This window comes from Caretta caretta, chromosome 6 (assembly GCF_965140235.1).
Source record: "Caretta caretta isolate rCarCar2 chromosome 6, rCarCar1.hap1, whole genome shotgun sequence".
Taxonomy (NCBI): domain Eukaryota; kingdom Metazoa; phylum Chordata; order Testudines; family Cheloniidae; genus Caretta; species Caretta caretta.
This window is the reverse complement of record NC_134211.1, coordinates 16,022,561-16,094,649: the sequence shown is the minus strand read 5'-3', so window position 1 is coordinate 16,094,649 and position 72,089 is coordinate 16,022,561. Positions and strand designations below refer to the sequence as shown.

Genomic DNA, 72,089 nt, shown 5'->3' with positions numbered 1-72,089 from the left:
TTGATTCTGATCTTTATTGGACTCCAGCAAAGATGACGGAAATGTACATCCAGGATAAACAAATCTTGGCAATAGTTACGCAAAATGCAAACTTAACAGCTGTGGATTTGTACAAAACCCTTGTAAATATACAAATTATAGTGACAGCTACTGGAACAGAATTAAAATTCTCTTCTGGATCCAAGGATGGCCTCTTGAGTCTCTCCCCTGCACTGACAGTGAGGTGACCAGGCCCCTCCCTCCAACCCACATCTCTCCCTCCATTAGGCCCCAGCCCTCTCCCCCGCCCACAAACTAATGACACCCTCCAAAGTCAGAACAAGAGTGGAGCAAATCCACCTCCTGCTCCTGAGTCTCTCACTCTCAAGTTCATGTCAGGTTATTGAATCGAATGAGGCCCTCTGTCAGTTCAGGCTCACACTTGTACATGGTTTTAGGGCTTTTGTTTCCTAGGCCTCCTGAAACAGGTAAAACCAGCCACTGACCCTTTCCCCAGCAAGCGAAGCTTCAAAGTCTGAGCATCTGCATAACCAGCCTTTTGCTTTATTCATCCCCTAGTGACTCCAGATTCCCCAGGAAATCCAGCCAGCGAGCCAGGAACCCACAAATACGTATAACACGTATTGATACAACAGCCTATGAATAGGCCCATCTCACCGGGCCCATAAGTCTTTGAAGTTTTCCTGCTTCCAAGGTCTGGCTCATAAACATGTAGATAATATAAAGTCTCAAAGACATGCCTGTGTTCATCTGTCACAAGGCTCACCAGTCTAACTCCCAGGATTACCTCAACACTTAGAGATAGATTCAGTGTTTGCTATGCCCCAGGTCTCAGCTACAGGAGCTGATTTCAATGGTTAGCAGCTTTACTTCATTATTAAATTCCTCCAGCATTCTTTGGTGTAACCATCCAGTCCCGGTGACTGATTGCTATTTTTTTTTAACTGTTTTATTCCAGCAATTCTACTTTTGACACATCAATCTTCGACAGTGACTCATCTCCACTACCTGAAAAAGCGTAGCTATTGCCCCACTATCCTCTGTGGTGGTGATTGATACAAATAAATTATTTGTGTCCCAGTCCCGCAAACATTTAGGCTTTAGAAAAGCTTAGACTCTGTAGAATCTGAGCATATGAGGCAGCAACAAACATACATCTCATGGGCCAGGTGTTTGACACGCCAGCTTTAAAGGGAAAGCAATTCCCCCTTCAAATCTCTGGCACCACTACAATTCCTTTCAGGGAGTCAAAACCTGTCTCAAGATTTGTAACTCCTCGGTACAGCCTTGCATTTCAGATACTTAAATATACATCAGCCAGAGAAGCCAATATGTAGCAATGCTTAACAGCAGAACAAGTCCAACCTCCCGAGAGTGCATCACAAAAATATTCCACATCATGTCTGAACTCCGAGACGTTAGTCTGCAGATGATGTATGACGCAGAGATAGAAGACATTCCATCCTCCTTGTCTTTGTACCCAGGTTCTGATGGCTGGACGCTGCATTATGCACAATCGACAAACCAGGTTTTATCTTCTGCAAAACTTCCAATACTTTCGTTGTTTTTCCATTTATATTGCTTTCAGAAAAGCTGTGAAAATAAAAAAAAAAAAAACCAAAAAACTATCAACGTAGTGTCAAGTTTGTAAATATTTATCTACAACTTAACGGAAATGAAGTTTAACGGAGCCTTACAATTTTAACCACCGATGTCAGTCAGGTCAGTGCTACAAAGTTACAATAAGAAAAGACAACTTTAGAAAGTATAGAAATGCAGAATTAAGGTCCCCCGACCCCACTAACCCTGCCTTCCTAACCCCTGCCATCCTGTGCACCCTCCATGTCAGGTAGATGTGTGTCTAACAGCCTCACAGAGTAACGTGTTAAATCTCAGACAGCGTGGCAGTTCAATCAGGAATATCTCAAACCCCACGTTACTGTGGAGTTTTGTCTGCAGGCATCCAAAACCGCGGCAACACACATCATGCAGCTGAATGTACCCAACTGAACAGTGAGGGAGGAGGAGATGTAAGACATTCACAGCAGCTGGGAGCTGGATCACTGTGGAGAGTGAATGGTTGAAACGGTTGTCAAATATCCAGGGGCTGACAGGAGGAATTTCAATCAGGGAGTGGAGGGACTTGGAGAGACCTTTAGTGTGTATAGGAAGAAACAAGTCACTGCTTCACTTTTCCATTTAAGGCTCTTGACTTACTCCACAAACATGAATGAATTTAGCCTCACAACACACCTGTGAGGTAACTTAAAGGTAACCCCACTTAAAAGACGAGGTAACTGAAGGACTAAGAGATGACATTTTCCAAAGCCTGTGCAGCTAAACCTGGCAGGCTGGGCAGCTACAAGTGTTTCCTTTTTTGCTTCTCTGGAAGCTCAGAGTGTTATTTAACATTAAGGGGGAGACATTAGTCATACATTGGGGTCTGGTAGGAGTATGGAACAAAGGGAGAGAACAGGGTGTGGTTAAGGGCACAGTGGCTCATTCTGAATTTTCAAAGTCCTAGTAGGGGTCCCACGTTCCCAGACAGGCGCTGGTCTCATCACAAGAGACATGGAACTAACTCACAAGGTGCAAATTCACACCCTCAGCTCCTGGCCAGGCATTAGTCCTGACAAGATGCTCCACACCCGGAGACTCCCACTGCACACTGATGACCCAGGCCCAAAACACACTTCACAATCATAGCTGCACAAGGAGTCAGAGCACTATGGAGAGCAGCTGTGGACGCATGGGGGAGAACTGGGGAGAATAAGGGGGAGAGGGGCCAGAGAGGAGTGGCGCACATCCCTGGGGTTGCAGGGATGCAAGGGGAGAGGGACGGAGAGCGAGGAGGGGCCTTTAAGGAAAGGCTCTTCCCCAGGGGGCTGCTGGAGGGACAAGCAACACTGCAGTGAAGTAATTCATATAGCAGCCCCCATGGCTTTAACAAGGCCATGGAGACTGAGGGAGGGAAGGGGAAGCAGAACACAGGACCTGGACAGATCAAACAGTGGTTCCAAGTCCAGGACCACAAGAGGTTACTGGGGAATGCAGCTGGGAGCACCATGGGGTGCCATCTCTGGTCCTGTGTCCAGACGTGGGCCCTGGAGGGTTACAGACACCAGGGGTGGGGCAGACAGGGAAGCAGAGGAGGCCCCTGAAGCGCCCACCATGCTGCCAGAAGTGACAGGGGCAGGAACAGGGGGATCCAGCAGCAGTAGAATCAGAGGTGAAGAGTTGCAGGGGCGAGGTGCAGTCGCAGACACAAGTCAAAGTTTGCCCACAGTAGCAGCAGCAAAGTGGTGCCACATGTTACCAGTGGCTGGGGCAAGCTCACAACGTGGCTCTTGAGGGATTTCTCTCCAACAGCAGAGACGTGATCTGGTGCATGTCCATCAGGAGGTCCTGGAAGCCCATCAGCAATCAGTAGAGGTAGATCCGGAGGTGCTGACCAAGGGCTTCCACCAACGAGTTGAGGGCTAGCACCTATTTCAGGACCATTCCCCATAATCAGTATTAAATGTAGAAATCTAATTTTAAGTACCACACAGACAGCCACGGGCACAAGCCAAAGCCTTCAAATGGCAGCTGGGAACCACCACACACTCATGTGTTTCTACACAAAATCATGAAGGATATCTGGGAAGCTACCTCAGGACTTCAAAGATGCCATTGTTACATTATACAAAACTGAAGGGAACAAATCTGACTGTGGTAATTGTCAGGGTATCTCCCTGCTATCTGTAGGTGGCAAAATCCTGGTCCACATTTTGCACAATTGGCTTTTCAGAACAGTATCAGAGAAGTTTCTACCAGAGACGCAATGTGAATTTAGACCAGGTCGGAGCACCACAGACATGATTTACTTTTGTGAGACAGATTCCAGAAAAATGAATTCAACAAAACATGGAACTGTATGCTGTCACCATTGATCTTAAAATAACTTTGAAACTCATCAGAAATGGCCTCTGGACAATTCAAGAAAAAAGTTTGGCTGTCCCACCAAATTCACTATCATCATACGTCAATTCCATGAAGACATGACTGGTCAAGTACCCTCACATGGTGGCTTCTCTAAATCACTCCCCATATCTAATGGGGTGAAACAAGGCTGCAAATTGGCACCAGCCCTTTTTGGTCTCTTTTTTGCAGCCATTCTGAATTACGCAACCAACAGCCTTCAAAAGGGCATCTACATAAGGGATAATCTCCAAAGGCTTACTGCAAAGACAAAAGTTCTTGAGAAACTCATACATGAAGCCCTTTTTGCAGATGAATGTGCTCTATTTAATCAGAGTTAAACATGACCTACAACTTATCCCTGATAGGTTGTCAGAGACCACTGTGGTAAAGAAAGCGCGCCTGGTGCAAGATCTGAGGCCTGAACCAGAGGCTGTGAACCAAAGTCAGGCTATGAATTAAAGCAGATGCTTTACAAGTTCACTGTCCAGTACATGAACTTGGCAAAGTTCCTGCGAGCATTGCTAAAAGTACCAGGCACTAGATATTTATGTAAATACATTCCAGAAGGCCAGTACAAATACATCCCAATCTAGCAGAAAATAAGATGCTTTGATAGAATAATGAATAAGGATGTTTTGTTCAAGATATCAGAAATAAGAACATAAGAACAGCCATACTGGGTCAGATCAAAGATCCATCTAGCCCAGTATCCTGTCTTATGACAGTGGCCAATGCCAGGTGCCCCAGAGGGAATGAACACATCAGAAAAGGGCAGATGAAGAAACAGTGACAAGTTTTTAAAGTGCTTGTACACAAATGCTAGAAGTCTAAATAATAAGATGGATGAACTAGAGTGCCTCATGTTAAAGGAGGATATTGATATAATAGGCATCACAGAAACTTGGTGGAGTGAGGACAATCAACGGGACACAATCATTCCGGGGTACAAAATATATCAGAAGGACAGAACAGGTTGTGCGCTGGGGGAGTGGCACTATATGTGAAAGAAAATGTAGAATCAAATGAAGTAAAAATCTTAAATGAATCCACATGTTCCATAGAATCTCTATGGATAGTAATTCCATGCTCTAATAAGAATATAACAGTAGGGATCTATTATCGACCACCTGACCAGGACAGTAATAGTGATGATGAAATGCCAAGGGAGAGAGACTATCAAAATAAAGAACTCAATCATAGTGGGGGATTTCAATTATCCCATATTGACTGGGTACATGTCACCTCAGGACGAAATGCAGAGACAACATTTCTCGATACTTTAAATGACTGCTTCTTGGAGCAGCTGACACAGGAACCCATAAGGGGAGAGGCAACTCTCGATCTAGTCCTGAGTGGAGCGCAGGATCTGGTCCACGAGGTAACTGTAACAGGACCGCTTGGAAATAGTGACCATAATATAACAACATTTAACATTCCTGTGGTGGGAAGAACACCTCAACAGCCCAACACTGTGGCATTTAATTTCAGAAAGGGGAACTATGCAAAAATGAGGAGGTTAGTTAGACAGAAATTAAAAGGTACAGTGACTAGAGTGAAATCCCTGCAAGCTGCACGGACACTTTTCAAAGACACCATAATAGAGGCTCAACTTAAATGTATATCCCAAATTAAAAAACACAGTAAAAGAACTAACAAAAGAGCCACCGCAGCTTAACAACCATGTAAAAGAAGCAGTGAGAGATAAAAAGGCATCTTTTAAAAAGTGGAAGTCAAATCCTAGTGAAGTAAATAGAAAGGAGCATAAACACTGCCAAATTAAGTGTAAAAATGTAATAAGAAAGCAAAAAAGGAGTCTGAAGAACAGCTAGCCAAAAACTCAAAAGGTAATAACAAAATATTTTTTAAGTACATCAGAAGCAGGAAGCCTGCTAAACAACCAGTGGGGCCCCTGGATGATCAAGATACAAAAGGAGCACTTAAAGACAATAAAGTCATTGCGGAGAAGCTAAATGAATTCTTTGCTTCGGTCTTTACGGCTGAGGATATAAGGGAGATTCCCAAACCTGAGCCGTCTTTTGTAGGTGACAAATCTGATGAATTGTCACAGATTGCAGTGTCACTAGAGGAGGTTTTGGAATTAATTGAGAAACTTAACAGTAACAAGTCACCGGGACCAGATGGCATTCATTCAAGAGTTCTGAAAGAATTCAAATGTGAAATTGCGGAACTATGGTTTGTAACCTGTCCTTTAAATCAGCTTCTGTACCCAATGACTGGAAGATAGCTAATGTAACGCCCATATTTTAAAAGGGCTCTAGAGGTGATCTCGGCAATAACAGACCGGTAAGTCTAACGTCAGTACTGGGAACATTAGTTGAAACAATAGTAAAGAATAAAATTGTCAGACACACAGAAGAACATAAATTGTTGGGTAAAAGTCAACATGGGTTCTGTAAAGGGAGATCATGTCTTACTAATCTGTTAGAGTTCTTTGAAGGGGTCAACAAACATGTGGACAAGGGAGATCCTGTGGACATAGTGTACTTAGATTTCAAGAAAACTTTTGAAAAAGTCCCTCACCAAAGGCTCTTATGTAAATTAAATTGTCATGGGATAAGAGGGAAGATCCTTTCATGGATTGAGAACTAGTTAAAAGACAGGGAACAAAGGGTAGGAATAAATGGTAAATTTTCAGAATGGAGAGGGGTAACTAGTGGTGTTCCCCAAGGGTCAGTCCTAGGACCAATCCTATTCAACTTATTCATAAATGATCTGGAGAAAGAGGTAAACAGTGAGGTGGCAAAGTTTGCAGATGATATTAAACTGCTCCAGATAGTTAAGATCAAAGCAGACTGTGAAGAACTTCAAAAAGACCTAAAAAAACTAAGTGATTGGACAACAAAATGGCAAATGAAATTTAATGTGGATAAATATAAAGTAATGCACTTTGGAAAAAATAACCCCAACTATACATACAATATGATAGGGGCTAATTTAGCTACAACTAATCAGGAAAAAAATCTTGGAGTCATCGTGGATAGTTCTCTGAAGATGTCCACGCAGTGTGCAGCGGCAGTAAAAAAAATAAAGCAAACAGGATGTTAGGAATCATTAAAAAAGGGAGAGAGAGTAAGACGGAGAATATCTTATTGCCGTTATATAAATCCATGGTAGGCCCACATCTTGAATACTGTGTACAGATGTGGTCCCCTCATCTCAAAAAAAGGTATACTGGCATTAGAAAAGGTTCAGAGAAGGGCAATTAAGATGATTAGGGGTTTGGAATGGGTCCCAAATGAGGAGAGATTAAAGAGGCTAGGACTTTTCAACTTGGAAAAGAGGAGATGAGGGGGGATATGATAGAGGTCTATAAAATCATGAGTGGTGTGGAGAAAGTGCATAAGGAAAAGTTACTTACTTGTTCCCATAATATAAGAACTAGGAGCCACCAAATGAAATGAATGGACAGCAGGTTTAAAACAAATAAAAGGAAGTTCTTCTTCACATAGCGTACAGTCAGCCTGTGGAACTCCTTGTCTGAGGAGGTTGTGAAGGCTAGGACTATAACAGGGGTTAAAAGAGAACTGGATAAATTCATGGAGGTTAAGTCCATTAATGGCTATTAGCCAGGATGGGTAAGGAATGGTGTCCCTAGCCTCTGTTTGTCAGGAGGTGGAGATGGATGGCACCCAGAGATTACTGATCATTACCTGTTAGGTTCACTCCCTCTGGGGCACCTGGCATTGGCCACTGTTGGTAGACAGGATACTGGGCTGGATGGACCTTTGGTCTGACCCAGTATGGCCATTCTTATGTTCTTATGTTAACAGAACAGGTAATCATCAAGTGATCCATCCCCTGTCACCCATTCCTAGCTTCTGGCAAACAGAGGCTAGGGACACCATCCCTGAATAAGGCACAAGAGGAGGTGACAAACCAATGTCATGAAACATGTAAGGTGGTAGGTAAGCTGGGTCTCCCAGTTGTTTGTCTCAGTCTATAAATGTTGGGGTACCTCACCGTAACCCTTTGTGTGGCTAAGGGGGCAGCAGAGACTCTGAGTAACATTGAGGTCTGCTGAATTAGCAAGCTGCACTCTCTGCTAGTGCTGATAACATCAGAGCTCAAAGGAGAGAAGCACTGAGCAGCTGTAACAGCTTAGCAGCCTTGACAGCGTCGAAGCAACAACATTCCACCCTTCAGCAACTAAACAGTTTAGACTCACCTTCATCCTGGAAAAAACTGAAGTTCTCTTTCAATCAGCTCCATCAAGCACAACTATTGAGCGAAACATCATCATGGATGGTACAGAACTAACAAGCATTGATCACTTTACATGCTTGAGTAGCACCATCTCAAATTATGGTTCCCTGGATGAAGAAACACCAGATAGAATACAAAAAGCAAGCCAGGCCCTCAGAAGACTTTGCCATTGGATACTCAACCAGCACACCATCAGTCAACGGATCTGATTATGGATAATGCAGCAGTGATAGTGTCAAGGTTCCTTCCCCACTCTGAACTCTAGGGTACAGATGTGGGGACCTGCATGAAAACCTCCTACGCTTACTTTTACCAGCTTAGGTTAAAACTTCCCCAAGGTACAAATTAATTTTACCCTTTGCCCTTGGATTTCCACTGCCACCACCAAACTTTATCTGGGTTTACTGGGAAACGTAGTTTGGACACGTCTTTCCCCCCAAAATCCTCCCAACCCTTGCACCCCACTTCCTGAGGAAGGTTTGGTCAAAATCCTCACCAATTTGCATAGGTGACCACAGACCCAAACCCTTGGATCTTAGAACAATGAAAAAGCATTCAGTTTTCTTACAAGAAGACTTTTAATAGAAGTAAAGGAATCACTTCTGTAAAATCAGGATGGTAAATACCTTACAGGGTAATTAGATTCAAAACATAGAGAATCCCTCTAGGCAAAACCTTAAGTTACAAAAAAGACACACAGACAGGAATAGTCATTCTATTCAGCACAGCTCTTTTCTCAGCCATTTAAAGAAATCATAATCTAACACATACCTAGCTAGATTACTTACTAAAAGTTCTAAGACTCTATTCCTGTTCTGTCCCTGGCAAAAGCATCATACAGACAGACACAGACCCTCTGTTTTTCTCCCTCCTCCCAGCTTTTGAAAGTATATTGTCTCCTCATTGGTCATTTTGGTCAGGTGCCAGCGAGGTTACCTTTAGCTTCTTAAGCCTTTACAGGTGAGAGGATTTTTCCTCTGGCCAGGAGGGATTTTAAAGGGGTTTACCCTTCCCTTTATATTTATGACAGATAGTATCCCTTTCATATAGATGTGAAACATGGACAGCTTACCACAGATACATTAAGCAACTTTAAAAATTCCACATATGCTGTCTCCACTCCATTCAGAAAGTCAACTGGCAAGACAAAGTCTCAAACACTAACATCCTTGAAAGAGCAAAAAACACCAGCACTGAGGCAATGATCATCCAAGCTCAGCTTAGATGGATAGGTTGTGTTATCAGAATGGGCAACAACAGACTCCCAAAGAAAGTTCCCTATGGTGAGCTGAAACTCAGAAAGCTCCGGAGGGAGAGTCAAAGAAAATGTTTCAAAGACACCCTTGAGCAGAATCTGACCTTATGGCTTAAATATTGATAACTTTGAAGACACAGCCAAGGACAGACATGAATGGAGAGCTTCTGTCAATAACGGTTGTGAACAGTTTGAGGAAGACAGACAAGAAAAACTGACTGAAAAAAAGGGCCAAGCATCATGCAAAGTCTTCCCTGGGAGCCTGCGTGTTTGTGTGTCATATGTTTGTGGTCTTGCTCCTCATAGGGTCAGGCTATACAGCCACATGAGTACACATGCAATGCTGTGACATCATCATCAGATATGATGGATAGCCGTGCATGTGTTCCTAATAGATTTAGCAACAATTGACTGGTTTGGTGTTAGGAGGGAAATAACATTGCTACTATGTGCAGTTCACAATGGGGGACCAGAGGAGGATAACCCAATTGCGCCCTTGTATTATTTGGTGAATAGTTCAGAAATCCAGATAAATGTATTTTTTAATTATTTTAGAGACTAACCAATTTATTTGAGCATGAGCTTTCGTGAGCTACAGCTCACTTCATCGGATGAAGTGAGCTGTACCTCACGAAAGCTCATGCTCAAATAAATTGGTTAGTCTCTAAGGTGCCACAAGTACTCCTTTTCTTTTTGCGAATACAGACTAACACGGCTGTTACTCTGAAACCTTTAATTATTTTGTAAAGGCTTCACTAGCCAAAAATTGACAAATCTGACATATTGGCTGAGAACATTTCAACTAGAGCAGGTTAGAAAATGTTTCCCTCCCTCCATTCCCTTACCCCCAAAATATTCACCTTTTAGTTGCGGGGCGGGGGAACCCAAAACAAAAAATGTTTTGGTTTTCAGATAAAAGGTTTTGAGTGTTCTGTTTTCTAAAGAAAGACTGAGAATTTGTGAGGAAAGCAGATATTTCTAAACTCAATTTTTCTGTCACATGACCTTTTGACAAAAGAATTTCTACTAGTTGTGCTGCTGTCTACTTGTCAACCAGGGAATTGCCCGCTGGGTTTTCCACAGGTGCTCGACTACATTTTTTTAAAAAAAACCTCTTACTCTGTGATCAAGTAATGCCAGCCCCTGCAGCTTATCAAAAAACAGCATTTCCATCTTTTGGGAAATTCCACTATTTTGACATTTTTTTAGATCCTAAATTGAAGAGGTTGAAATATTGAAACTTTTCCCAAACAAAATGTTCAGAAGAAAAACTTGATTTAGGAATGTTTAAAGGTTTTGGTCCTACTTTTTCTATGTAAATGAAACATACCAACATCACTGCATCAAAACATTCTGTGTCAGCTCAGGCTGATATGACTGAATGTGCCAGCCAGAGCTGCTGCTGCATCTCTTGGGATCCTCCTGCCTCCCTTTGCCCCGCTGGGGTGGGTGCCATGGCCTGACTGTCTCCCATGATGCACCACAGTCTCTTCCTGTGACTGAGCTCTGCAGTCTAGGCCCATCATGGGGGACGTATACTGGAAGGAGAACCAAGCCAATAAGTGAGAATGGGGGGATGAGGGACCCAAACTACAATTCCCATGGGGCACTGCAGCAGTTCAGACAGACAGAATGATTTATGTCGACCTGCCCTGAAAATGAAATGTTTTAATTTGATTTTCCTATTAAAAAAAAAGTCAAAAGAGCTTCGCAAAACTCAACATTTTTCCATAGAAAATTTCAATACTGAAGAAACTGTAATTTTCTATCTAAAAAAATGTATCAGTAGGAAATTCCAGACCAGCTCTACTAACCGCTGTACAAACGCTTGGGGAGACACTATCCCTGCCCTGAAAATCACACACACGGGGGAGGGAGAATTCTCCCCCCTTCTACAGTCCCTGCACACTGCTGCAGCAGCATACAGGGCAGTAACATCTTCTTAGCTGGCAGGGCAGAAATTCCCCCACTGCTAGCATTGTGCCGGACAGTCAGAGGCTGCTCTGTGCAAGCCCCGGTGTAGGAGATGGGAGGAGGGGGTTGGTTGTCTAAGTTACACTGTCGGCTGTTTCAGGCATTGACCAGCCTGGAGTCAGAAGGGCGCAAAGGCAGCTTAATGCTACTTTGGCCCCCTCTTGTGTGTGTGCAGCGCCTCCTGGAGACACAGAACACGCTCCCATCCTCAGCCCATACAGATCAGCCCAATTCACCTCATTGGTTCATGAAGTCCACACCCGTCTCTAGGTGACTGGAAGCCCAGCACACACGGTGACAGATTCTTTTGATACAGAAACTTATTTCGTCTGTAATCACTTTCTTACTGTATTAGGTTTAGACTTGTGTGTTTTATTTTATTTGTTTGGTAATTTACTTTGTTCTGTCTGTTATTACTTGGAACCACTTAAATCCTACTTTTTGTATTTAATAAAATCACTTTTTACTTATCAATTAACCCAGAGTATGTATTAATACCTGGGGGGGGGAGTGGGCAAACAGCTGTGCATATCTCTCTATCAGTGTTATAGAGGGTGAACAATTTATGAGTTTATCCTGTATAAGCTTTCTACAGGGTAAAACAGATTTATTTGGGGTTTGGATCCCATTGGGAACTGGGTAGCTGGGTGTTGGAGACAGGAACATTTCTTAAGCCATTTTCAGTTAAGCCTGCAGCTTTTAGGGGACGTGGTTCAGACCTGGGTCTGAGTTTGCAGCGGGCAAGCATGTCTGGCTCAAACAAAGCAAGGTTCTGGAGTCCCAAGCTGGCAGGGAAAATGGACTTGGGGGCAGTCTCAGCATGTCAATTGGCAGTCCCAAGGGGGTTTCTGTGATCCAACCTGTCACAGCGTGACAAAGCATCACTCTTAATATGAGACATACATGGACCAGATTATAAAAAACGATGTTCTGTGGTTAATATTTTCAATTCTTCACCCACAAAATGTAAAAAGTACAATCTCTTCTTCAAATTTAAGATTAGAAGGGATGATTGAGGCTGGTTATCCTAGAGGGAAAGAATCAACTTTGCCTGGGCCAGCCTGTGCTTTCCCATCATTTCTACTGGATGCTTTTTAAAGTGGAATTTTAACTTTGAATTTTCATGTTGTCAAAAATTTGTGGAGGGGGTCTCTTTTTTGAAAGAAGAAGTTGCTGGTACATTTGCAGACTCTTAAATATGTCTTACCGATGTCTCTTTCCTTGCAATAAGAAGGAATTTTACATGAGATGTACACCAAATATTTTTCTAAATGTTTATTACATGTTTGCCAGTATTACAGTACATTTCACCAAGTTGCAGGACAAAACGTAAGATCTCGTCAGACTTTTTGTCTCCGGGATCTCAGCTGGAAATATTTTCCAAGAGAGACACTGATATTATAAAAACGAGGAATAAACACCCCAAGACACCTCCACCCCCTCTCCTTGCCCATCACATTCACCACACCTGAAGCAACAAGACAAAGGAAGCATTGGTTGGATTCTTGGGAGAAGGGGTCCTGACCTAAGCAGTTTGGTCAGTGAGACTGCTGAAGCATGTGGTGAGAAGACTACTTTGAATCTAATGTAGCTTCTTAAGTAAGGCATCAGTAAACATTTTATCTCTATTTTTCTTGTAACCATTTCTGACTTATGTCTCATTACTCGTACTCATTTAAAATCTTATTTTATTGTTCTATCTAATCCAGTGTGTTTAAATTGAAGTGTTTGGGAAATTCTACTTGGAGTGGCAAGTTATGAGCATATTATTAAGTATTAAGTATTTATTAATTATTATTCTGCATTAATATTTCTGTGGGAACTTTAGAATTAATTCAACAGCTAAAGTGAATTTTAAGCTACTCCATGAATAGGGAGATTTCCTAATATGGATGCAGCTGAAAGAAATCTGAGCTAGCTATATTACTGCCATAATACAATGAACTTGTACAGTGAGGTGACTGCTTTGAGATTCAGAAATGTGCAGATCTGCAGCCTGCCCAGGTGCCTGAAGGATTCATTTCTGTCTTTCAAAAGGAGCAGAGACCTGAAAAGAGAAACATGTCACAATTGTCACTTTTAAGAATAAAGAGTTTCAAATTTGGTGTTCGATTGCCACTGGTCAACAATAACTTGCTAATTCTGCAAAACCTGGATGAAAATCATTGTACTGTGCTGGTTACACTCCCGATGCCAGTATGGCATAGCACCAAGAGTGGGCATGGTTCCATGATATCAGTACTTGTGCAACAAACAGACCCAGGAATTGAAGAGGAATTAGGTAACTCTTTATTTCTGTGTATAAGGTATGTCACAGTTTCAGAGACAACTGCACCTTTGATCCCCCTCCTGGTCTTCCTCGAGGGCACCCACTTAAGTTTCAGGCTCCCAGCCCTCACCTCCCTCAGTCCTAGTAAGCCCAAGTCTTTCCAACCCTTCTGCAAGGGTTGGTGCCCCCTCGGGCAGAAAGCCCTGTCCATTTGCTGGATCAAAAGAAGGAAAAAGAAGGCTGGATCAGTTCAGACTCAGCCTTTTGATGCCAAAAGCCCTTTCCTTGTCTGTTGGTCTCTGAAAAACCCTGTTGGTGTCAGTAGATTCAGTCCTCCCCAGGGGTTGAGACCTCTCTGGATGTTTTTACAGCCTGAGTGATTCACCTTAATGACCCCCCCGTACACCCCACTGATTGTAGTTCCTGGAGCAGCTGCGAGTTGCATACAATCCTTGGCCCACAGTGATACATAAACCATTCACAACCTTAATACAATATGGTCCCCAAAGATGCTGCATCCGGTTGCAATCTCTGTCACAGTGACGACTGATACTAATAAATGATTTTTTCCCAATCCTACAAACATTTAGGATTAAGGCCTTAATCCCTCTGCAATGTCCTTGTACTCTTGAATCATTCCCGTTACTCCCTGAAAGTCCAGGGGCTCACTAATTCCAGCACAGGCTTCCTGCTTTCCATGTACTGAAGGACCGTTTCTCTTTGGCTAACTGCTCTTTAAAGTCTCTCGAAACCCTCCAAATGCCAATTATAACATTCACCTGCCATATTTTATGTTCCTGCCCATTGGCTTCACTGGAGTTGGAAGTTGGCTTGTTTAGTTTGAATAACCTCTTGAATCTTGCCATTTAACCCTTCCTGCTTCCTTTCTGGTTTAGGGCTGTGCACGCCTTCTGCAGCTCTGTGGTATAGGTGAGTAACCTCCATGCTGAAGCTAAGGATTGTAATTCCCTCACTTTTGGTTGTAGGGTCTTTACTGTGAGCTTCCCCATTTTTAACAACCTCACTCCCTCCAAATTTCAGTGTCATCCAGATAGTTCTGGCAGAATCTCTCCCCTAAAGATGTTACACGCAGTGTTGTGGTCACTGTCACTACCTGAACCAACTTCTTTCAGTCAGCTAGGACTAAATTGAGAACAGCCTCTCCGCTCGTGTCTCCTGGAACTGGCATTTAAGGTTACAGAAATGTCCGGTTCTCTTGTGTTGTTTTTATGATTATATTACAATAGCACCTAGAGGCCTGAACCAGGCTGGAGCCTCACCATTCTCTCTGGGACTCTAAGCAAGGGACTTGCCACATAAGCTTTGTAGCTCTCTGGCCATTTTAAGTTTAGCTAGGCAAAGAAGAAGCTTTCAGCAAGAGTTGCTTGAACTGAAAAATGGAGTCCTCAATGTACAGAGTAGAGATTCTGTTTCAGCATAGACCCCTGATGGCTTAGGGGAATTAACCTGTCGTCTCTCATTAACACCTATGATTTCTTAATCCTCCATATGGCCTTTTATCAACCAGTGAAGCCAATATGTAGCAATGCTTAATAGCAGAACAAGTCCAACCTCCTGACAGTGCATCACAAAAATATTCCACATCATTTCTGAACTCCAAGACATTAGTCTACAGATGAATGTATGACGCTTAGATAGAAGACATTCCATCCTCCTTGTCTTTGTACCCGGGTTCTGATGGCTGGATGCTGCATTATGCACAATTGACAAACCAGGTTTTATCTTCTGCAAAACTTCCAATTTTTTGGTTGTTTTTTCATCTATGTGGATTTCTGACAAACTGTGAAAACAAAAAGGAACCATGACAAACAACTATCAACCTAAGGTCAAGCTTGTAAATATTTATCAACTTCTTAATGGAAATGAAGCTTAATAGAGCATTGCAATTTTAACCACAGATTAAGTCAGTGTTAAAGTTACAATAAGACAAGACATCTTTAGAAAGTATAGAAATGCAGAATTAAGGTCCTCCAACAACACTAACTCTGCCCTCCTAACCCCTGCCATCCTGTGCACCCTCCATGTCAGGTAGATGTGTGTCTAACAGCATCACAGAGTAACGTGTTAAATCTGAGACAGCGTGGCAGTTCAACCAGGAATATCTCAAACCCCACGTTACTGTGGAGTTTTGTCTGCAGGCATCTTAAACCCCGTCCAACACACGTCATGCAGCTGAATGTACCTAACCGACCGGCAAGGGCAGAGGAGATGTAAGACGTTCACTGCAGTAGGGAGCTGGATCACTGTGGAGAGTGAATGATCAAAACGGTTGTCAAATATCCAGGGGCCGACAGGAGGAATTTCTATCAGGGAGTGGAGGGACTTGGAGGGACCTTTGGTGCTTATAGGAAAAATCAAACCACTGCTTCGCTTTTCTATTTACCATCTAGACTTACTGCACAAACATGAATGAATTTAGCCCCCAGCACACCTGTGAGATAACCCCATTTAACAGATGAGGTAACTGAAGCACTAAGAGATGACATTTTCCAAAGCCTGTGCAGCCAAATCTGGCAGGCTGGGCAGCTACAAGGGTTTCCTTTTTGCTCCTCTGGAAGCTCAGAGTGTTATTTAAAAGAAGGGAGGGCGTTAGTCATACATCAGGGGTCTGGTGGGAGTATGGAACAAAAGGAGAGAACAGGGTGTAGTTAAGGGCACAGCGGCTTATTTTGAATTATCAAAGCCCTAGCACGGCTCCCATGGTCCCAGACACATGCTGCTTTCATCACTCCAGGCATGGAACTAACTCACAAGGTGCAAGTTCACACCCTTACCTCCTGGCCAGGCGTTAGTCCTGACAAGATGCTCCACACCCGGAGACCCCACTGTGCACTCATTATCAAGGCCCAAAACATACTAGACAATCACAGATGCACAAGGAGTCAAGACACTATGGAGAACGACACAGACAGAGCAACTGTGGATTCATGGAAGAAAATTGGGGAGAATGAGAGGGAGGGGAGCCAGAAAGGAGCCCATCAGCAAGTAGAGGAATATTGGGAGGTGCTGACTAAGGCCTTCCAGGAATGATCTGTGGGCCAGCACCAATTTCAGGACCATTCCCCATAATCAGTATTAAATATAGAAATGTAATTTTATGTACCACACAGACAGCCAGGGGAACAAGCCAAAGCCTTCAAATGGCAGCTGGGAACCACCACACACTCATGTGTTTCTACACAAAATCATTAAGGTTATCTGGGAAGCTGAGGAAATTCCTCAGGACTTCCAAGGTGTCATAGTTACACGATGCAAAACTGAAGGGAACAAATCTGACTGTGGTAATTGTCAGGGTATCTCCATGCTACTGGTAGGTGGCAAAATCCTAGTCCACATTTTGCTCAATTGGCTTGTCAAGATAGTATCGGAGAAGTTTCTACCAGAGACCCAATGTGAATTTAGATCAGGTCGGAGCACCACAGACATGAGTTACTTTTGTGAGACAGATTACAGAAAAATACATTCAGCAAATCATGGAACTGTATGCTGTCATCACTGATCTTTAAAAACCGTGATCAGAAATGGCCTCTGGAAAATTCTAGAAAAGTTTGGCTGCCCCCCCAAATTCATTAATACATGTCAATTCCATGAAGACATGACTGGTCAAGTACACTCTGATGGTGGCTTCTCTAAACCATTTCCCATATCTAATGGGGTGAAACAAGACTGAATGCTGGCACCAGCCCTTTTTGGTCTCTCATTTGCAACCATTCTGAATTACGCAACTGACAACCTTCAAAAGGGCATCTACCGCAGGTACAGATTGAATGGAAAACTTTTCAATCTCCAAAGGCTTACTGCAAAAACAAAAGTTCTTGAGAAACTCATACATGTAGCTCTTTTTCCAGATGAATGTGCTCTATTTAATGAGAGTTAACCATGACCTACAGCTTATCCCTGATGGGTTCTCAGAGGCAACTGTAATAGTCAGAGCGAGCCTGGTGCAAGATCTGAGGCCTGAGCCAGAGGCTGTGAACCAGCGTCAGGCCATGTAGTAAAGCGATGCTTACGAGTTCACTTTCCAGTACATGAACTTCGCAAAGTTGCTGCTAGCATTGCCAAAACATAGGCCCTCCTAAGAAGTGCTAGGCCCTAGATATTTACAAAATACATTCCAGAAGGCCACTACAAATACACCTAGCATAAGATAAGATGTTTTGACAGAATAATGAAAAGGGATGTTTTGTCTGAGATATCAGGAATAAGGTACAAGGGGAGGTAACAAAAATGTGGTACGTAAGTTGTGTATCCCAGTTGTTTGTCTCAGTCTATAAATGTCCGGGTACCTCACCTTAATCCTTTATGTGGCCACGGGGACAGTGAAGACTCCCACTGCTAACTCAGCTGCTCCTTGCCACAGGGCACTCATATCTTAATGTACTTGTGCAAGTTGTTAGGGCTGTGCCTTGAAGGCAATAAACCCGGCCAAGTGCCTTTGTCATCCAACCATGCCTGTGGTCCTTCTCTCTGAGTAACACTGAGGTCTGTTGAATTAGCAGGCTGCACTCTCTGCCAGTGCTGATAACATCGGGGCTCCAAGGACAGAAGCACTGAGCAGCTGAAACAGCTTGGCAGCCTTGACAGTGTCGGAGCAACAACATTCCACCCTTCAGCACTTAACTACAAGAAACATCAGATAGAATACAAAAGGCAACCCAGGTCTTCAGAAGACTTCGCCATTGGATACTCAACCAGCACATCATCAAACAGTCAACAGAACGGATTATATACAATTAAGGGTATGATTCTGTTACAGAGGCCACGGATCCTGTGACTTTCCCAGACCCCTGTGACTTCTGCAGTGGCGCAGCTGAAGCAGCTGTCATCCCCGGGGCCTGCTGGAGCAGCAGACTCGAGACTGAAGTGGTGGTGGGGGGGATTGGGTCAGCAGGGCTGGAGCAGCTGTCACAGCCAGTCCCCAGGGCCACCGGAGCAGTGACCGGTCCCAGGTCCCCCACAGCAGCGGGCTGACGTGCAGTCCCCTGGAACAGCTGGCCATCGGCCAGCCCTGGGGCCCCCAGAAAAGCTGGCCGGTGGCTGGCCCTGGAGCCACCAAAGCAGCAGCCCCCAATCGCTCCCCCGCAGCACTCCCACTGTTAGTCCCCCCCACCCCAGGGTATTTTTAGTAAAATTTGAGGGACAGGTTGGGGAGGCCCCTCTAACAACCTCAGTTGCCCCTTCCCCACCTACCCCCCTGCCCAACCCCCAAGCCCCCCCCCCCCCACCACTGCTGCCAAAATACCTGCCACCGCCCCCACTGGGGCATCGGCAGCCGGAGGCACTGGGGCGACTATTGCCGCTGCTACGCCCACCGCCCCCCCAGATTCTAGGAAAACCCCCCCGGTTAGCCGGAAAGGCCAGGGTGCGAAGAAGGGGAAGGGCCCCGCCACAACCACCAAGTCCTCCATGGCAGAGGCTGCCCCCACCGCTGTGGCCTCGTCATCGACCATGGCATCCCTCCCCGCTGTTCCCTCCACCAGCTCTGCAAGCGTCCCTCCCCCGGCCCCCAGGGCATATTCCCGGGCGGTGGCAGCCCTGCCCCTGCCTGCCGCCTCGTCATCTCACCCACCCACCGCCTCCGCTACCATCAATAGTGGCCGGGGCCCCTTTCCCACCATGACCAGGAAGCACAGCTTCCATTGCCTCCTGGTGCCCGCTTCACCCCACGTGGAGACATACGTGCACGCATTGGCGAGGGTGGTAGGACCTACGGCTATTGTGGCGGCCTCCAAAATGTACGGGAAGGTCGTCTTTTTCTTAGCATCGGAGGCTGCCGCTCAGGAGGCGGTGGAGAAGGGTCTGGTGGTGGGGGTGGTGTTTGTCCCCCTGGAGCCGCGAGAAGACCTGGGCGTTCGCCTAGTCCTGACCTCCGTCCCACCTCTTCTACCCAATGCCGCCCTGTTACCTGCTCTTTCCACCCTGGGGAAACCCGTTTCTGTCATCAGCCCTCTCCCGTTGGGCTGCAAGGACCCCACCTTCCGTCACGTCTTCTCGTTCCGCCGGCAGCGCGTGATGGAGAGGCGCTTGAGTGGTCCTTCCTAGTCCCCTACCAGGGAGCCCGCTATCGGGTCTACTATTCCACAGGAGAGGCCCGGTGCTACCTCTGCCGATCAGCGGGGCATGTCCGAAGAGACTGCCCCTTGGCCCGGCGGGGAGGGGCAACCGAGACCCGGCAGGACATCGGCTCCGTCGTTGCCAACGCCCCTGGCCGCCCGACATCTGAAACCACCTCTCCTCCTGCTCGATCCACCGCTGCTCCTGCCCAGGCCCAACAGACACCTCCCTTACGACGCCCAGACGAGTGAGGGAGCCCCGCCCTTGCTGTTAACAATCCAGCAGAGCCTATGGAGGAGAGTGCAGCAAAGATATTACCGGGCATAGGAGAGGGCCCGCCCCAAGGAGAACGGCCCCCCCCTCATGCTGCCTCACCGTTACTCCCCCCGAGCCCCTGAACCATCGCCTCTGCCCCCCAACACAACCCCTGCTAACCAGCCCCCAGACGATGCTATGGAGGGCTGGACCCTAGTCCAGGGAAAGTGAGGCAAGCGGAAGGCTCGAGATCCGCTGCACCCATCTGATGCGGAGGCCCCCCGGAAGACCAGGAAGGGAGGCACTGACACTGAGCCTTCTGCTATGCCCACGAGTGAGATCCATCCGCCGGTGTCGGGAGGGGAAGACAAAATAGCACTGGAGGGTAGACCCTCCCCTCCGAGACCCCTGAGGAAGCCCCTTCTGCCCGAATATCATCCGAACCCCCCGCGAACCCCGAAGCGACCGTCATAGCGGGTGCCAGAGGGGAGCCCCCCGGGGTGGCAGAAGACGACCTCTCCTCCATGTATGAGGAGATCAAGGCCCTAGGTTTGACCCCGGTCACCCAGGGAGAGGATGACCTACTACTGGCTGGCCTCGACCTGGGCAACCTTACCCCAGTCCCCCTTTCCCCATGCTCCCTCCCCTTAACCGCCTTCCCGGGTGAGCACCCTGCAGAAGGTGGTCCACCACCTGATGCCATGGCTGCCAAATCCACCACAGAGCCTGCGCCTAGCATCACTGGGAGCCCCCTCCCCACCCCCTTAATCCTCAAATCTGTTCGGGAGGCACCACCTCTCAGCTGCTTGCCTCCCGAAGCCCAGAGCTTCGCCTCTGCCCCCGCCTCCACCCCCACCCCTGTCCCTGCCCAATCCACCTGCTCCTGCAATGCTATTGCCGCCCCTGGGGTTATTTCTTTCCTGTTTTTCGCGGATTCCCCCCCCCCCCCCAAGGAGCAGCCTTTGCATTTTCCTACCACGACCCATTAGGAGCTGCAATTTTCCCTCTGCCATCCTCTTCTACCCCAAGGCTCGAGATGGACCTAATAACTTTAGCCTGTCAGAAGCCCCGTCGGTGGTCTGCACCCTGCCTGCCCACCTCAGCAGACCACGAGGCTGCACCAAGAGCCCCACCAGGGAATAACCCGGAAATCACAACCCCACCCCCCCCATGAGCTGTGAAAAGCGTTGCGACAGTTTTTAGAAGACATCTGTGGCTCCTGCAACAGGGTACAGCTAGCTCTCCAGCTATGGGGGGACTTTGATCAAATCCTCCAGGCCACAAGGGCCCTTATAAAGGAGGGTAAAGGGAAAGGAAGGCATGGTGCCGCGGCCTACAGGCGGGCCCGCAGCTTCCGTGACGATTTACTCACTTATGGGATGGGTCACGGATTGTTGCGTGACCTGCCGGGGGCTGCGTACACCCCCGCCAACAAGGAACCCCCACCCCCCCAGCCCTCCGCATGACGCCCCTCATTATTGCAACTTTGAACACCAGGGGCTGTAGGATGGCTCTCCGCAGGTCCCAGGTGCTCTCTTACCTTCGGGAAGGGGGGTACTCTGTGGTTGTCCTGCAGGAGACCCATACAGATCCGACCGCCGAGGACAGCTGGCGGCTGGAGTGGGGGGACGGGGTCTACTTCAGCCACTTCACGATCCGACAACCTGGAGTGGCAACCCTGTTCTCCCCCAACCTACGGCCCGAGGTGCTAGGGGTCACTGAGGCAGTGCCAGGCCACCTGCTGCATCTCCGAGTCCATATGGAGGGACTCATGGTCAACCTCGTTAACATCTATGCCCCGACAACGAGCCCGAAGCGGCCGCAATTCTATCAGCGGGTGTCCGATTTCCTCAGCACCCTAGATTTTCACGAGTGCTTAGTCCTGGGAGGGGACTTTAACACCACCCTCGAGGAACAGGACCGCTCAGGGGCTGAGCTGAGCCCGGCCGCTGCAAACATTCTCCGAGAAATAGTAGAACATCACTCCCTAGTAGACGTCTGGTGTGACCACCACCCGGATAACACCTCCACGTTCACTTTTGTCCAGGTGGAGGCCCATCGGTCACACCACTCTCAGTTGGACCGTATTTATTTATCCCGTTTCCATCTTTCACAGGCCCACTCCTCCAACATTCGGCCAGCCCCATTTTCCGACCATCATCTAGCCACCATAACAGCCTCCCTCCGTGCAGAGAGGCCGGGGCCAGCCTATTGGCACTTTAACAACAGCCTGTTGGAGGATGAGGGCTTCATGACATCCTTCCGGGAGTTTTGGCTGGCCTGGCGAGAACAACGGCATGCCTTTCCCTTGGCGTGGTGATGGTGGGATCTAGGGAAGGTGCGCGCCAAGCTCTTCTGCCCGGGGCACCAGCTGACGGAGAAATGCAGCGATAGAGCAGTTGGAACGGGAGGTCTTAGAGATGGAGAGGCGTCTGGCTGCTAGCCCCGAGGACCCGTTCCTCTGCGGAGCGTGCCAGGAGAAGCGGGATGAGCTCCAGGCCCTTGAGGACCATCGGGCCCGAGGTGCCTTTGTTCGATCCCGCATCCACCTCCTTCGGGAGATGGATCGCGGCTCCCATTTCTTGTACGCCCTGGAGAAAACGAGGGGGGCCAAGAAACACGTCACCTGCCTTCTAGCAGAAGACGGCGCCCCCCTCACGGATCCGGTGGAGATGTGTGGGAGGGCCCGTGACTTCTACACAAGCCTTTTCTCCCCAGATCCGACTGATCCTGGCGCTTGCAGGGTGCTCTGGGAGGAACTCCCTATGGTCAGCATGGGCGACCAAGACCGACTAGAGCTGCCTCTCACCCTGGCCGAGTTCTCGGAAGCCCTCCGTCGCATGCCCACCAATAAATCTCCGGGCATGGACGGGCTGACCGTGGAGTTCTACCACGCGTTCTGGGACATCCTTGGCCCAGACCTAGCCACTGTCTGGGCTGAGTCTTTGCAGGGCGGGGTCCTCCCCCTTTCATGCAGGCAAGCAGTGCTCGCCTTGTTACCGAAGAAGGGGGACCTCCGTGATTTACGAAACTGGCGTCTCGTCTCGCTCCTTAGCACGGACTACAAAATCGTAGCAAAAGCAATCTCGCTGCGGCTAGGGTCCGTGATGGTGGACGTGATCCACCCAGACCAGACCTATACTGTCCCAGGTCGCAGCATTTTTGACAACCTATTTCTAGTCCAAGATCTTTTGGAACTCGGGTGTAGAGACGGTCTGTCGTTCGCCCTCCTGTCTCTTGATCAGGAGAAGGCGTTTGATAGAGTGGACCATGGGTACCTCCTGGGCACTCTGCAGGCGTTTGGATTCGGACCTCAGTTTGTGAGTTTTCTCCAGGTGCTATACACTTCCGCGGAGTGTCTGGTTAGGCTCAACTGGACCCTGACCGAACCGGTCATCTTCGGGCGAGGAGTACGGCAGGGGTGCCCCCTCTTGGGCCAGCTGTACGCTCTGGCGATCGAGCCCTTCCTCTGTCTCCTCCGCAGGAGGTTGACGGGGTTGGTGCTGTGGGAGCCGGAGCTGCAGCTGGTCCTGTCGGCGTACGCCGATGACGTGCTCCTCGTGGTCCAGGACCCGGGGGACTTGGCGCGGGTGGAGGCTTGCCAGGCCATCTATTCGGCAGCCTCCTCCGCCTGAGTCAACTGGATCAAGAGCTCTGGCTTGGCAGTGGGGGACTGGCGGCAGGTGAGCTCCCTCCCACCCGCGCTTCAGACCATCTGGTGGAGCGCGGGTCCACTGCTCTACCTAGGCGTTTACCTTTCTGCCACGCACCCTTCTCCGCCGGAGAACTGGCAAAATTTAGAAGGCGGGGTGCTAGAGTGGCTCCGGAAATGGACGAGGCTACTCCAATGTCTCTCCCTCCGAGGGAGAGCACTGGTGCTTAACCAACGAGCCGGTACCAGAGCGTGGACAGGACTAAACACCCTGGTCCCAGCCCCGGATTTCCTGACCGACCTTCGGACATTGCTTCTAGAGTTCTTTTGGTCAGAAATGCACTGGGCCCCTGTTGTGGTTCTTCATCTACTCCTGAAGGAAGAAGGGCAGGGCCCGAAGTGTCTGCACACTCAGGTCCGTGTCTTCCACCTCCAAGCCCTACAGAGGCTCCTTTATAGTGCAGGTAGTTCGACATGGACCATATTGGCGCACGCCTTCCTGTGCCGCTTCCAAGGGCTCCGATATGACCGGCAGCTCTTTTATCTTTGTCAGAGAGGTTTTCCGCGAGACCTCTCTGGGCTGCCGGTCTTCTACCAGGACCTCCTCCGGACCTGGAAACTGTTTTCAACGGCCAGGTCCATGGCGGCCACCGTGGGAGCAGATCTCCTCGCGGAGCCCCTGCTACATAATCCCCAGCTCCGTGTGCAGGCGGCGGAGTCCCGCTCGGTGTGCCAGAGTTTGGTCCTGGCGGAAGTCACGAGAGTCGGAGACCTTCTGGACTACGACCGGGGAGACTGGCTGGATCCCCTGACGCTCGCTCAGTGCATGGGGCTCTCCAGACCTCGTACCCCCCGGCACGTACTTCAGGAGGTGAAGGCCGCCTTGATGCCCGCTGCTCGGGCTTATCTCAACCGAGCCCTGCGCGAGGGCGCACCCCGCCCACCCTCTACCCAAGGCCCGCCGGACCTTTCAATTGGGCCCCTACCCCGTAGATCCCATCAAACCCCTCACCCTTTCACTGCAAGCCGGCTGTATGAACTGCAGCCAGTCAGCTTCCAAATCACGCCACGGAAATATCTATACACACTCATGCTTCACACCCTTCACGCCCACACCCTGGTGTCCTGCCCCGATACAAAGTGGCGGGACCTCCTGCCACCTTTAGAGGGTGAGCAAGCCCGGTGGGCCAGCCTGTATTCCACCTTGGTCCCAAGGCCCGTCAGGGACATTAGTTGGCGGCTCCTTCACTGCGAGCACGGGCGTGTTTTTGAAACGGTTCACCCCCATCCCGGATACTTGCCCTTTTTGTAATGTGAGGGAAACCCTGGCGCACATATATTTGGAGTGTGCCAGGCTGCAGCCCCTTTTCCAGCTCCTCATGAATATTTTACTATGCTTTTGGCTACACTTTTCCCCTCACCTTTTTATCTACACACTCCCCATCCGTGGCCCCACAAAATCGTGAGATCTCCTGGTTAACCTCCTCCTAGCCCTAGCTAAAACAGCCATTTATAAAACCAGATAGAGGAGGTCGGCTAATGAAGCGTCCTGCGATTGTAGGGCCGTTTTCCGATCCTCAGTGCATTCACGTATCCGGGCAGAGTTCCTCTGGGTGGCGTCCACCGACTCCCTTGACACCTTCGAGGAGCGGTGGGTGCTGACCGAGGTTTTCTGCTCGGTGACCCCGTCTGGTTCCCTCCATCTGACCCTTTGATTGAGGGGAAGAGAGAGAGACCCCAGCCCCAGCCGTTGCCGCTGTGGATACCATCATTACTGTCACCTAGGAGGGGTCCTATCACACGTGGTGTACGTCCCCCCCACCCCCAAACTGCCCACCCCGCAGCTGTGCCCATCTTGTCGGGCACTCTCAGGAGAGGAATAATCGGTGACACTGGGCGTGGCACTAGGTAACGAGGGGGTGGAAGACCATGAGTGTCGAGGAAGCCCCCCGGCTCTGGGCCCAGGCTAGCCTGAACACTTCTCCCTCCTTAAGGCTGCTGTGTTATACCTTGTGTTTGCTTTTGTTTTGTTGCATAGTTTTGCTTTATTTTTTTTGGTGATTCTTGTAAGTGTTACATAAATAAAAAAAGGCACTCTCCTGCTAAAAAAAAAAAACAACACTCTCCTGCTGCCCTCTGGCCATGCTGTATCACAAGCCCTAATTTCAACCAGTTCTGCTGCTGACTTCTACTTGTTAAGCAGGGAACTTGCCCACTGGAGCTGCTGCTGTGTCTCTTGGAATACCTCCTGCCTCCCTTCGCCCCACTGGCGTGAGCACCATGCCCTGACTGTCTCCCATGAGTCACAGTCTCTTCCTGTGACTGAGCTCTGCAGTGCAGGCCCATCATGCGGGACATATGCTGGAAGGGGAATGCAGCCTCTCAAGGTTCCCTCCCCACTCTGAACTCTAGGGTACAGATGTGGGGACCCGCATGAAAGACCCCCTACGCTTATTTCTACCAGCTTAGGTTAAAAACTTCCCCAAGGCACAAATCCTTCCTTGTCCTTGGATGGGTACTGCTGCCACCACCAAGTGAGTTAGACAAAGATTCAGGAAAAGGACCACTTGGAGTTCCTGTTCCCTAAAATATCCCCACAAGAACCTTCACCCCCTTTCCTGGGGAGGCTTGAGAATAATCTACCAACCAAACAGGTAAATCAGATTCTTAAGAAACAGAACTTTATTATAAAGGAAAAAAAAGTAAAAGAAGCACCTCTGTAAAATCAGGATGGAAGGTAACTTTACAGGGTAATCAGATTCAAAACACAGAGGATTCCCCTCTAGGCAAAACTTTAAAGCTACAAAAAACAGGGATAAACCTCCCTCTAAGCATAGGGAAAATTCATAAGCTAAAACAAAAGATAATCTAATGCAGCTTGCCTTATTTACTTACTCTTTTTGCAATATTGTGATTCATTTTAGGAGAAGGAGTTTTCTGACCTGATGCTTCTCTGCTTCCCCAGAGAACACACACCAAAGAGCACACACAAAGCCTTCCCCCACCCCAGATTTGAAAGTATCTTCTTTCCCCATTGGTCCTTCTGGTCAGGTGCCAACCAGGTTATTTGAGCTTCTTAACCCCTTACAGGTAAGGAGGAATTCTAGGCTACTCTTAGCTGTATGTTTATGACACAGCCAATAAGTGAGAATGAGGGGGATGAGAGACCCAAACTACAATTCCCATGGCACACTGCAGCAGTTCAGGCAGACACAATGATTAACGTCGACCTGACCTAAAATGAAATGTTTTCATTTGATTTTCCTAACACACACACACAAAAAGTTTTCCCATGGAAAATTTCAATTCTGAAGAAACCAACATTTTCTATCTAAAAAATGTATCAGTGGGAACTTCCAGACCAGCTCTACTAACTGCTGTACAAACAGTTGGGGAGACACTGTCCCTGCCCTGAAAATCACACACACATGGGGGAGAATTCTCCCCCCTTCTACAGCCCCTGCACACTGCTGCAGCAGCATACAGGGCAGCAACTGCCCCTTAGCAGGTGGGGGGGGGAAATTCCCCCACTGCTAGCATTGTGCCCGACAGTCACAGGCTGCTTCGTGCAAGCCCCGGTGTTGGAGGCTGGAGGAGGCAGGTTACCTAAGTTACACTGTCGGCTGTTTCAAGCCCTGACCAGCCTGGAGTCAGAGTGGCATAAAGGAGGCTTAAAGCCACTTTGGCCGCCTCCCCTAGGTTGCACTTATGTGAGCAGTGCCTTCTGGAGGCACAGAACATACTCCCGTCCTCGGCCCGTACAGATCATCCCAATTCACCTGATTGGTCCATGTAGTCGATACACAGCTGGGTGACTGGAAGACCAGCACACACTGCAATGGATTCTTTTGATACAGAAACCTGAAGTCACTTACTCGAGCTTCTCTAACTTGCAGTTTGGATGTTTCAGTCCTTCACACAGAAGCTTCAGTCCTGAATAACTCAGGTTATTGCCGCTCAGGTTCAACTCTCTCAGGGACCAGTTTGTGCTGAGCAGAGAGGAGAGATCTCCACAGCAAGCATCAGTCAGATGGCAATCCCAAACCCTGCAGAGATGGAGATGTGCACAGTGAACAGACAGTAGGGTGACCAGATTTCCTGATTTTATAGGGACAGTCCCAATATCTGAGGCTTGGACCAGTAGAAAATGGATTTTCATGTGGCTGTTACGACCGTTTGTGTACAACCATAAGATGTAATGTACAAAATATATCCAGTTTCTCCTGCAAATGCAGGTTGATTTCATAAGTGAGAATAGAACCTCAAAATATTATCAGTGCAAAATTAGACAGGACTTTTGCAAAGGCTGGTCTAACAAGAAAAGTATCAAGGAACCCAGCAATGACTTACACTAATTTCTGCAGTTTACAGCTGGGATGTTTCAGTCCTTTACACAGAAGTTTAATTCCTGAATCTCCCAGTTCATTCCCACTCAGCTCCAGCTCAGTAAGGGACTCGTTTGCACTGAGGGCCTCAGAGAGATCCCCACAGCAAGCAGCTGTGAGACGGCACTGCCACAACCTGCAACAGAGATAGAAATAACCATCTCCTTCCATAAAGGGGTCAATATTTGCTTTACTTAGTGCAGTGACTCTTCCTTCTTTCTGGTAACTTGGTAGTTTCAGTGTCTATAAAGCCTGTATACATGTCACCCATTGCATTTAAATTAGTCAAATTAATTACATGACGAATTCCTGACTCAGATTTTATTTGTGCACAGTGCAAGAAGATTTTCAGAATATTCCAGACAGAGTCTGGGTCATCATCCGAGATTGCTATAACACAAAATATATGGCAGAATGTGGGTAAAACACAGACCAGGGGACATACAATTCTCCCTCAAGGAGTTCAGTCACAAATTTAATTAACACATTTTTAACAAGCGTCACCAGCATGGAAGCATGACCTCTATAATGGTGGCCAAAACATGAAGGCGCATATGAATGTTTAGCATATCTGGCATGTAAATACCTTGCAATGCCAGCTACAAAAATGCCATGCAAACATCTGTTCTCACTTTCAGGTGACATTGTAAATAAAAAGTGAGCAGCATTATCTTCTGTAAATGTAAACAAACTTGTTTCTCTGAGAGATTGGCTGAACAAGAAGTAGGACTGAGGAGACCTGTAGGCTCTAAAGTTTTACATTGTTACCATCTACATTTGTAAGTTGCGCTTTCACAATAAAGAGATTGCACTATGGTACTTGTACGAGGTGAACTGAAAACTAATATTTTTTGGTTTATCATTTTTACAGTGCAAATATTTGTAATAGTAATAATATAAAATGAGTACTGTACACTTTGTATTCTGTATTGTAATTGAAATCAACATACTTGAAAATGTAGGAAAGCATCCAAAATATTTAATAAATGTCAATTGGTATTCTATTGTTTAACTGTTTGATTAAAACGGCGATTAATTTTTTTAAGCATGATTAATTTTTTTGAGTTAATCATGTGAGTTAACTGTGATTAATCGACAGCCCTAGTATCAAGCACATTTACACCTGTATGACTGCGTCTACCCTTGCAGGATGTATCAGTCTTGGTAAAGTGGAGAGTGAGCTGGGGACTAGCAGGGAGAGGGAGGAGGCAGGTCACACTGGATTTTAAGGAAGGGTTACAAGGCGCCTGAGTTTGTGGTTATGGAATTCAGTAAGAATGGAGACGTCGAGCTGCACGGCTAAGATGGTGGCAGAACTGAAGGAAGTCACCACAGTGGTTGGACTCCCACCACTGATGCTCAGTGAAGGATCCATCAACACCACTTCCTGTCCTACATGTGTTGACACATCCTTCTCCTGCTGAGTTTGCAAGACTGGGTGCCTAAACACATTTATTACTGATTAATAAATATTCGCATTGCAGTAACATGTAGAGGCTTCAACCAGGTCTAGGCAGCAGTGTCCCAGGTGCTGTACAAAAATATGACAATCTCTGCCTCAAACAGCTATTAGGCTAAAAGCTAGGACAAAGCAGGTGGGTGAAACAACACAGAGATGAGTGAAAAAGTCACGTACTAACAAAATATAGCAGTGGGTTACTTACAGCAGTATCTGCAGTTTACAGAGTGGATGTTTCAGTCCCTCACACAGATGTTTCAGTCCTAAGTCTCCCAGTGTATTGGCACTCAGATCCAGCTTTTCCAGGGACCAGTTTGTAAAGAGGGTCTTACGAGAGAGGTCCTCAGGGAAAGCAGATGAGAGTTTGCAGCTGGACAAGCTGAAGGGAAGAAATGAACAGATCAAAGTTACCTCTGCACTGTATGAAACAGTTACTAACCATGTGTGGTGGGTGAACTCTCCATTCGGAGAGGCTAGCCCCCTGCCCCACATGAGGCCGGCCGCTACCCCACCCCGCCAGAGCCAGAGCAGCCCCAAGCCCTCCACTGTGGCTTGAACCCCCCCAAATCCCACATTGCAGCCTGAGCCCCGCCTGCCCGGGTTCCAAGCCACTGGCCCAAGCCAAGCCCACACCAGCTTCAGGGGAGAGGCGGAGCGAGGGCGGGGCCTCAGTGCACAGTGTGGGTGGGGCCATGGCCTGGGTTTGGGGAGGCTTAACCTCCCCTGGTCTATTATATCTGTGGTCCATGTTACTAACAGTTCTGTAACTGTTGTTCTTCGAGATGTATTGCACACGTCCTTTCCACTTTAGAAACATCTGCAGGTCCAGTGCACTGTTGTCAGAGATTTTTCCATCAGCAGGGGCGGCGTATGGGTCCTCCGCTGGCACGCGCTGCCATGTGATGGTATAAAGGCTGGAGCTGCCCCTGACCCTCCTCAGTTCCTTCTAACCAAAAAGACTAGCTATAGAGGGATAGGAGGGTGGGATGTGCAATGGACACATGTAACACATCTTGCAGGACAACAGTTACGGAACAGGTTAGTAATTGTTTCTTCTTCTTCTTCGAAACAAAGTGGAAACCTAAAGTGGAACACACATGTGCTGTCACTCAAAGAACCACCGCTTAGTGATAGATTCCATCTGGGGACTTCCACAGTTTCATAGAGTTTAAGGCCAGAGGGGACCACCAGATCATCTAGTCTGACCTCCTGTAGATCACAGGCCACGACACAGCACCAGGTCACCCCTATATTAATCCCAAATACTTTAGTTAACCAAAACATTTCAGTCCTCGGGAAACTAAACTGTTGTGCATCAGTGGCAGCGAACAAGAGAGACTGAGGCCCTTGCAAAGGCAGGGATGTGATTTCGCGAGATATACCCAGACGCTATCAGCAGGTGATTCACGCCCCACACTGCAGGCGATGACAACCCCTTTCCCCCCACCCCTGCCAAAGTCCCTGCCAATCTGACCTGGGGGAAATTCCTTCCTGACCCCAAGTCTGGAGATCAGTATATGACTGAGCATGTGAGCAAGACACCCCAGCCAGGCATCTTAGACAGATGGGTTATCTGTACCATCTCAGAGCACTGGTCCACTCTATCCAGTGTCCCATCTCCAGCTGTGCCTAATTTCTGATGCTACAGAAGAAGGCAGAAAAAACCCAGACTACACCAAGCCAATCGTACATTGAAAAAAAAATTCCTCCCTGACCTCTGCAGCATGAGATTTGATTTTTGTCATTACCTGAATGCAGAGCTGCAAGCAGCTTCATGAGCATGTCGAGGCAATGCAGGCACAGTATGAGTGAGGCATGTGGTCTGGTCTGGAGGAGGTCAATCCAGAGGTTTACAGCTGGGGCAGCCTGACCCCCAGAGATTTTTTTCAATGCACCCACCCAAGCCTATCAGGGACCAGGAGCCTGCTTCCATCTCTAGGGAGCCTAAAATTTAATTCTGGGGGAACTGAAAACTATGGATAAAACTTCCCAGTACAGTTACACTAGGGAGACAGGACAGCTTAATGACACTTCAGGAAACATGGGCCCGATAACCAGGGGCCTGATCCTGCAATCCTGCCTCACACAAACAGTGCTTACTACTAAATAATTAATTACTAAGTGAAGCAGTGTCCCCTGGACTTCCCGAAGACTAATCACATGGAGACGGTATTACAGGATACGATTCTAGCAGCATTCTCACACCAGAATACATAAATGAATAATCTTGATGATTTACAGTTTTCTAGGCAAAAAACAATACACCCTTCTGACAAAATACTCGTCTACCTTACCTTCAGAAACATGAAAAACATGGACATGATTGATTAATAATTTATCCTTGTCCTCTCTCTCCCGTCCCCTCCCCTTTCTGCTCCCCTACCCACAATCTGTTTGTTATGCCCACTTGTAATGCCTGGTCTTCACCTAGGTCGCTGTTTCCTTGAACCATGGTAGCATGTTCAGGGGAGTGGGGTGGGTGGGGGTCAGATGGCTGAGAAGTACGCACAAGTGGGCAGGTGCTGAGAGTGGGACAGAACAGACAGAGGTGGGGATGAAATGAAAAGCAAAAACAGAGCAAGTGTGATTAACTTTTGGTCAGTAAAGGGCAAAACACGTATCACATTAGAAAGACGGATTAAAATAAATAATATGACGATCTCGAGTGCGGGGGGGTCAAAGTGCACTAAGGAACTTTAGTGTGCGGCAGCAGGCCCCACATAGCCAGTTGGTGCACGGCTCCCCCGCTTGCTGCACATTAAGCCCTAAGTAAGAACCGTAGCATTTGTAGTACCTGCACAGAGCCATAGTTTAGCCAGGCCACTAGGGGGCCATATGTGAGAAGCGTACAAGTTCTCAGCTAGCAGGAAATGAAGGTCACTTGGTCACTTACCCTAGTGTTTCAAGTCTCTGTGCATTCAACAATCACCTCACTGTCCCCAGGAGACAATTTAAGGAAGAGAACAGAGGACATTTGTTCTCTTAGGGGCAAATCCAGTACCTTTCCCAGTGCCCAATCCAGTACCTTTCCCAGTGGCCACAGAGCAACCCTGTATTCCTCTGTGCAGGGGTACACTGGGTGTGTGAGATGCAGTGCAGAGGGTGGGTCTCTATCTCACCATTAGCATTAGGCTGGATTAGTTTCTGTGAAGAAACTCCACAGCCGCTCTGTGCCCTGGGTGAGGAGGATTCCTCCACCTTGTGCATCAGCCCAGCAGCTGGCCTACTTACTGGGCGGGGGCAGAGACAAGGGTTTGCCACACAGTTAATTTAGTGGTTTCATGGAGTTTGATTCTTTAGATGTTTACTGTGATTTGCAGCTCAGAGTTACATTTCAAATGGAATACAGAGTAATACCAGACACTGGGCAGAAATGCATTGCTACCCAACTCCTGGCATAGCAGCAGTCACAAAAAGGCTGTAAGAGAGGAGTTTGCTTACGATATTGTCTTCAGTTTACAGTTTGGATCCTTGAGTCCTTGCAACAATGTGTATGCAGTTGAAGTTCTCGGATCCTTCATCAGTGGGTTCCTAGAAGAGAGAACGCGAGTTTTAAATATCATTTCCTAAAGGCAGATTTCCCATCTCTTTTCCTGAAGATGATGGGGTAGGTTTTATTCCACAGCAGACATTTATTAGCCTCTTTAAAAAGAAAACAAAGAGAAGTATATGAAGACCCCACAGTCCATTGTTCTGATATCATGTTAGCTATTCATTCCTAAGAGCAGCGTAACCCCCACTAATCCTGTGTAGCATCTGCCCCATCTAGTAGCTTGGCCATATAAAACAGGGTTATGGGTGAGCTGCTTCTTTCAGTGAAAATCCTGCTATCCCTTTTCAGTTGGGCATGGGAGAAGGAATATATCTCAGAAGAATGGAAAAAAGGGTTCTTAATCAAACTCCCTTACAAAGAAGATTTGAGTGACTGTGACAAACGGCACAAGAATACACTGCTTTCAGGCCCAGGGAAAGTTTTCTGTGCAATCACCCTAAATCAGAATTAACTTAGGGCATGGCTACACTTGCGAATTAGAGCGCATTAAAGCAGCCCCGTGCGCTCTAACTCATGACGCAGCCACACTGGCAAGGCACGTAGAGCGCCCGGACTCCGCGACTGGAGCGCTCCTGGTAATCGACCTCCGCGAGAGGCATAACGCTTGGTGCACCCTGGCTGGAGCACCGTGGCGCCAGTATGGACGCCCTGGTCTATCAGTGCGCTCTGATCGGCCTCCAGAAGTGTCCCACGATGCCTGTTCTAGCCACTCTGCTCATCACTTTGAACTCTACTGCCCTGCCCTCAGGTGACCAACCGTCAGACCCGCCCTTTAAATTCTCTGGGAATTTTGAAAATCCCCTTCCTGTTTGCTCAGCCAGGCATGGAGTGCTCTCAGCGAATCTTTCCAGGTGTCCATGCCTCCACGCGCCAGGCGATCCCCAGAATGGAGCAATGATGAGGTGCTGGACCTCATCAGTGTTTGTGGGGAGGAAGCTGTCCAGTCCCAGCTGCGCTCCAGCCGGAGGAATTACGATACCTTTGGGCAGATATCAAGGGACATGATGGAAAGGGGCCATGACCGGGACACACTGCAGTGCAGGGTTAAAGTGAAGGAGCTGTGGAATGCCTATCGCAAAGCCCGCGAGGCAAACCGCCGCTCCGGTGCTGCCCCCGCGACCTGCAGTTTCTACAAAGAGCTGGACGCAACCCACCTCCACTCTGAGTACCACCATGGACACTTCAGAGCCCAGTTCAACAAGGCAGGAGGAGGAGGAGAAAAGCGGGAGCAAAGGTGCTGAGGCGAGGGAAGATGCCCCGGCATCCCTAGATGCATGCAGCCAGGAACTGTTTTCAAGCCAGGAGGAAGGTAGCCAGTTGAAGCGGCCGGTGCTTGGGGAAGGACAAACACCAGAGGAGGTTCCCAGTAAGCGGCTTTTATTTTGGGAAGGAAATTATTCAGTGTGGGCTCTTGGGGAGAGGAGGGTTAGGGCTGCATGCATGCCTAGATGCGGAATAGGGCGTTGATGTGCTCTCTCACATTGCGGTAATCGGCTTCAGTGATCTCTTCAAAGGTCTCATGCAGAAGATGGGCAATGTGCTTGCACAGGTTCCTTAGGAGAGCTACTGTGCTCCTTGTCCCAGTCAGGCTAACATGTCCACAGCACTGTGCTGTGATGGGCAGGGGGACCATTGCTGCACACAGGCAAGCTGCATATGGGCCAGGGCAGAAGCCGCATTGTAGTAGAAGACCCTCCCTTGCTTCCCAGGTCACCCTCAGCAGTGAGATATCTTCCAGGATGAGCTCCTGTGGAAAATGTGGGGACAGTGTTTAGTACAGGGGCCCCCTGCAACTGTTGGCTCTCCCCAAGGCACAGAGAACCACAGAGTTCGGCTGTGAAACAATCATTCCCCCTTGACCCTGTGCTTACTCACCATTTTGAGGCTCCTTTGGGTTATGTGCCCTCGCTTTGGGAAGGGCAAATTCTGCTATCGTTACACTGTGCTTGTCTTTAAATACGGGTGAATCATTGCTCTGTCTGGTGTGCGCTACACTGCCTCTGTTAAATGTTGCATTTTGCCTTTACAGATGCAACCTTGAGATCTCAGCCGTCCGTGTTATCACAGGCTGAAAGACTCCAAAGAATTAGGAAGAGGCCACGTAAAAGCAAAGAAGACATGCTGCATGAAGTCATACAGCAGTCCCTTAATGCAAATCAAAAAGCGCAGGAGTAGAGGGAGAGTGAAAGGCGGATCCGCCAGCAGAATGCGGAGCACTGGACCCAAAGCACGGCGCGCCGGCAGCAAAGCACGAATTGGCTGATAAGCATTATGGAGCGCCAAGCGGTCTCGATCCAGGCGCTTGTAGCCATGCAGGCAGAGCACTACCGCTCCTGCCCCCCACCCTGCAGCCCTTGTCCCAAAACTTTCCCTTGTGCCCCCATGTCACCTCCAACCCACTTTCCCCAACATCCGGGTTCTTATCACCACCAGCTGCCTCCAACACCTGTAGCTTCACCACCCAGCCCTGCAAACTACAACCCTTACCCACTGCACTCAACCCCCATCACCATGTGTTTTAGCCCACCAGAAGTGCAGCACTCATTGCACAGCACCCCAGACAGGAAGGCTGAGTATGAGAACAGGACATACGCAAATCTGTGATTGAACCATTCCCCACCCTACCCCAAGCAGTTTCCCAAGCAGTTGTGTTTCTTTTCAATAAATGAATTTTATTTTAAATAAATGGCTTTTTTGGCTTTGAAAACATTCTTTATTATTGCATTAAGTAAAAGATACCTTAGCGCAGGAAAGCAACAGGCACTGCAAGTCAGTGTAGCAAGCACAGTTTCCTACTAATATTGGAATCACTGAATTTCACTCCCGTGCAGGGCACCAAACATTACTGGTGGCTTTCAGCCTCAAATTGCTCCCTCAAGGCATCCTTAATCCTTGCAGCCCCATGCTGGGCCCCTCTAATAGCCCTGCTCTCTGGCTGTTCAAATTCAGCCTCCAGGTGTTGAACCTCCGCGTTATGGAGGGTACAGCATGCGGATATAACCGCGGGAATGTTGTCATTGGCCAGGTCCAGCTTCCCATACAGAGAGCACCAGCGGCTCTTTAAACGGCCAAAAGCACACTCCACAGTCATTCTGCACTGACTCAGCCTGCTGTTGAACCGCTCCTTGCTGCTGTCAAGGCTCCCTGTGTAGGGTTTCATGAGCCACAGCATTAAAGGGTAAGCAGGGTCTCCAAGGATCACAATGGGCATTTCGACTTTCCCTATGGTGATCTTCTGGTCTGGGAAAAAAGTCCCAGCTTGCAGCTTCCTGAACAGGCCAGTGTTCTGAACGATGCGTGCTTCATGCACCTTTCCAGACCAGCCTGTGTTAATGTCAATGAAACACCCACGGTGATCCACAAGCACCTGGAGAACCACAGAGAAATAACCCTTCTGATTAACGTACTCGGAGGCTAGGTGGGCTTGTGCCAGAGTTGGAATATGAGTCCCATCTCTTGCCCCTCCGCAGTTAGGGAAACCCATTTGTGCAAAGCCGGCCACAATGTCATGCACGTTACCCAGAGTCATGGTTCTTCTGAGCAGGATGCGATTAGTGGCCCTGCAAACTTGCATGAACACGATTCCAACGGTTGACTTTCCCACTCCAAACTGGTTAGCGACTGATCGGTAGCTGTCTGGAGTTGCCAGCTTCCAGATTGCAATAGCCACCTGCTTCTCCACCATCAGGGCAGCTCTCAATCTCGTCTCCTTGCTCCCCAGGTTGGGGGCGAGCTCAGCAGACAATCCCATGAAAGTGGCTTTTCTCATCCGAAAGTTCTGCAGCCACTGCTCGTCATCCCAGACTTGCATGACGATGTGATCCCACCACTCAGGGCTTGTTTCCCGAGCCCAAAAGCGGCGTTCCATGGTGGTGAGCATGTCCGTGAATGCCACAAGCAATCTCGTGTCATATGTGTTACGAGAGTCGATATCGTCAGACTCCTCACTGTCACTTTGTAGCTTAAGGAATAACTCAACTGCCAAACGTGACGTGCTGGCGAGACCCATCAGCATATTCCTCAGCACTTCGGGATCCACTCCCGCAGACTGAAAGGGAAGACAGAGTGCGCAGTACAAAAAACGTTGAAAGATGGCGCCAAATGCGGACGGAAGCACAGGGATTGCTGGGATGCGAAGCGATGCATCACGGGGCATTGGGACAGGACCCAGAATGCCCCGCACCCCTCGCTCCTTCCCACAAGCCACAGCGCCAGAATGGGAAGAGGTGCTCTGTGGGATAGCTGCCCATAATGCACCGCTCCCAATGCCGCTGCAAGAGCCGCAAACATGGCCAAGCCAGTGCACTTGCAGCTGTCAGTGTGGACAGACTGCAGCGCTTTCCCTACGGCGCTCTCCGAGGGCTGGTTTAACTCACAGCGCTCTACAACTGCATGTGCAGCCATGCCCTAAAAGTGTGAATTTGAAACGGCTAAGTTAAACCACATTAAATCCCTGTGTGGACACTGTTATTCAGAATTTAAATGGCCTTTGGAAGTGAATTAAACTAAACCTAATTAAGGCCACTTTAATTCTGTAAAACAGCATCCACGCAGGGATTTAACATAGTTTAATTAATCCACTTCAAATGTACGATTTTAGTTCATTCAAATTAACTTTCCTGGATGTCTTCATGTAGACAAGCCTTTAAAAGCCATAGATAGCAGATTTAGAGAATGGTAAGCTGTTTTTTGGCCAGGTAGAAATTGTGTAGACCGTAAAACAGGGGTGGCCAACCTGTGGCTCCAGAGCTACATGCGGCTCTTCAGAAGTTAATATGCGGCTCCTTGTCTAGGCACCGATTCCGGGGCTGCAGCTACAGGCACCAACTTTCCAGTGTGCCGGGGGGTGCTCACTGCTCAACCCCTGGCTCTGCCACAGGCCCTGCCCCCACTCCACCCCTTTCTGCCCCCGCCCCTGAGCCTGCCTTGCCCTCGCTCCTCCCCCTCTGAGCCGCCTGCATGCCATGAAACAGCTGATTGGGAGTGGGGGGGAGGGAGGGAGGGAGAGGCGCTGATCGGCGGGGCTGCCGGTGGGTGGGAGGCGCTGGGAGTGGGGGAGGAGGAGCTGATGGGGGGCTGCTGACGTATTACTGTGGCTCTTTGGCAATGTACATTGGTAAATTCTGGCTCCTTCTCAGGCTCAGGTTGGCCACCCCTGCTGTAGAACCAAGTAATAAATGGCAGTTGCCAGTAGTCTTGAATATTGCGAGTTTCCAAAAGGCATTTGATAGTGTAAATAGGGAATCCTGGTGGCAGAGAAAATCATTCAGATTATTATGACTTTGTGTCAGAATGCTCTGTGCACAATAAAGGCAAACCAAGAGTTAGCAGACTGGTTTAATGCTAATGTTGGGGTCACACAAGGTTGTGTGTTGTGCCTCTTTTTTTGGGAGTTGCTATTGATTTTGACTGCCTGTCAGTATGGAGATGGGCATTGTGGGGAGACATGGGGAGCCTGGAGACCTAGACTTTGCAGGTGACATTTTTCTTACAAATAAATGAGTTGAAGGTACGCAGTGAAAGACAGGTGGTCTTGCAAATTCTGCCAAGCAAGTATTATTAATCAATTAAAAACAGAAGTTAACAAAATAAATTTATGGATCAATAATTTTATCTATTTGAGAGATGAAGCCTTGAAAAACTGAATAAATTAACTTATCTTGGCAGCCTCATTCATGATAGTGGTGACTGTGTTTCGTGTAAAGCCCAGAATCTCCTTCCTTAGAAATTTTTAAGGTCAGGCTTGACAAAGCCCTGGCTGGGATGATTTAGTTGGGGATTGGTCTAATTTGAGCAGGGGGTTGGACTAGATGACCTCCTGAGGTCCCTTCCAACCCTGAGATTCTATGAATAGGTAAAATGAGTGCTGTATTTCCATCACTACCAACATGGAAGTCCAACATGATTAACAAAATTATCAAAACTGGAATCCATCAATATGGAAGTCCATTCAATGCAAATTAAACAGAGTTCATTGCTGGTGGCTGCACAGACTATTCAACGTAAAAGGGATGGACAGAATAAGCCGTGAACAGGTCCTCACAATGGCACAGCTACCTCCTGTACAACAATACAAGTACTATGGAAGAGGAGGTGGTCAGACTTGGGGCATCTTTTAAGAATGTTCATAAGAGGCTTCCCAAACAAGCCTCTCTTTGTTGACTCCAGGGCAAGTGACAGAGACTGACCTAGAGGCACATTCTGTAGCTCAATAAAGGCTGAAGTGGAATTATTACAGCTGAATATAAAAGACATGGAAAACAAGCCCAGCACCGGGAGGATTGGCATTGTTCAATATCTGCCTTCTGCCCTGACGGCGTGGGAAGAATCATGAAGATGATACTGATGCTTTCAGGCTAATGGACCTGATCCTTTATTTGGAGTCAAGCGGACTGATCTCTAGTGGCACAAAGATTTTACAATCCCCTTCCACACACACAGCTGTTACCAGTAGCACGGGATGAAAAAAGGGTAGACCTTTCCATGAAAAATTTCACTTTTTCAGATGATGTTTTGCCCCAGATCAGGATTAAAACATCAAAAAACAACAGACACTGCGCCTGTCCATCCCCTAGAGCTAGGTAAGAGGTGAGGATGCATTGCGGGTTCTCCGCCTTTCTCTGCCCCAGAGCTAGGGGATGGCAGAACAACCTTGCATGCTTCCAAGGCGGCCCTCTGGGAAAGCTTTTGTCAATTTCACTAACAGAAAATGAAACTCACAAGAGCCTTTCAGGCAGGCAGCTACATTCTATTTCCTCATAATAAAACTCATTTTTTTGGCAAAACGACAAATCTGTGGGACACAGATTCCCATATGCTACACTGATCCCTGTCTGCAGGTTTGGCCTCTTGGGTCCATTAGCAGCTGGAGTAAGTTAGTGCACTACATGGTGGATCTTTGGATCCTCAGATCTCACTGGACCCTAAAGCTTTGCAGTAGTGACAGCAGCCTGTGAATTGCTCATTGCTGCCAGCACCTGCCCCTGACTCAGGAGCAGGATCTATGCAGGAGGAGACTATCCCAAATACTGCCCCTTTCACATTGTCCCATAACTGAGCTGAGGGAAGGGGGTGGGCAGGAGACACCTCGCAGTTGGGTGCTGCACACATTACAAAGAAGGAATTAAGGATACTGCCCAGCAGAACCAAAACAGATCAACCTCTCACCGGGTGAGAGAATGCAGTAGCACGACTGCCATCAGCAGCCAGGTGGAGCTGTCGTGTAAGATGTTGACTAATGGCTGGGGATCACCTGTGACATGGCTAGGGACTGGGTAGTGCAGGAAACAGCAAGGCTTGGATTGTAGCCTTCGGGAAGATGCTAAGCCTAGTGGAGAGGGAACAAGAGGTGATTGCTTGACGGCTTCAGGCAGCTGGCTGGGTGCCAACACAGAGTCCAGGAGCAGCAGGAGCTGAGCTACAATCAGCTGCCATTTGAGAGTCTTCTGAATTGTTTGTGGCTAATCCTGCTGTGAAGGACTGGGGCGCAGGTGGTCTGGCCTAGCGGTCATAGGTGGGCTGAGCTCTGCTCTCTAGGGACAGTAGTTGCTAGGCTGGAGTTGGAGGAATCACAAGAGCCAGGTTCTGTAGGCAAGGGTCAGGGTCAGAATCAGGCTAGAGTCAGAGGCTGGAGATCAGGAGGCCAAGCAAAGTCTGGCACTGCAGCAGGCCAAAGTCTGTATGGCAGCCCAGACAACTTCCTGGGGCAACCCCTGGGGTTAAATAGGGCACTTGGACAATCAGAGGGCCACAGGGTACCTCACTCTGGATCTCTTGGGCAGTAAGTACATCCTGCAGCACCTATTCTCCATAGAGCTCCCTGGCTTAACTACTACAGGGCTGCCTGATGGCACTTTGGGAATATCAGCTGTCCCAGGCTCTGCAGACCCAGCTTCTAGTCCTTATACCTTTTCCTTTTGCTATTCAGGTGCTCAAGGACCTGGACAGGTCTAACTCATTTGCTATCGTGACTAGGCTGTAGGACAGGGCAGGTCACTTATACAGAGCTTGCTGGATCTCTAGGTAAACTGATCCACACAAACAACATGCCTTTCGACAGGTCAGACGGAAGGAGCAATGAATATGGGCATGCTTATAATATGGAACGGTAGTTTGGAAAGCAGTGACTCTGAAAAGGACTTGGAGTTATGATGGAGAACCAATCAACCATGATCTCCCAGTGCAATGCTGTGGCTGAAAGGGCTAATGGGATCGTTGGATGTATAAACAGGAGTATATATATAGTAGGAACAAGGAGGTTACGTTTCTCCTCTATACAGCACTGGTGAAACTGGCAAAGCTAAAATGTTTACTCCAGTTCTGGTATCCAGCTTTTTCAATGCAGACAGGTACCTAGCTAACCACTCAGGCCCATAGTATCTTAACTTCCTCTCCTTCTATCTGATCCAATCTAGTTTCCCAAAAAGCTAACTGGTCCCAGCTGTTTCCAGGTCCTTCTGCTTAACCCTCACTTCCTTATTCCTGCCTATCCTGCAACCATAAGGTTTTCTGACCCAGCTACCTCGACCCAACCAGACCCAGAGGGACAGTGTAACCTCATTTTACAGGGAAAGACCAAGACAAATCTGCAAATATCTTATAATCCGCTGGAAAAAAGGGGCATTATAATGGTGATATGATGAGATGTCACTCTAAGGATTTACTGATTAATATTAAATAAACTGTGATACTTACAGAGGAAATAACCATTTCCGTAGCTTTGTTATCCATCCTTCTTCTCGTTCTCCAATCCCAAGAGTACAATTACATAGGTAAAGTGACTGCTTACTACAACAGTTCTTTACACAGAATGAAAGAGCAATTTCATCCATTGTTGTAAGCCTGATGTGTTCCAATCTAATTTCTTGGAAATTATCCATTGCACTTTTCACAAACTCTTCTTCCTGACTTTCATACAAACAGTGAAACAACTCAAGCTGGTCACGCAGTTCCTCATAGGTCTTATAGGGTAGAGAGGAGATTTTTTTAGCTTCTACTTCAAACCACTTCAATAAATCCAGCTTTATTTCAGATGATGTTTTACAATGTAATTTTTTCTCCATGTCATTTAGTCTCTCTTTATTTAAGAGACCAAACAAGAAACGTACTGTTACCATCAAATAATTATTTTTAGATGGTCCATAAATTTTTAGCAAGTTGTTCACATCTTTCTTAGAAGAGAAAGATTTTTTCATTTTCTCTTCATTTTCCTCCAGCATATAAAACAGAGCTGCAAAAAACTCTTGGAAACTCAAGTGAATGAAGCTGTAGACACTTTCACATTCTGTATCTTTTTGAAAAATATTTTTATTCAGAAAGAGAGACTGAATCTTACACAAGGATAAATTGTGTTTCTTCAGGTCACCTTCTTCAAACAGTATTTTCTGTTCTAAAATTCCATCTGCAGCCAATGAGCAAAGATTCCACAGGGTAGTTTTAGACTGTTGCATTGAGTTAGCAAAATGATCAGTTAGCAGAGTGGACAGAAAGAGCAAATATACCGATGTGGTTGTTTTTGAAGTTTGTGAAAGATCTTCCCCTTTTTCCATCTGTTGCTTCATAACCGTGCAGATGATCCAACACACAATGGGGACAAAGCACATGGTGAAGAGCATTTCATTTTCTTTGACAAAATTAAAGGCTTGTGTTGCTTTCTTTTCATCACAAAAGAATTTATGAAAATATTCTTTCCTCTCTTCTCCAGAAAATCCCATTATCTCTGCATAACATGGAAATTTCAAATTCTGCTATAGTTTCTCCAGAGCAGTTGGTCTTGTAGTGATCAGTAAGAAGGATTTTTGAAGAACTTTCTTTCTCAGTAAACTGCACAGTACGGTTTTCACTGGCTTATTCTCAAATGGGTCAGTGCACAGACCGACTTCATCAATATCTAGCAAGGAACTCAACTCATCAAAACCATCTATTATGAACAGGAGTTTTTCTGGCTTCTCAAACATTTCTTTAATTGGTCCTTTTCTGTTAGGACAATTGTCTAAAAGCAAATCAGCAACACTTTTCTGTTCAGTAAAAAGATTTATTTTTCTGCAATTTATATAGAAAACGTAATCAAACTTTTTCTGATAGAGTTTTCCAGCTGCCCAGTCCAACATGATCTTTCTTGCTGTCATTGTTTTCCCAATTCCAGCAGCTCCCTGCAACACAACAGTTCTTGGGCTTTGTCGACTTCTATCGGGATCAAATAAAACACTAATCTTAGTGTGACTGGTTCGCTGAGCCATCAACTCTGCGTGTCTCCTTCCTCTGGTGATTATTTCATGTTCTCTCTCCTCCCGCTGCCGATGTTCTTTTACAATAAGCAGTTCTGTGTATCTTTTGTCTAGACTCACATGTTCACCCAGGCGAGCATTCCTGTCTTCTATTACTTGGTATTCTTCTTGTATATGATCTCTATATTTTTTCTGGTAATCTAATTCAATGACAATGGCATAAAACATTAGACATACTGAGTACAGTTGATCAAACAAAGGTCATTTGAACTGCCATTCATCGGTTATATCCAAAAGTTGGACATGACAAAATATTGGTGGCATTCTATTCTTTCTGGTCTCCCCCCCCAATTTCGCCCAACATTCCCACCATCATGTGACTCTACATTTTGCTACAATTTTACGTATTAAAATTAGTCTTTTTTCTTTTATTATTTAATTATTTCGTACGTGATCATCTCTCACCTTGGTTCTGATTCAGCAATGCCCTTAAGCACAGACTGAAGTCCCCTTACAATAAATGAGATTTGAGCATGTGCTTAAAGTTAAGAATTTGCTCAAGTGCTTTTCTGAATATGGATAATTTAGCTCATTCCTTTTTTTTTTTTTTTTTTTTGGTTCCTTCTGATCTTTTCTTTTAGTTTTCATCTTATTTTTTCTGTTCTCCTCCCTTTCCCCCCAGTACCCTTTGTCTTCTTTTGTTATTTCTAACTACTTCTCTTCTTACTCTCTGGTTATGTTTTCTCGCCTCTCCTGTTGCTAGCTCTTTCAATCCCTTTCTGTTTTTCTCACTTCTAGATACCCTTCTCTGCTTCACTCTCCACCCCCATTCCTCGCTACTGTGACTCCAAACACTGGAGGATAGGATTGGACACCGGTATTTAGATGGGACCCATCGCTAATCCTGAGTAGTGCGGTACGGGAGGTGGAGTGCCAGTGTTTCATTGGACAGATGACTTGCTTATGAAGGCCCTGTCTCTGCAATGGGCCAAGACCCCTAGCTTGACTTCATCTTCCATGATGCACCATGGTTTTCTCTCTTGCTGAGCTACATGGTGCATTGTGGGAGATGTACTCCAGAAAGGGAACCTGTCCAACAGAGAAGAAAGGGATCATGAGGCCCATGAACTATGGCTCACATACAGCACTCCAGCAGCATTTCAGAATGCTATTTTAAGAGTGTTAAAACATCCTTTAAAACAGGGGTTCTGAACCTTGGGCCGCGGCTTGTTCAGGGTTAGCCCCTGGCGGGCCACAAGACGCTTTGTTTACCTGAGCATCCGCAGGTATGGCCACTTGCAGCTCCCACAGCACCTGCATATTAAACCCAACAACCAAAATGAGAACAGAATATTACAGCCCACAGGAGACTAGACTATTATGTGCCACGGGCAGAGGATAGGAGGGCCCGAGGTGCACCAGTGTCTGAGGCCCCCGCAACAGCAGCGAATTGATTAAGTGAGATGCACCCAGATAATCCTGGCAAGCAACCCATACCCACACACTGCACAGGGAGGTGGAAACCCCTCCCCACAGTCACAGCCAATCTGAGCTGTTGTTTTACATGCACAAGTTAGAAAATCCTGTCCAGGGTTTTACCATGGCATTGCCACCTCACCTATAGCTACAGTGTCACTGATTGTTTCATATTCTCTGTGTGTATATAAAGTCTGCTGCAGTTTCCACGGTATGCATCCGATGAAGTGAGCTGTAGCTCACGAAAGCTCATGCTCAAATAAATTGGTTAGTCTCTAAGGTGCCACACGTCCTCCTTTTCTTTTTGCGAATACAGACTAACACGGCTGTTCCTCTGAAAAGTGTCACTGATGCTATTTCTAGAACAGGTATAGATTGGACCTGGCATTTATGCAGATCTGGAGAGAGAAGGCAGGCTCCTAATTGCACACCCTTGTAATTCCCACACAAGAACAAGGGAGCATGGGAACTGGATCCTTGGAGAAACCCTGCACCCCAAAGGGGCAGTGAGAAGCAGAGAGGAGGTAGAGCCCTGATCCTGTTCCCCTCCACATCAGACTGCTGAGCGGGAACAGCACACAAGGGAGAATATTAGAGCTGCTTCGAATTTCTCCCCATCCTCCTGCGTGGAAAATTTTGAGGTTTTGATAGAAAACAAAAAACAAACAAAAAACCTTGAAAGACAAAAAGTTTTGGCTGAAAACCAAAATTTTGATTTAAAAAAATGCTGCTGCAATGTGTTATGGGAATTGTAGTTTGTTTGCCTCATGCGCCCATTCTCTTCTAGAGGCCAAGATCCCTAGCCTGACTACATCTTCCATGATGCACCACGGTTTTCACTCTTACTGAGTCACCATGGAGCATTGTGGGAGATGTAGTCCAGAGAGGGAGCCTGGCCCACACTGGAAAAAGGGGTCATGAGTCACCTGACCTATGACTCCCATACAGCACTTCAGCAGCATTTCAGAATCAGATTTTTTTCTGTTTTCATAAGAAAAGTTTGTTTTTCCCATGGAAAGCTGACAATTTTCACACAAAAGAATTGTTTGGACAAAAACACAATTTTCTGTTGGCAATTTGCTGCACCCTGTTAGTCACACTTCCTATGCATGCCAGGTAGCTCAAGAAGTTTGTGGTTGCTGGGAATAAGGGAGTGAATGTCTCTGATCATTGCTGGTCAGGAGCAAGGCTTACAAAAATTTCCTGAGCCTAAAAGCATTTGCACCAGTCTTCCCAAAGCATTTCTTTGATCCAAGAATTCACAAAACATTGGATAGTGAAATGCCGGTGTCACCTAATTTATCTATTATGTTTTTTTCAATATTTTTCTTGTTAAAATGATGTAAAAGGTCAAAGTTTCACAAATGTAAACAATAGTTAATATTTGTCCCTTAGCCGTTACCCTCTTCCAGAAAAATCAGGGTTCCCTTCTGCTGCTGTCACCACAAGGAATTCCTGTATCTCCATTCAAGAGGAGTCACGCTCTCCCAAGGAGGCTCAATGATGATGATGCAGCAAAAATCTCTCTCAGATGTGCAGACGTGCCCTGTGCCCTCCGACCCTGTCCTGTTCCCCCCATTCCCTGGCAGCGCAGCTCCAATGGAGACACAGTGTCCCAGGGTTCCTCCCACATGGACGAAGCTCTGATAAACAGCCCATACAGCCCCAGGCCACTTAGTGATGTGTCCAGGTGGGGGGAACACATTCCCTTTCACCTCCAACTCTGGCCTTACTCCTACTCCTCAGCTTTCTTCCCTCTCTCATCTCCCCCTCTGTAGGAATTCCATGCCCACCACAATTGCAGCAGCAGTCACGGAGCTGACTTCTGGGCTGGGTTAAGCCCGTAGGTACATCTCAAACAGATCCAAGTAATTCTGTTGTTAAAGCGCACTGGGTGTATTAAGGTCCCTTCAGCCTCCTGCTAAAGAAATGTGGACAGCTGCTTCATCCTTTCACCCCTCATGATGGTTTGAGGTTTAAAGGCTGTCCTCACAGGAAAAAGGTTTAGAAACTACAACTAACAGGAACAGAAAGACATGAGATCTCCCTCTAGGGGCAGATGCTCTGCTGTGCGCTATATGTGCGGCCACAGCAGTGTCCGGTTGTTCTCCCATCCTCCACCCTGATTGCACCTCCCTGATCCTGAGGCTGGGGCTAGTTCTCAAATGGTCTGAGCTTGAGGGTTGTTCTAAATTACACCAGCCGGCTGTGATCCCGAGGGGCCAGTAGAGCTGCAGGGATCGCTGGAGCGCCATACTGCTCGTTCCACACCTGCTGTGCTAGGGACTGCCCGAGATGGTGGCACAGGAGCAGCCTCTGTGCTAGCTGGGGATTCCCCTTCCGCTTTCTGCTACACTTCTTGGGCCATCGCACCAGGCAAAGGAGTAGAACTCAAGGGATTCTGGTCCTGTACTGCCAGTTCCCCCAAATCACTTGCTCTCACCCTCATTTCTCATTCTCAGTTTCTCCACTAAGATCCAGTCTAAAAACTGACCAGGAACACCATGCCATTGATCACAGCTCTTTCTTCTGATGTCACTTGCTTGTACAGTATCCGTATAGCAACTTGTGTGTTTCCAGAACATCTAATTTCACATGCGCACTAGGAAAATCCTGCGTCCCTGCTTTGAATCACGCCAGCTCCCACTGGCTTTCCCTTGGGCCTTGGAATCTACTCAGTATTATTAACCAACTGCAGCTGTTCCTGCTTCTGCTATATCTTTGTAGGGAGGTTGGTGGAAGGGGGAATATTGAAGAAGAGCTTCCCAGGAGTCATGGCAACTTTAGATTCTTTACCCGTCTTTGTTTCCTCCATGACCTTAGAAGCTGACTGTCTCAGGTCGATCTGATTGAGGATTTCTGGGGTTACATCCATCCCATGTTCCCCACAGCATTCTAACAGGCTTGAGGCACATCTAACACATTGGCTTTCTCTAGCTCACCACGGGGGATGTTATGTTTTCCATCATCATCCGATTGTGCGATTAAAAGACAAATACAAACTGAGAGATTGCCCAGTCACTTCACAAGGATGTGCCTTCTTAACAGAGCTCACAGTCAACAATAAATAAATGCTTCCTGCATTGTGCTCTGGGGGATATTAAACTCATACCCTGGGGGACTGTCCAGGGCAGTGAATGCCAAAGGCCTCTAGGGAGAGCCCCGCTGCCAGCCCTGGAGCGCTCCATCCCAGGGACCCTGGGCAGAACCAACCCAGCTGAGCTCCACTGTCACTGTGGGTGAGAGGAACAGGAATGACTATAACAGGATTGAGTTTAACTCATAACAGAGCTCATGGAGTCTAACTAAAGAGTGGAGCCCCATTGGCACTGGCTCTTACGCTCATGTGGGACACTGAAAAGCAGCCGAGGGACTTCGGAACTGCAGCTCTCCAGATTTGCTGGTCCTTGGCTGTTTGTATTGCACCGGATTTGTTTTGTTTGTTTTCAGTGAAAAATAGCCTCCAATATAAAATTTCTGCTTGGAATTCCAGAAGGGTCTCATGGGGCCAGTCAGCTGTTTGGTGAGACTCTATTGGGCCAGACTCTCTGCTGTGATCAGTTTCCAACTACACATCCTTGATTCTATGTCCCAGGTGCAGCACAGATTACAGCAGCCTGGGAGCTGTTCTAACTTGCCAGCTCCCAATGGTCCACAAAGAACAGTCCCCCAGCTGGTGATGCACTCTAGTTACTCCTCCTCCCCACCTCTCTGTCCGTGGCACTCTCTCTGCATCCCTTTGTTGGCTCTACACCCACTGGGGATTCCCCACACACACACCCGGGGATTTCCTCAGATGGAGAGTTACAAGCTGTCTCTGCTCCCCTTGTGCCGGCTGACTGGTAAAAAGGAAGTGGAGCAGGTCAGAGAATCTGCTCTAGGCATCTCTGCTCTGAGTCCCCCGCATTTCCAGCTGGGGTTCAGAATTTGTCATTCCTGCCATCAGCCTGTTTCTCCTTCTGCTACTGCCCTGGGGGAGACTCCCAGGTTTTTGAGTAACTTTAGGTTTCTTACCTTTCTCTCTTTCTTCTCTGAGTTTTGCAGCAGCCTCTCTGAAGCTGATCTGAGTGAAAACGTCTATAGTTACATCCACTGCAGCCGCTGCACCATAGAATGCCATCAGGAGGTTCTTCATATCGGTCCTGTCTGCATTCTCCAGCCGACCTCGGGGGATGGTACCTTTCCCCTCAAAGTCAGAGTGTGATAGTTTGTCTTTAAATCGTTTGAAGTCTTCCTGAAGAAGGTCGTCAAGAGCACTTTGAAGCAGGTCACTGCTTTGGTTTTCCATCACCAGTATCAGGGGAAAAACTAAAATACTGTGTAAAGTCTCATTATTAATAGTTAATATGGAATAACAACTCTTATTCCTATCTAGAGGGAAGAAGGGCAGCTGTCATAAATATAAAGGGCAGAGTAACCACTTTTCTGTATACAGTGCTATAAAATCCGTCCTGGCCAGAGGCAAAACCCTTTCACCTGTAAAGGGTTAAGAAGCTCCGGTAACCTGGCTGGCACCTGACCCAAAATGACCAATGAGGGGACAAGATACTTTCAAATCTGGAGCGGGGGGAAAGGCTTTTGTCTGTCTGTGTGATACCTTTGCCGGGAACAGATCAAGGATTCATAGTTATTTAGGTCAGAAGGGACCATTACGATCATCTAGTCTGACCTCCTGCATAACGCAGGCCACAGAATTTCACCCACCCACTCCTGCAAAAAACCTCACACCTATATCTGTGCTATTGAAGTCTTCAAATCGTAGTTTAAAGACTTCAAGGAGCAGAGAATCCTCCAGCAAGTGACCCGTGCCCCATGCTACAGAGGAAGGCAAAAAACCTCCAGGGCCTCTTCCAATCTGCCCTGGAGGAAAATTCCTTCCCAATCCCAAATATGGCGATCAGCTAAACCTTGAGCATATGGCCAAGATTCATCAGCCAGATACCCAGGAAAGAATTTTCTGCAGTAACTCAGATCCCACCCCATCTAATATCCCATCACAGCCCATTGGGCCTATTTACCATGAATATTTAATTACCAAAACCATGTTATCCCATCAAACCATCTCCTCCATAAATTTATCAAGTTTAATCTTAAAGCCAGATAGATCTTTTGCCCCCACTGCTTCCCTTGGAAGGCTATTCCAAAACTTCACTCCTCTGATGGTTAGAAACCTTCATCTAATTTCTAGTCTAAATTTCCTCGTGGCCAATTTATATCCATTTGTTCTTGTGTCCACATTGGTACTGAGCTTAAATAATTCCTCTCCCTCTCCGGTATTTATCCCTCTTAGCCCCCCAACTCCTGTAAAGTTCGTAAGTTATCTAGCTAGAAAATGCATTAGGTTTTCTTTGTTTTGGCTTGTGAAATTTGCTGTGCTGGAGGAAATGTGTATTCCTGTTTGTGTGTCTTTTTGTAACTTAAGGTTTTGCCTAGAGGGATTCTCTATGTTTTAAATCTGACTGCCTGTAAGATTATCTTCCATTCTGATTTTACAGAGTTGTTCTCTTATCCTTTTTTGTTCTTCTAATAAAGTTTTGTTTTGTTAGAATCTTATTGCGTTTTATGGGTCTTAAAAATCCAAGGCTGGTTTGTGCTCATCTTGTTTATTCTCAAGCCTCCCAGGAAAGAGGTGTAAGGGCTTGGGGGGATATTTTGGAGAAATAGGAACTCCAAGTGATCTTTTCCCTGTTCTTTCTCTAAATCACTTGTGGTAGCAGCATACTGTTCAAGGACAAGGTGAAATTTGTGCCTTGGGAAAGTTTTTAACCTAAGCTGGTAAAAATAAGCTTAGGGGGTCTTTCATGCGGGTCCCCACATCTGTACCCTAGAGTTCAGAGTGGGGAGGGAACCCTGACAGTAGCCTAGTGGTGAGAGCAGGGCACTGAAGCTTATAACTCCTCAGTTCTTTTCCTCACAAGTGACTCACTGGATAGCTCATTTTGTCTTCCTGTTCCTCAGTTTCCCTATCTGTAAAATGGGGACAATTGTGTTCCTCTAACTCACAGAGGTGTCATGCAGCTTAGTTACTGTTTGTAAAGCCAGCTGAAGTTTTAGGATGAAAGGTGCTAGAATATTATTTATCATCTGAATGGATTTCCAAACCCTGGGGTGGGGATACCTAATTCAGAAAATATCCTAGCACAATCTGGAATCTGTGCATCAGAGTCCTGGAGTAAATGTATCCTGAGAACCAGTGCTAGCTTGGAAAGCCTCAGAGTCATTTTGAACGTTTGTGACATAGTGATCAGCCCCCATAAATCGAATGGATTAACTATAAATGACATCAGATTGAAATTATCCCATTTTAAAGCCAAATGCACAAAATGCAGAGAGTGATGAACTTACCATTAGCCAGAAAGCTACAAAGTAGATCTGGAGGCCCTTGTTTGATTTATTTCTCTCGGTTTTTTTGGTGCTCAAACACAGATGCACAAAACAAAAATCTAAGAGGAAGAACAGAAAAGCTTTGAGCAAATGGCTATTTCCTTAACAAAGAAACGGAATCATCTCCAATTGAAACTGATCTTCAATGCTTCCTTGATTTTTATAACAGCCTTCATACGACAGAATATTGCCCAATCTCTGCACAAGGACGTCAGTCAGCGATTTCCCTCTGCTCATCATGGGAAAATCTGAAATGGCAAATTAGAGGATTTAAGCTAAGATGTGCATCATTTATTTTATTTATTCTTTGTTGAAAAATTAATGGCATGCGTAGTCCTGTAGAGCACAGAGAGCAATACACTGCCACAGCCCCATGCACCTACTGGTATCATAAAGTTGCGGGAACAGCTATAAGGAAACATCCAGCAATTACACAAACAAATAATATTCTCATGTAACCAGTTAAATGGGTTCTGTTCAGAAGATTTCACAATCTCAGGACTGTAGCCACAAAGAGGAAGGAGCTGTGGGAACTCTACAAATATGCAACTGGAGGTGAGGTTTTCAGGAGTCCTCTCCCATAAAAGTTTGAAATACCATGTGCAAGAGCCTACATTTTAGGTGATTTAAAGGCAATGCCGATTCTCACTTCACCTCTGGACATGTCTGCCCCACTCTCTCTCTCTCCATCTCTCATAGAATCATAGAATATAAGGGTTGGAAGGGACCCCAGAAGGTCATCTAGTCCAACCCCCTGCTCGAAGCAGGACCAATTCCCAGTTAAATCATCCCAGCCAGGGCTTTGTCAAGCCTGACCTTGAAAACCTCTAAGGAAGGAGATTCTACCACCTCCCTAGGTAACGCATTCCAGTGTTTCACCACCCTCTTAGTGAAAAAGTTTTTCCTAATATCCAATCTAAACCTCCCCCACTGCAACTTGAGACCATTACTCCTCGTTCTGTCATCTGCTACCATTGAGAACAGTCTAGAGCCATCCTCTTTGGAACCCCCTTTCAGGTAGTTGAAAGCAGCTATCAAATCCCCCCTCATTCTTCTCTTCTGCAGGCTAAACAATCCCAGCTCCCTCAGCCTCTCCTCATAAGTCATGTGTTCTAGACCCCTAATCATTTTTGTTGCCCTTCGCTGGACTCTCTCCAATTTATCCACATCCTTCTTGTAGTGTGGGGCCCAAAACTGGACACAGTACTCCAGATGAGGCCTCACCAATGTCGAATAGAGGGGAACGATCACGTCCCTCGATCTGCTCGCTATGCCCCTACTTATACATCCCAAAATGCCATTGGCCTTCTTGGCAACAAGGGCACACTGCTGACTCATATCCAGCTTCTTGTCCACTGTCACCCCTAGGTCCTTTTCCGCAGAACTGCTGCCTAGCCATTCGGTCCCTAGTCTGTAGCGGTGCATTGGATTCTTCCATCCTAAGTGCAGGACCCTGCACATATCCTTATTGAACCTCATCAGATTTCTTTTGGCCCAATCCTCCAATTTGTCTAGGTCCTTCTGTATCCTATCCCTCCCCTCCAGCGTATCTACCACTCCTCCCAGTTTAGTATCATCCGCAAATTTGCTGAGAGTGCAATCCACACCATCCTCCAGATCATTTATGAAGATATTGAACAAAACCGGCCCCAGGACCGACCCTTGGGGCACTCCACTTGATACCGGCTGCCAACTAGACATGGAGCCATTGATCACTACATTGATCTCAGGTGCATTGTGGAGAGATTCCGTCCCCTCTTGCAACCCTGACATGCTGCTCAGACTCTCACCCCCACAAAAAAGGAGAGAAAACAAATGGAGTGCTTATAGCTTACAAGGAAACTGGCCTAGTCAGTGGAGGTGGAGCAATAGACAAAGGATGGGGTCACGGGGGGGGGGGGGGGAACGGGGAGGGGACGATGCCTGTGTAAGGCTTAAAACAGGGGAAGGGACTGGCTGAGTGTCCTGAGAGCTGAACTGGCAGACAGCAGAGCTAAGGAAACCCCGGGGCTGGTGAAAATCATCTCAGCTCTGTATAAATCTTTACATTCCTGGTGGAGAAAGCATTAACTGATACCCCGACTTTCTGGGCAGACACTCAAAGCTTTTAGAGGCAGGTGTCCTTTGCACTTAACCCAGCAGTGAAAATACAAAGCAGTCACATGGGCATCGTCCGGTTCCAAATAACAGGGGCTAACTTGAAACAGAACAACAAAATGTAACCCTTGGAGGGGTGCGTGACTGAGAGTATTTTGGTCACTGGCAGGTAGCCCTGTCAAAAATCAGGTAAGCCCCGGCCAGGGGCACCCAGGGAATGTGCAGCTCATAGTCACCGTTATGAGCACTGGTGCAGCGGAGTTCCTCGGTTGAGTTGGAACAAACCCCTGTATCCCAGAGGGTTGCTACTGCTCAGAGTTTATTCAAAACTCTTTGCTGGAACATAAATTTTCAATTATAATCAACAATGGGAAATCACTTTAAAATTCCTTTTCTTTTTTTTCTTTTTTGTATTTGAAATTGGCCCATGACTGACAGATTCCTGTAACTGTGTCTGAGAGTTGGGCGTTTGTGGCATCTGCTATTCGTTAGCCAGAGAGGTAAAACAAAAGTTGGGTCAAAACTTCCAAAAGGAGTTGTTAAAAAGGTTTCCCCTAAACACTTTAGTAAAGAGTTAGGGGTTGTGGTGTTTTTTTTGTGTGTGGGGGAGGGTGAATTATAGAACATTCCAATTACTTAGGGAAAAGCCACTGAGTTTTGTTTGGAGAGGGAATTCAAACAATAAAGTGCACAGCAGAGGGACTGAAGTCCTCCTTTAAGTGATTTTCTCAATGCCAACTTCCTCCATATGTTTCAGTTAGAACTACAATATTCTCTTTCCCATGCGTAGATCTGCAAATATGTTTGCAAAATAGAACAAAATTTAGAACACTTTTCTTCCTTAAGGTTTAACTACAAGACATGTACCTGGAGATTGAATAAAGATACAATTATGAGATTACAGCCACTGTATTTTCTAGAAGGAAACAAATAATTCAGACTTTCACTTCTCTCCTAATAAGAGATTTAGAATCTCTTCATAAAGCTGTATCTAGTATGATTTAGTTCAACTGCAACATAATGCAGTCTGTACTTAACCTGCATCACTGAAGAAAGCTGGTTTGGGGTGAATTAGGCTTTTAAAATTCACCCCCAAAAGGAAGCTCACAATTGTTGCAACAGAAAACATGTTCACATTTACAAGCAGCCCCTATTTTCTGTCTGCTCACTCAGCTTGAAATAAACTCTCCTCATTTTTATTGATAAGATGTGAAAGAAAAAACTATCTTACAGTGTCCTGTTCTTCTTCTCTGCACATGGAGGGAACATAAGGGAGGACGGGAGTAAGTAGTTTGTGATACAGGACTGTCAAGATTCCTTCCCCACTCTGAACTCTAGGGTACAGATGTGGGGACCTGCATGAAAACCCCCTAAGCTTATTTTTACCAGCTTAGGTTAAAACTTCCCCAAGGTAAAAACTATTTTCCTTTTTCCCTTGGACTTTATTGCCTACCACCAAGCGTCTAACAGATATATAACCGGGAAAGAGCCTGCTTGGAAACGTCTTTCCCTCCAAAATCCTCCCCAAACCCTACACCCCCTTTCCTGGGGAAGGTTTGATAAAAATCCTCACCAATTTACATAGGTGAGCACAGACCCAAACCCTTGGATCTTAAGAGCAATGAAAAAGCATTCACTTTCTTAAAAGAAGAATTTCAATAGAAGAAAAAGAATCACCTCTGTCAAATCAGGATGGTAAATACCTTACAGGGTAATTAGATTCAAAACATAGAGAATCCCTCTAGGCAAAACCTTAAGGTACAAAAAGACACAAAAACAGGAATATCCCTTCCATTCAGCACAGATTATTTTCTCAGCCATTTAAACAAACAGAATTTAATGCATACCTAGCTAGATTACTTACCAAGTTCTAAGACTCCATTCCTTTCTGTTCCCGGCAAATGCATCACACACACAGACAGAGAGAGACTTTGTTTCTCCCTCCCTCCAGCTTTTGAAAGTATCTTGTCTCCTCATTGGTCATTGTGGTCAGGTGCCAGCGAGGTTACCTTAGCTTCTTAACCCTTTACAGGTGAAAGGGTTTTTCCTCTGACCAGGAGGGATTTTAAAGGTGTTTACCCTTCCCTTTATATTTATGACAAAGGCATGTCTACACTGCAGCTAGGAACATGATTTCCAGTGCAGGTAGACAGACATGTACAAGCTCTGCTCATGCTAGTGTGCTAAAAATAGTAGCGTGGCCATGATGACCCTGGACAGTAGCTTGGCCTAGCCACCTGAATATGCACCCAGGGTGTTGGGCAGGATTGTACTGGGGTACTAGCTCAAGCAGAGCTAGTGCATGTCTGAATACCTTTATTGGGAACTACACCTCCCAGCTGCTGTGTAGACATGCCCACAGTGAGTTTCGTTTGGGCTAGTTGTACACGTTTCGTCACTAACGTAAGCTTTTGTGCTTTCAGTTCAGTGAAGCGGCACACTCAGACTGCGTCAGCTGTTGTGCACATGAAAAAGGACCTGAGAGGGTGAAAAAAGAAAGGGGCAAAACTGCCACAGTTGACTCTGACTTGGCCAGGCTATGGTCTTAAATGAGCCAAATGCCTTCAACCACAAACAGGAAGTCTGCCAAGCCCCTGCCTGAATCATCTTTAAGGCCAGAAGGGTCCATCATGATCATCCAGTCTGACCTCCTGCACATCACAGGCCACAGAATCTCATCCACCCTCTCCTGTCAAAGACCCCTAACCCCTGCCTGAGTTACTGACAGCCTCAGATCATGATTTCAAGTGACAGAGAACCCACCATTTTCACCAGTTTAAACCTGCAAGTGCCTGGAAGCTGGGATGAGTGTTACAAAGCAGCCATCAGTGCGAGGTGAACACAATGTTTTTGAGGGGGAATAGAAATGGGTTTGAAAAATTATAGAACACAACAGCTTGTCATCGTTTGCCAGAGACACACAGCAGTGACAAACAGCACTAGAAAGCCAGCATTCCCAATGGAGACACACTATGGCCCTTGTTCTGCAAAGTCTTACTTATATTTTAAACATAAGCATCAGGTGGAAGCTGAAAGAAGAACTCATTTAGACCCCAATCCTGCTAAGGCTTTTATGTACCTGCTTAACTTTATGCACTGTAAGTAGTGCCATCCATGGGGCTACTGCTGGAATAATTATTATTTATGCAGGGTATGACCACAACACTAATTTAACCATAAATGCCTTTACTAAATCCAAAGGCTGAATAGTATTTACACAGTTACTCTCATCATGTCTCAAAAGCATTAAAAATAAGCAATTTGCTACATCCAAACAGTAAGCAAAACATTTATAAGCATTTGATCAAGATACTTACAAACAGGCTAAACCCAGAGTGCTTAACCCATATTGGTCGGCTTCAACTTGGTTAGGCAAGTATTAATAATGAACCCTTTAAGAGTTTACTTTTTTATACCCTTTAAGCAGTGATGTCATTGCTAATTATCAGACCTTAGCTAAGCCCAGATGAAGGAGTTTCTTATCTAGCCAATTATTTACTACACCTGGTTCCCAGTTGAACCGTGTTTTATTTCTATTACTTCAGCCCAAACCATAAATAAAGATAACACTGGTATTTCAAAAGGTCACTGCAAGTTTAACACAACAGCCCTGCTCTCTCATGATCTTATTCTTTTTGGTCGCGTGCTTTGGGCCTATGGCTCATGCTAATATCCCAACTCAATTTAAATCCATAGTTCACCCAAATGTAATGTGGGCCTATATTCCTACAGCTATTTACAGTGCCTAAAGTTAAAGCCTGCATGGAAGTCTTTGCAGTACTGGGCCTAAGAGCTGTTTTCAGCTTCCACCAGATAATTGTATTATAAATTATTTTTTCATTCTAATGGAAATATCACTCCACGGCTCTAGGTGCTTTTCCAAATGTAAAATATACCATGTGAAATAATTTAGCCTATACACACCTTGTATAATGTAATAAATATTGTATAATGTCATAATATATTGTATTCTTTAAAAGTTCCTTGGTTATAGAAATAGAACCTGGCTACCATTCCAGCAGACATGGCTGCTCAGTAGAGAAGTCTGCTGACCCCTTGTGCTGCATGAAGGTTCTAGGTGAAGACCAGTCTCTGGAAGACAGGACTCGAAAAAGCTTGATGTTGGCAGAAAGAAAACACTTCAGAGTCTCTAAGGTGCCACAAGTCCTCCTTTTCTTTTTGCGAATACAGACTAACAAGGCTGCTACTCTGAAACTTCAGAGTCTGTTACTGGAACATAAGTGATAAACATAAAAGATAAACATAAAAGATCTCGCAGCTGATGAGGGAGATGGACAGGTATGGACTTGAAATCCTGGGCATCAGTGAGAGCAGACTAACTGGTGCAGAATTGCGGATAAGAACAGGTCTGCTGATGCGGGGAGGAGGGGCAAAGGAGGCAATTGCCCAGGGGCCTGGGAGATTTCAAAGGGACCAGGGCCTCTGGCCACAACTCTTGCCATGGTAGTGGTGGCGGCGGCTGGGAGCCCTGGGCCCTTTGAAATCGCCCAAGCAGGCTGCAGGGCTCCTAGGCGCACACCCTGGATGTGTGCAGTGGCGGATTAGGGGAAGGAGAAACCCCAGATGCCAACAGGAGCTGCACCGGGTGGGGTCAGGAGGAAGGAAAAGCTCTGGACCCTGACAGGAGCTGTACTGGGCTGTGGGGGAGCCTCGGACCTTGGTAGGAGCCGCACTGGGTGGGGTGTGGAGAAAAAGCCCTGGACCCCAACAGAAGCTGTGCTGGGCACAGCAGTGGGATGAAGGAGAAGTCCCAGACCTAGAAGAAGCCACCCTGGGTGTGTGTGTTGGGGGGGGGGAGAAGTAGTCCCGGACCCCAGCAGGAGCCATACTGGGCAGGAGGAGCCCCAGACCCCGGCAGAAGATGTGGGGCTGAAGCCCCCAGCTCGGGACCCCCAGCTGCCCTCGTGGCAGAAGCTGCAGGGCTGAAGCCAGGACCCCCCTCTGTGCAGAGCTGGCCTGAGCCCTTCTGTCTTCCGTGCCCTCTGCGTGGAGCTGGCTCTCACTCTCAGGCGGTGGAAAAATTCAGCCCAAATCTACCCACCTTGGTAGCTCCATTTCCCACATCATCACACAGCCATGAATGGATTTAGCCTAGGAGGCAGGGTCAGACAGCCCCATTTGGTAGGTAGGATCTAGGGCACCCAGGAGAGAAGTGACTTTCCCAAGGCTAAGCAGGGAGTCTGTGGCAGAGCAGAGACTCAAACCCAGCACATCTGAGCCCCAGACCTGTGCTTAACCACTAGGCCACCCTTCCTACCTGAGGAGGGGAAACCTCCTGTGCTGCTTTGAGCGTGGGGTGGTAGCAGACACTAGACAGAGCCACCAGGAAGTGGGGAGCAGAGAGAGATGGGAAAAGGGACATGGGTGGGAAACAAAAGGAGGGAAACATCAGGAAGGGGAGCAAGGACTTAGAGAAGAAACAAGAGAGAGGGAAAGGGGCAGGGAGAGCGATAAGAAGGGAGAGGAGAGAAGCAGAAGGTAGAGGGGAAAGACTCCCCACTGCTTGTCCCTCCCATCCGCCTTCTTCCCACAGCCATCAGCTCCCAAACAGGCCCTAAGCAGGGGTGAAGCCAGGGCCGTCCCTAGAGGGGCGTGGGGCCTGGGACATAGGTGCAGAGTTTCTAATCTGCCGGTGGGTGCTCCCCCCGACTCCAGCCAGGCCTTGCCCCCCTCCACCCCTTCCCCCAAAGACCCACCCTTGCCTCACATCTTCCCGCCCCCCCATCCATCTCTTCCCAGCCCAGTTCTGCCCCCTCTCCGGAGCACGCTGCAGCCTCGCTCCTCTCATCTCCCACCACAGTGCCTCCTGACACTGCAAAACAGCTGATCCGTGGCAGGTGCTGGGAGGGAGGGGGAGGAACTGATTGGCAGGCCCACCGGCAGGCAGGAGGCACTGGGGGGGAGGGGGCAGTTCTGGTAGGGGGGCTGCTGGTGGGTGCTCGAGTCCCGGAGCACAGAGCCCAGGACGGTCACCCTTATTTGCCATACCCAATGACAGCTCTGGGTGAAGCACAGGGTGAGCACAATGTCTTTAAACTGGGATGTTAGTGAAGACAGCTTGTAGCTGAGTGTTATGATTTTAATATACTGTAATTCATGCTAATGTAATGATGTAATTCATTACTATTTTAATAATGATTACATTGTTATGATACCAATGATAGATACACATTCAATAACTAGAATATGAACAAAGTGTATAAATATGCTGAACATTGTCAGTTTTGGGGGGAGGCTGAGCCTTAAGGCAGGAGGATGCGGAAAGGAGTGAGCAGTGGGAAGGAGGCACTCAGGGGAGGGGTCCTAGGGGGAGGAAGAAGAGCAGGGGCAGGAAGTGGTGGAGTGGGGGCAAAGTGGGGGCTTGGCCTTGGGGAAGGGGGCGGAGCCAGGATGGGGCACCCACCGGAAAAACCAAAAAAGTCTACACCTATGGCGGGTGGGGTGGTATTAGTGGCAGCAACGGCAGCCGGGCGGGCATGTGGAAGCCCTGGCCATGCTGAAAGAGCGTACCCAGGAGCGTAGCCGGCAGTTCACTGGGCACCAACCAGCACAGGTGCAGCACCGCCCAAATGTCAGGTGGACCACATCCGCATGGGTGCAGCTTGTGCATGCATGCACCAGCGGGGGCCCATTGACTGTTCTGCCCTGGGGCCTGGAATTGCTCTTGGTGGGCCTGGATAAGAAGCAATTCCAGCAAGAGAAGAAACATCTAATCTATTCAGGTCATAGTGACAATGTACACTCAGAGGGAGTGCTGCCCATTATGATAAATTTGCTGCCCATTATGATAAATTCCGCAGAAAAAGCACTTATCAGCTGGGAACCTATCGACCAACATATCATATATGTCAGATTCCAAACCAAATTCCTAAAGATGTCAATCATACAGGGAAATGCTCTGACTGCAGAACATAGTGACAAGGATAAAGATAAGTTCTACAATTGCCTCCAAAGTTTTTCTTCCAAATCAGGAAGAACAGGTGGATGAAGCATTTCAAAACAAATAACAGAATTATCCAAAAGAAAAGGCCTGGTCGTAATAGGAGACTAACTACCCGGACGTCTCTTGGAAAAGTAATACGGCAAAACACAAAATTTCCATTAATTTCTTGGAATGTATTGGGGACAACTTTTTGTTTCAGAAAGTGGAGAAAGTAACCATGGGGAGAGCTATTTTAGACTTGGTTCTGACCAACAGGGAGGAATTGGTAGAGAATCTGAAGGTGGAAGGCAATTTTGGTGAAAGTGAGCATGAAATAATACAATTTGTGTTTCTAAGGAAAGGAAGGAACGACAGCAGCAAAATAAGGAGAATAGGCTTCAAAAAAGCAGACTTTAACCAACTCAGAGAACTGGTAGCTAAGGTCTTATGGGGGGACAATCTAAGGGGGAAACGTTTTTCCAGGAGAGCTGTCAGTTTCTCAAAGAGAAAATATTAAAGGCACAACTTCATATTATCCCAATGTGAAGGAAAGATAGGAAGAACAGTAACAGGTCAATATGGCTCCATCAGCAGCTCTTTAATGACCTGAAAAATCAAAAAGGAATCCTACAAACAGTGGAAAGAGAGACAAACTGCAATGGAGGAGTACAGACGTATAGCACAAGCATATAGGGACAAAATCAGAAAGCCTAAGGCGTAAAATGAGTGACACCTAGTAAGGGACATAAAAGGCAATAAGAAGTGATTCTATAAAAATATTAGGAGCAAAAGAAAGATGAAGGAAAAGACAAGTCCTCTACTTAGTGGGGAAGGAGAGCTAATAACCGGTGACATTAAGAAGGCTTAGGTGTTTAATGCCTATTTTGCTTCAGTCTTCACTAAAAAGGTTAATGGGGACCAGGTACCCAACTCAATTAATATTAACAACAAGGAGGAAGGAACATAAGCCAAAATAGGGAAAGATCAGGTTAAAGAATGTTTAGACTTGTTAGATGTATTCAAGTGGGCAGGGATTGATTAAATCCATCATAGGGTACTTGAACTACCTGACCCAATCTTGAAACAGTTAGCAATTCTCTTCAAGAACTCATGGAGGACAGGTGAGGTCCCAGAGGACAGGAGAAGTGAAACACAGTACCTGTCTTTAAAAGGGGAACAAAGATAACCCATGGAATTATAGTCCATTCAGCCTTACTTCAGTACCTCAAAAGATACTGGAACAAATTATTAAATAATCAATAGATAAGCACCTGAGAGATAATAGGTTAATAACTGATAGCAAGCATGGATTTGTCAAGCAAAAATCATGCCAAACCAACCTAATTTCCTTCTTTGACTGGCCTAGGGGATAGGGGAGAAGCAGTAGACATGGTAATTCTTGATTTTAGTAAGGCTTTTGACTCAGTCCCATATGATATTCTCATAAGCAAACTACAGAAATATGGTCTAGATGAAATCACTAAAAGGTGGGTGCATAACTGGTTTAAAGACTGCATTCAAAGAGTAGTTATCAATTGTTCACTGTCAAACGGGAAGGGCATTCTAGTGGGGTCCCATAGGCGTAAGTCCTGGATCCAGTAGTATTCAATATTTTCAGTATGACTTTATAATGGAGTGGAGAGTATGCTTATAAAATGTGCAGATGACACCAAGCCGGGTGAGGCTGCCAGGACACTGGAGGACAAGATTAGAATTCAAAACCACCTTGACAAATTGAAGAACTGGTCTGAATTCATCAAGATGAAATTCAGTACAGATAAGTCCAAAATACTTCACTTAGGAAGGACAAAAAGTCAAATGCACAGCTACAAAATGGGAAATAACTGGCTAGGTGGCAGTAGGGTTCTGGTGGTTCTAGTGGATCACAAATTGAATAGGTCAACAATGGGATGGAGTTGCAGAAAAGGTTAATCTCATTCTGGGGTGCATTAACAGGAATGTCATATGTAAGACACAGGAGGTGATTATCCCACTCTACTCGGCACTCGTGAGGCATCAGCTGGAGTATTGTGTCCAGTTCTGGGTGCCATGCTTTAGGAAAGACGTGACCAAATTAGAGAGAGTCCAGAGGTATTGAATTCAGGATGGCTGCAGGATCTGTCCCCAGCTCCTGCTGTAGCTCAGTAGTTCAGAGTTTCGGACCAGCACTATATCTGTGCTGATTGGTCTGCAAACATTTTAAATGTTTTGCTGCTGTTATGAACAATAAAGAACAATTCGATCTTCTGCCATACAGTCTTTGCCCCCGCACCTCTTTCAATACAAATTAAACATGAGGGGAGGCAGCAAGGCCTGGGGGGAGCCCACAGGGGCCAGGGGTGATGGGAAACCCGTGAGAGCCAGGAGCGATGGGGGTGTGTGTGTGTGTGTGTGTGTGTGTGTGTGTGTGTGTGTGTGTGTGTGTGTGTGTGTTTATTCTGTATAAAGCTTATACCGAGTAAATTCATAAATTGTCCGCCCTCTATAACACTGATAGAAAGATATGCACAGATGTTTATCCCCCACCCACCCCCAGGTATTAATCACCTACTTTGGGTTTATTAATAAACAGAAGTGATTTTATTAAGTATAAAAAGTAGGATTTCAGTGGTTTCAAGTAACAGACAGAACAAAGTAAATCACAAAAGCAAAATAAAGTAAAAACACGCAAGTCTAAGCCTAATACATTAAGCAACAGATTACAAGTAATAGCCCACCCTTAAAGATGTTCCAATAAGCTTTTTTCACAGACTGGACTCTTTCTTAGTTTGGGCCCGATCCTTTCTCCTTGTACAGTCCTTGTTAGATCCAGCAGCCATCTCAGGTGGTAAGCAGGGGTTTCCTCATGAGTGTATTAGGGGGCTAAGCCAAAGAGCTCCTATTAAACACAGACACAGCCTTTGCTGAGATTGGGGAATGTGACAGCTTAATCAACCCCCTACTGCTCCAGCCCCAATCAAGGGGAATGGATTGGGGCTGGCTGAACAGCCCTGTGCCTGCCTGGCAAGGAGAAACAGCTGCCAGCCTAATTGGCCAGGGGGTATAAAGGTTGGGAAGATGGAAGCCAGAGGAGGAGAGGAGTGGGAAGAGAAAGGCCAGGCATAGAGAGGGGCCCGGCCCGGCCCGGCCCGGCCATCTGCTACTGGCAAAGTTTGGCTGTGAAAAACCTGTACATAGATAGTAAGATGATGGGGGGAGGAACAGCTGTAAACAAAGAGCACTGGTGTTTGCACCAACCCAAGCTGTCCCTGACTAATTTGCAAGGGAAGCAAGGGCAGAAACCCAGCGTAGGCCTTGCTATATGGAATGTCCACAGTGCCAAAGCCACTGGAGATTGCAGAGTTTCTGCTTTACAAACAGAATCAAAGAGGAAATGAAATAATTTCTGAGCATGTGGCTGAATTAAAGAAACAAACAGAACATTGCCCGTGTAGAGTGTTTAAATGCCTTGTGCCTGTACCAGTGAGCCTCACATCCCTGCTTCTACTGCAAGTGGCCCTAAGGGGACAGAGCAGAAGGGTGTTGCTCCCGCAGTTACACAGACGGAGCAGACGCTGCTGCACACAGTGTGGTGATGCCTCTGAGACATTATCCAGCAAGAAGTCATAAGCCACCTGTGACAGGACTTGTAGCATATTGTATATTTACTGACAGTAGTTTTGACAGAAATGTGTTTGTGACTAACTCCTTTACATCCAAGGGGGAGGAGGATGTAGTGCATAAGAATAGATGAGTATCACTTTAAATGTTTTCTGAATCCTCGAGTGACACTTACCCTGTGTGAAAACAATGCCCGTGGGACCCAGCGGAGATCACTCAGAACAGGGCGGACAAACCCCAAAAGCTGGTGGATATTCCAATATTTAGGTTCACCAAGCCAGCATGAAATAGCTTCTATAATACCTCATTGGTTACTCAGAAGTCCAAACAACGCAGTTCCCTTAAAGTACAACATAGTGACAGAGGATGTGGAAAAAGCTGAAGTACTCAATGCTTTTTTTGCCTCGGTTTTCACAGACAAGGGCAGCTCCCAGACTGCTGCACTGGGCAACACAGTATGGAGAGGAGGTGAGCAGCCCTCAGTGGTGAAAGAACAGGTTAAGAACTATTTAGAAAATGTGGACATGCACAAATCCATGGGTCCAGATCTAATGCATCCGAGGGTGCTGAGGGAGTTGGCTGATGTGACGGCAGAGCCATTGGCCATTATCTTTGAAAATTCATTGAAATTGGGGGAGATCCCGGATGATTGGAAAAAGGCAAGTATAGTGTCCGTATTTTAAGAAAGAGAACCTGGGGAACTACAGACTGGTCAGCCTCACTTCAGTCTCTAACAAAATCATGGAGCAGGTCCTCAAGGAATCCATTTTGAAGCATTTGGAGGAGAGGAAGGTGATCGGGAACAGTTAACATGGATTCACCAAGGGAAAGTCATGCCTGACCAACCTGATTGCCTTCTACGATCAGATAACTGGCTCTGTGGATACGGGGAAAGAGGTGGATGTGATATATCTTGACTTTAGCAAAGCTTTTGATATGGTCTCCCACAGTATTCTTGACAGCAAGTTAAAAAAGTAGGATTAGATGAATGGACTATAAGATGGATAGAAAGCTGGCTAGATGGTCAGGCTCAATGGGTGGTGATCAATGGCTCGATGTCTAGCTGGGAGCCGGTATCAAACGGAGTGCCCCAGGGGTCGGTCTTGGGGCCAGTTTTGTTCAACATCTTTATTAATGATCTGGATGATGGGATTAATTGCACCCTGAGCAAGTTCGCAGATGACACTAAGATGGGGGGAGAGGTAGATATGCTGGAGGGAAGGGATAGGGTCCAGAGTGACCTAGACAAATTGGAGGATTGGACCAAAAGAAATCTGATGGGGTTCAACAAGGACAAGTGCAGAGTCCTGCACTTAGGACAGAAGAATCCCATGCACCGCTACAGGCTGGGGACCAACTGGCTAAGCAGCAGTTCTGCAGAAAAGAACCTGGGGATTACAGTGTACGAGAAGCTGGATATGAGTCAGCAGTGTGCCCTTGTTGCCAAGAAGGCTAATGGCATATTGGGCTGTATTAGTAGGAGCATTGCCAGCAGATCGAGGGATGCGATTATTCCCCTCTTTTCGGCACTGGTGACGCCATACCTGGAGTATTGCATCCAGTTTTGGTCCCCCCACTACAGAAAGGATGTGGACAAATTGGAGACAGTCCAAAGGAAGGCAAAGAAAATGATCAGGGGGTTCGGGCACATGACTTACAAGGAAAGGCTGAGGGAACTGGGCTTGTTTAGTCTGCAGAAGAGAGGAGTGAGGGGGGATTTGATAGCAGCCTTCAACTACCTAAAGGGGGGTTCCAAAGAGGATGGAGCTCGGCTGTTCTCAGCGGTGGCAGATGACAGAACAAGAAGCAATGGTCTCAAGTTGCAGTGGGGGAGGTCTAGGTTGGATATTAGGAAACACTATTTCACTAGGAGGGTGGTGAAGCACTGGAATGAGTTACCTAGGGAAATGGTGGAATCTCCATCCTTAGAGGGTTTTAAGGCCCAGCTTGACAAAGCCCTGGTTGGGATGATTTAGTTGGTGTTAGTCCTGCTTTGAGCAGGGGGTTGGACTAGATGACCTCCTGAGGTCTCTTCCAACCCTGATATTCTATGATTCTACCCAGCCTCAGGCCTCCATCCAGACACATATGTCAAACGTGATAATTTCTGAAAAAACTTATCATATAAAAGAAGAGGTTCTCCCAATCCCAAAGGATCAGCCACACACCCGAGTCAAATTATAACTTAGATCTTACCCAAAATACATGCTTATAGCCAATTCTTATTAACTAAACTAAAATTTATTAAAAAAGAAAAAAGAGAGAGAGTGTTGGTTAAAAGATCAATATACATACAGACTTGAGTTCAATTCCTGAAGTCCAGATACATAGCAGAGATGGTGAGCTTGTAGTTGCCAAAAGTTTTTAGAAATAGTCCATAGGTTATAGTCCAATGTCCATATTCAGGGTGACTCCAGCCAAAGACTGGGGATCTCAATTCTTATGGCTTAGGGTTTCCCCTTCTTGAAACCCTAAGCAGATCTGAGATAAAGAAGGATCATGTCTCAGGGTCTTTATACATTTCCAGCAGCCTGAGAGAACAATTGGCTTAACCTTCAGTCTCCCAAACATCACGGCAATTAGCATAGGGTAATTTATTCATTGAACAGTTCATATACAGTTCACCACAAACTTTAAAGAGATGTATAGACAATAATACCATTTCAATCAAGTGTCATCACAAATGTTAATATTCCTTGTTGATCTAGAATCAAAGCTAGAGTAACAGACAAGAGTTGAGTTTCAAAAAAGTAAAGCTTTGTGAATGCTGTAAGGCAAAGTAAGGAAAGTGCTGCTTGAAGACTTAGGGTCCCACTTAACAAGCATAAAAATATGTTTTAATGAATGCTGCATGAAGTACATATTTACAGCTCGGCTAGAACTGCCGACTCCAGCATTAGCAGCGGGGAAGCTGCACATAATTATACAGCATTCACAAACTTTAATTTTTTGAAACTCAAGACTTACTGCCATTAAATGATTATTGTCTGTGGGGGTTTATGAGTCAGCTGCACCTGTCAGCTAACAGATCAGAGTTCTTTGCTTCTGCTCTTGGATTCAGAGTTCCCAAATTCTATCCCCATTTCTACCCTCGCGCACACATCCCCAGCGGCGTCACATTTCACTAGCCCTATTACATTTATATCAAGCCAGAACAAACAGACTTTTGGGAAATCACTTATTCCCTAATTGTTATTTACAGAGCTAAAATTTTATAATCAAAATCATTCTGAAAGCTGCTTTGATGTGTCTTTGAGGGACAGCATTTATAACATCCCAGAACTAAAGCCGTGAGTTTCTGATATTAAGGAAAGAAAACAACTGGATATGTATTAACTGTATTTGCTATCTCAAAGGTCCACAGAACTTGCTTCTACTCCCTCCCATCAGGCTTTCATCTTTCTTAGTCTTGTTTTCTCTCGTCCTTCTCATTATGACTTTTTTCAACAGTTTTCCTTTACTCATTTAGGCTCGTGGCCTAGACACCTTACAACATTCACTTCTGACTCTAGGTTTCAAACATTTGTCTGGGTGTTTGTGTAGGTCATAAATGGGACTTAAACTAATGCTCTTCTTTGTGTTGTGTACTGATCCTTTTCAATGGTTAATAATTGTATTGATGGCCAGTCAATATGAATTGAATGAGCTGGAGGTAATAGGGTTCTTGTCCCAGAATCAAGCTGCACAGAATTAAAATTGACAAGTTCGATATCCTGTAGGGACCCACAGGGTATATGGCAAATATACTCCCTCTGAGAGCAAAGCAAAGCCTTAGTTACTTTTATTAAAACAATCAGTAGAGACAGGAAAGCTCCAAACCAGATAAACAGGTAGCAGTAATACAGTATTAGGGATATCTTTGGTGTCACTCCCTGCATATGCTCAGATACTTACATACTCACACCCTTCCCTGGGGACCAGGTGGTGAGACACAAAGGACCAGCTCTATCCCTGACATGCTGAATAAGTCCAGGGGTCCAGAACCCCAACGCCCAAAGGTGGTAGATAGCAATGAAGAACTGAAGGGTTAGTGATGGAAGACTAGCCCCTGCTACATGGTGACTTGGCCTATTATAGGGCCTGAGCACTCTCATGAATCTTCATTCTGATGCCCAGCTTTCCATATCCAAATCTAACGTCCTTACCCTCCTAATATTGTGATGCACTTATCCTGTAGGGTAACATATTAATGCCTTTTAGCCCATTATCATCTACATCACCTATTGCTAAAGCAAGTCTGTGGTTGGACATCTGCCAATGATTCTATCCTAAAATATCCAAGCCCAGTATCAGTACAGTGCCTGGTATCATTATGTACCAATTCCCTCTCTTGAGCAAGCTATTCCCAGTTCTCCAAAATCTAAGGTAACTGTCAGGCTATTTTATCTATAGGCCTATTTTACTTATGCTAACTTGCTTAAGCCAATGTCTGACAGGATACAAGCCTGTAGGTTCCTTGTGTTACTGCTGAGTAAAATAAAAGGCTAAGCTAGCTCCATGGACTGCAGTGTCCTTTCACTCTTCCTTTCTTTTTCTCTGTTAGTCTGTTAACCTTTGTCCCAGGATTAATTGTGGCAAATTTCCTGCGAGAAGGAGGGTCCCTTTAATTAATCTGTGAAAGGATTCCAGATGTGTTTTCTCAAACTTGCTTATTGAATAACATAACTTGAGGTTCTGACATGAAAATATGCTGTCTTTAGAGTGCACTAAAAGCCACAACATTATCCAACTTTGTAACTAGTAAAATAGAAGCTGACATCAACACAGCAGTGGGAGAAGACCGAGTGCTAGTTCTGGAGTTGGGACACGGACAATAACACTGTGATTCCAATAAAAAGCGCTTAATCATGACATGGAGGACTTGTCTTCACAGGACTTTAGTGTGCGGCAAGCAAGAGTATGAATCTTAAGCACAAGAGCTTCCATGCAGTAACATCCGAGGTGGACACTGCTACAGTGCACTAACGGTTCCATAGTGCGCTTTGACATAGTCCTCTGTAGACAAGCCCTAAGTTAACAGACACAAATTAAAGGGACCCAGCTGTCACCTACCCCAGTTTCTGAAGTTTGCAGTTTGGATGTTTCAGTCCCCACACAGCAGCTGCACTCCTGAATATTTCAGCTTTTCCATCAGCAGGTTCAGTTCTGTCCGGATCTGGCTGGTTCTGAGAGCAGAGGAGAGCTCCCTGCAACAAGCAGCTGTGAGACAGCAATACTCACTCTGCAGGCGCTAGAGAGAAAGAAGGAATAACTGTTTATTGTTGCCTCATTCACGGATGTCAGAGGTGTCTATTAGGAGATTCTTTACTCAGGACATGCACAGTTAAATCACAATGCTCCATTGGCATGACAGGCCCCTGACGGATTTCCTTTCCGTCTGTGCCTGTTGTGTTGGTGTGACTGAAAGCACCCCTGTATTCACACCCTACACACTGTTGTAATGATCTTTGTACAAAATATGCCATGTGAGGTATCATTTAAGAATTAATAACTTGCTGGTCAAGAATACCATGGTGAACTGTGTGTAGCAACATTATAGGTAAAGTTATTAATTCAACCTGTACGATGATGTTAGCAAATGTTCAAACCCACACAGTCCTGACTAGGCAAGAGTTATTAACAGGCCTGTTCTAAACAAAGCACTGTGTAATACCTCCATTTTCATATAAGTAGTAAACAGGGGCCTTGAGGAAGCAAGAGGGGGAAATGGCAGGAGACAAGGCAAATCTGCATTTCAGCATACACAGGGGAGAAGAAAGCGCATGAAGCTACCTTCACCACCAGATTCCATGTCGCCTTCTTTACTGTTTGAATAAACTTTGCACTGAGGGGTAATGCTCAGAAGAATTCACTTCAAAGGATGACTGGACTATAAAAGTGAGGGGCAAAAATATCCCAAGGCATCTCTCCCTCTCTTTCACCTAAGACGAGAAAGGAACCAGTCCTTTGACTTTTCAGGGGAGATCTTGACCTGAGAATTTGGTAAGCCATGTTGCTGGGAACGTGTGGTAAGGATTGTACTTGTGTTAAGTTTTAGCTAATAGAAAGCATTTTATCTTTATTTCTTTTGTAACCATTTCTGACTTTAATACCTTATATTTGTACTCACTTAAAACCTCTCTCTTTGTAGTTAAATGAACTTGTTTTATTTTTAATATAAACTAATCCAGTGCTATGTTTAATTGAACTGTTTGGATATCCAGTTAAAGTAGCAAACTGTTGAATACTGACCCTTTACACAGGCAACGGACCTCTAATATCTGAACTGTTCAGGAGAGGGCTGGACAGAGCAGAACACACATTTTGGGGCAAATCTGGGACTAGGAGTATGTTGGGGTTGCCCCGCAAGTTGTAACCCAGGCTGGTGGAAGCCAGAGTGTTGCTGGAGTGTTGCTGACAGGCTGCTGGGGGCCAGAGCTGCTGGACCAGGGCTGCAGCTATACACAGACACTCAGGGTGTGACTTGCATTCTATTTGGCTGTTTGTGAGCAGCCAGGTTGGGAGCTACAACAGCAAGGCATTGTGAGGCACCCAAGGTTTCAGGGCAGAGGTAACACAACCCCTCACTAGTCTGGATTGCACCCTAGAATATGACAGTCAGTTGCTGTGTATTCCATAAATGAATGGCTGGCTGAGTTGCAGGGAAAGGTAGGCTGAGGGGCCATTTCTAATGAGTGGGGGAGTCCTAACAATATGACATAATGGGATGTCCCATCTAGCAGAGAAAGTTATAACATGGTCCAATGGCTGGAAGATGAAGCTAGACAAATTCAGACTGGAGAAAAGGTGTAGTTTTTTAATGGCGGAAGTAATTAACCATTGCAACAATTTACCAAGGGTCCTGCTGCATTCTCCATCACTAGCAATTTTCAACTCAAGATTGGATGTTTTTTCTAAGAGAGCTGCTCTAGGAATTATTTTGGGGAAGTTCTATGGCCTGTGTGATACACTGGAGGTCAAAGTATATGATCACAGTGGTCCCTTCTGGCCTTAGAATCAATGAATCTATGAATGAACTGATTCCCTACTGGGTACCCTACCCACCTAGAACAAGCTGGAGAGTAAGGATTGGGCCCCAGGTAACTATGGGAGAGGCAGGCACCCAGATCAACATCTAGCCAGTAGAAGGCTCTGTGAAAACCAGAAGAACCAGGGAAGAGACGTGACATCCTGGGGACAGGGGATATCAGGCAGAGATAGAGATGGCCAGCATGTGTGAAGGTGAGGAGCAGGGAGCAGAAAGCGAAGGCCAGGAAGCAGCATCCTGAAGGTCAAGGCAAGCAGGTGGGAAAGTGAGAGCTGAACAGGGAAGCAGGATGAGTCTGGAAGTAGGAGAAGGGCACATGAGGAGCAGCCTGCAAACAGGAGGGAGAGGTAATTGCTATGACTGGACAATGGGAGAACAATGTGGAAGGGCCCCAGTGAGATCAGAGATGACAGTGCTGAGCTCTGGACAGTGGTGCCACAGACCAGCTCTTAATTATCTGCCATGAGAAGGTTGGGACAGAAAGGGCATCTGAGTGCTGGACACAGCCGGCTCTCCCCTGCTGGCTGAGCTACATTATCAGCAGCTGGGGTGACGAGGCAGATTTGGCCTGAAATGATGGGTGATGAGCAGGGGGGAGTTCCAGGCCCTTTGTGGAAAACACGTTCATGTGAATGTTATTTCGTTCACATTAATTGTTTGCAGCCTGTTTGGGAGAACAAATCCGTGTTTAATTCACTTTTCTTTCCAGCTCTTTTGGAAGAGCAGGAGTGACAGCTCCAGTTCAAGAGGGGGGCAGAGAAGTGCTGTTGTTACTGCCTTACTGAGTAAAGGTTTCAGAGTAGCAGCTGTGTTAGTCTGTATTCGCAAAAAGAAAAGGAGGACTTGTGGCACCTTAGAGACTAACCAATTTATTTGAGCATGAGCTTTCCAGCAGGAGAGTGAGTTTGTGTGTGTATGGGGCTGGGGGGTGAGAAAACCTGGATTTGTGCTGGAAATGGCCCACCTTGATTACCATGCACATTGTAGGGAGAGTGGTCACTTTGGATGAGCTATTACCAGCAGGAGAGTGAGTTTGTGTGTGTGGTTTTTGGAGGGGGGTGAGGGAGTGAGAGAACCTGGATTTGTGCAGGAAATGGCCCACCTTGATTATCTTACACATTGTGAAGAGAGTGGTCACTTTGGATGGGCTATTACCAGCAGGAGAGTGAGTTTGTGTGTGGGGGGGCGGAGGGTGAGAAAACCTGGATTTGTGCTGGAAATGGCCCAACTTGATGATCACTTTAGATAAGCTATTACCAGCAGGACAGTGGG

General features: G+C 46.6%; 1 protein-coding gene across 1 annotated transcript; it reads right to left on the bottom strand.

The window, feature by feature from the left end:
• Positions 1 to 12,678: 12,678 nt before the first annotated feature.
• On the bottom strand, positions 12,679 to 56,618 carry LOC125638532 (NACHT, LRR and PYD domains-containing protein 3). Its single transcript, XM_075129286.1, is given in 11 exon segments — positions 12,679 to 13,463; positions 15,374 to 15,486; positions 27,543 to 27,713; positions 28,018 to 28,188; positions 29,717 to 29,890; positions 32,953 to 33,042; positions 41,759 to 43,490; positions 44,563 to 44,604; positions 48,781 to 49,082; positions 51,112 to 51,398; positions 56,565 to 56,618. Coding segments are annotated over 9 exon segments (2,784 nt in total). The 5' UTR covers positions 49,055 to 49,082; positions 51,112 to 51,398; positions 56,565 to 56,618; the 3' UTR covers positions 12,679 to 13,446.
• Positions 56,619 to 72,089: the final 15,471 nt, after the last annotated feature.